This window comes from Euphorbia lathyris, chromosome 1 (genome assembly GCF_963576675.1).
Source record: "Euphorbia lathyris chromosome 1, ddEupLath1.1, whole genome shotgun sequence".
Lineage (NCBI taxonomy): Eukaryota > Viridiplantae > Streptophyta > Magnoliopsida > Malpighiales > Euphorbiaceae > Euphorbia > Euphorbia lathyris.
Genome location: NC_088910.1, coordinates 140,074,960 through 140,147,048, shown reverse-complemented (window position 1 = coordinate 140,147,048; position 72,089 = coordinate 140,074,960). Strand labels below are relative to the sequence as shown.

General features: G+C 38.3%; 1 protein-coding gene and 1 long non-coding RNA gene across 3 annotated transcripts; one reads left to right on the top strand and one right to left on the bottom strand.

The window, feature by feature from the left end:
• The first annotated feature begins 15,071 nt into the window (after nucleotides 1–15,071).
• LOC136211124 (uncharacterized) lies at nucleotides 15,072–34,671 on the top strand. 2 transcript variants are annotated; one of them, XR_010678362.1, is made up of 9 exons: nucleotides 15,072–15,212; nucleotides 15,384–15,478; nucleotides 16,357–16,616; nucleotides 16,697–16,744; nucleotides 16,894–16,931; nucleotides 17,113–17,201; nucleotides 33,636–33,756; nucleotides 33,937–33,991; nucleotides 34,539–34,671. It is a non-coding gene; the product is annotated as an uncharacterized lncRNA (long non-coding RNA). The 2 variants fall into 2 exon arrangements; XR_010678361.1 differs by having other exon boundaries at nucleotides 17,113–17,523.
• A 17,935-nt stretch (nucleotides 34,672–52,606) lies between these two features.
• Nucleotides 52,607–63,274, bottom strand: LOC136219761 (uncharacterized). Its single transcript, XM_066007289.1, has 15 exons — nucleotides 63,040–63,274; nucleotides 61,410–62,964; nucleotides 58,148–58,220; nucleotides 57,804–57,925; nucleotides 57,579–57,629; nucleotides 57,359–57,475; nucleotides 57,149–57,268; nucleotides 56,922–57,057; nucleotides 56,630–56,800; nucleotides 56,357–56,512; nucleotides 55,937–56,137; nucleotides 53,526–53,827; nucleotides 53,332–53,448; nucleotides 52,969–53,095; nucleotides 52,607–52,846 (listed from the first exon to the last, which is right to left on the bottom strand). The coding sequence occupies exons 1-15, from the start codon at nucleotides 63,272–63,274 to the stop codon at nucleotides 52,607–52,609; spliced, it is 3,723 nt and encodes a 1,240-aa protein (XP_065863361.1).
• Nucleotides 63,275–72,089: the final 8,815 nt, after the last annotated feature.

Sequence of the window (72,089 nt, the reverse complement as noted above, 5' to 3'; positions counted from 1 at the left end):
GATCCCAATCCAACTAGGAACCCATGATCCTAATCCAACTAGGAATCCGAAACCCAATACTACTCCGAATAGGAAACACTGATTCAAGGCATTACGACAAATCTCCACCTTGACTTGAATCCTCCTGAAAACATAACAGATGCACCCATGACAGTGCCAAATGAACAGACTTCTCCCTCTGCCTCAGAGTCGCCCCCACAGGACAACTAATAATCTCTGACGTTTAGCAAGTCCAAACAGTGTTGAAACTTGCTCTGTGGAACAGGCTTGGTAAACATGTCAGCCGGATTGTCAGCAGTGCCTACCTTCTTCACCTTGACCCTCTTCTCACTTCTCAGAAAATGATACCTCACATCTATATGCTTGGTCCTCTCATGATGAACCTGATCCTTGGCTAAACATATTGCACTCAAGCTGTCACAATACACTGTAGCCTGATCATGATGTAGACCAAGATCACTAACCAGTCCTTTAAGCCAAATCCCCTCCATATCAGCTTCAGTCAGTGCCATATACTCTGCTTCTATAGTAGACAAAGTCATTGTAGGCTGCAAAGTAGCTTTCCAACTGACAACTGAACCGCCAAGAGTGAAAACATAACCAGTCATAGATCTTCTACTGTCAACATCTCCAGCATAATCAGAGTCTGAAAAACCTATCACCAAACACTTTGTATCACCTCCATAAATGAGACCAACGTCAGATGTACCTTTTAGGTACCGAAAGATCCTCTTCACAGCTTGCCAATGCTCCTTGCCAGGTTCACCCATAAACCTGCTAACAACACTAACAGACTATGCAAGATCAGGTCTAGTGTAGACCATTGCATACATCAAGCTTCCTACTGCACTAGCATAGGAAACTCGAGACATGTACTCCTTCTCTTCAGCAGACTTAGGTGCAAAAGCAATAGACAGATGTGCACTTGCAGCACTAGGAGTATCTATGGGCTTTGCGGTAGACATGCCAAATCTTGACAAGATCTTCTGAATATAGCCCTTCTGTGACATAAAAAGTTTCATTTTGCTTCTGTTCCTGTAAATCTCTATTCCTAGAATTTTCCGAGCTGCACCCAAATCCTTCATCTCGAACTCTGCGCTGAGAAGACCCTTCAACTTCTGAATATCGTGCTTCTTCCTTGCAGCTATCAACATGTCATCTACATATAACACCAGATAGATAAAGGACTCATCTTCTAGTTTATTGTAATAGACACAACAATCATATGGGCTCCTGGTGTAGCCCAGCTGCATCATGTAGCTGTCAAACCTCTTATACCACTTCCTAGGAGACTGCTTAAGTCCATACAAGGACTTCTTCAACTTGCAAACATAATTCTCCTTCCCAGGTATCTGGAAACCATCTGGTTGGGTCATGTAGATCTTTTCCTCCAAATCCCCATACAGAAAGGCTGTGTTTACATCAAGTTGCTCAAGCTCCAAATCCCGATGTGTAACTATAGCTAGCAACACTCTAATAGAGGTGTGTCTGACTACTGGTGAGAATATCTCATTATAATCCACTCTCTCTCTTTGATTGAAACCTCTAGCAACAACTCTAGCCTTATACTTGACTCCCTCCGCAGGTGATATCCCTTCCTTTATCTTGAGAACCCACTTGCAAGTAATAATCTTTCTCCCTGGAGGTGGTATGACTAAATCCCATGTTTGATTCTTATGAAGGGATTCCATCTCATCTCCCATAGCAGCAAGCCATTTCTCAGAATCGGTGCCTGAAACAGCTTCTTAGTAAGTTGATGGTTCACGAGTGTCCACCAGCAACCTGTAGTGCATAGCCCACCATGTCCTCATACCTCTTAAGTAGCCTAACTCCAACCCTCCTTGGTCGATCTTGAGCTAAGCTATGATGTGTAGCTTCAGATGGTTGAGAAACTGATGGTGTAGACTCTGGTAGCTCTATTTCTGCTTCTAACTCTTGTTCCTTCAAGCCACTCTCACTCTATATGACTTGAAACTCTACCTGTTTATCAGTGGTATCAATTTCTGTTGCAGTTGTAGGTCTCACAATGGGTCTAAGCATAGATTTTTCGTCAAAGACTACATTTCTGCTCAAAATGACCCTTTTATCTGATGGAGACCAGATCCTGAAGCCTTTAACTCCATCTCCATAGCCTACGAACACTCCCTTCTTGGCTCTTGCTTCTAGCTTACCCTCATTAACATGATAGTAAACTTTGCACCTAAAAGCTTTCAAATTTGAGTAATCAGCAACCTTTCCTGACCATATTTCTATAGGCGTCTTGAGTTGTATGCTGGTGTGTGGTCCGCGGTTAATCAGATAACATGTTGTGTCACCGCTTCAGCCCAGAATCTTCTTTCTAACCCAGCGTTAGAGAGCATGCACCTCACCCTCTCCAGTAATGTCTAGTTCATTCGTTCAGCTACACCATTCTGTTGCGGTGTATTCCTGACAGTGTGATGCCGAGCAATCCCTTCATCCTTACTGAACTGATCAAACTCAGACGAACAGAATTTCAGACCATTATCAGTTCGCAACCTCTTTATCTTCTTTCCTGTTTGGTTTTCCACTAATTCTTTCACTGCTTGAAATTCTTGAAAGCTTCACTTTTATGCTTCATCATGATGACCCAAGTCATCCTTGAATAATCATCAATCAGAGACATAAAATATATGTGACCTCCCAAAGACTCAACTCGAGATGGACCCCAATAATCAGAGTGGATGTAATCAAGTGTGTCTTTTGTTATGTGAATAGCTTTGGGAAACTTGCTGTGATGTAGTTTCCCAAAGACACAGTGTTCATAAAGCTCCAGACTTTTGACCTTATGGCCATCAAGAAGATCATCCTTTGATAGAATCTGCATCCCTCTTTCGCCCATATGACCAAGTCTCATATGCCATATCTTTGTCATATTTTCCTGGTCAATCTCTGACGATGCAGCATTAGCTGAACCTGTAACAGTGGAACCTTGTAGAAAATACAAAGTACCATGTTTCACACCTTTCAGAATCACATCATAACCTTTATAGACATGTAGAACTCCATCTTTTCCTGACCAGCTGAGACCCCTGCTGTCTAACAGACTCAGAGATATCAGATTCTTCGTCATTAATGGAACATGCCTGACTTCGTTCAACATGCAGAACTTACCATAATATGTCCTCAACTTGATCGAGCCTATTCCAACTGCTTTGCAGACATGACTATTAGCCATTGAAATGCTACCTCCATCTACCTGCTTATAAGTTGAAAACCACTCTCTCCTTGGACAAATATGATAAGATGCTCCTGAATCAAGAACCCACACATCAGAGTGATGAGTGTGTCCATCAGCAACTAGAGCAATATCGTTTTCAGAGCTGCTGTCGCCATTTGCTACAGCAGCAGAACCTGGTTGATTTTCTGATTTCTTCTTCTTCTTTGGACAATCAGTTTTCTAATGTCCTTTCTCCTTACAGTAATTACAGGTGTCGTCTGGCTTGGGACCCTTTGAGAACAGCTTCTTAGACTTCTTCTTTCCGCCGTTTCCCTTTCCCTTACTGCCGCTGGCAAACAGTCCAGAGGCCTGATTATCTGCACCTGTATTGCTCGCCTTATGGCGCAACTCCCTACTATGAAGAGATGACCTAACTTCTTCCAGAGTCACAGAATCTTTACCAACAATAAATGATTGAACAAAATTCTCATATGAAAGTGGTAAAGACACCAACAGAATCAAAGCAGCATCTTCATCTTCAATTTTCACATCAATATTACATAATTCTAGTAATAATATGTTCAATTGATCTAAATGATCCCTGAGTTGCGTACCTTCCTGCATTCGCATGCAAACAGACGTTGTTTCAGAAGAAGTTTGTTTGTTAGAGATTTCGTCATGTATAAGCTCTCTAACTTCATCCACAGACCGGCAGCAGTCTCTTCGTCTGAGACCTCAGTGATGATGTCATCTGCGAGGCACAACATAATTGTCGAATGTGCCTTTTCTTCCAGCATCGTCATCTCAGCAGTGACTTCTCCCATTGCCTTCTTCAACGGTGTCCACAGACCTTGTTGTTTTAACAAAGCCCGCATCTTGATCTGCCATAGACTGAAACTATTTCTCCTAGTAAAGTTTTCGATTTTCACGTTCATCGCAGACATCTTTCTCTCCAGAAAACAAAACCCCGATCGGAAACCGAAAGCTCTGATACCAGTTTGTTGTGCGGAATTAATGAAAGATAAAATAATAAACAATCGAAAAATACAGATTTACGTGGTTCACCAACGTTGTGTTGGCTAGTCCACGGGTAGAAGGAGAATAGTATTATTAGGAGGCAAAAAATCAGATTACAATGATTAGGTTACATAATAGGGTATTTATAATACACAATCTAACCTAATCCCACTAGGAACCCATGATCCTAATCCCACTAGGAACCCATGATCCCAATCCCAATCCAACTAGGAACCCATGATCCCAATCCAACTAGGAACCCATGATCCTAATCCAACTAGGAATCTGAAACCCAATACTACTCCGAATAGGAAACACTGATTCAAGGCATTACGACAGACACCTAATATGATTTCCACTATTCTGTATATATTCCTGTTTGTCTAATTTATCTACTTTCTTTTCTGAGCTTTTCCTATTTTGTCTGATTTATTTTCTTTCATTTCTTAGCTTATTCACTTTCTTATTTTAGTTTCCTATTTATGTAAAACTTCTTGTTATATAAAAAATAGATATCTTTAGTTATGTATAAATTCCTAGGTTATGGTTAATGCCAAATACAATGAGAATCAGTTCACTTTCTAAAATGACCTAATGTCTACCACCTAAAAGCATTGTTTAGCGTCAGTAAAACTGACATTAATTTTTTTATAAATAAAAAATACTCCTTAACTTGTAAGTAAATTTCAAAATAACTTATTAAATTTTTCTAGACAAAATAACTCTCACTTTTAGAACTTTTATCATGTATTATTCAAACACTTATAAGCTTCGGGAAAAAAATATGGTGTTCCTATTCTATTTCTAACACGCGTCATAATGATCATACTTTAACCAAAGTTAATGATAGGGGCGTTTCGTCCCTATCTTTTAGCGTGATTTACGGTCTAATTTGGGACTAAATGAATAAGTTTAATTACAAAAATAGAGTGTTTTAATAAAATAACGAAATAAAAATAAAATCCGTACTGTTGGTCAATTATCTCTATTTTTGATTGAATTTAGGAAATAAAACGTCAAGCTAACTCGGCTCTCGAGAATTGTATTTCAGGTACGAGCAAGGAGCAAAAATCCATCGACATACGTGGGGCGTATCACCCTTCACACGGGGCGTGGAACACTTGGTCAGAAATAATTGCTCAATCCACAGGCACCACGTGGGATCTACTCATCAATACGCGGAGCGTATCAACCTCCATGCGGGGCATGTAACATATGTCAGAAATGATAAGCCTAATGCTGAAAGTCAGACTGCATGGTCTGCCAGGGTCAACTACTCCTACGTAGGGTGTACCACCTTACACGCGGGGCGTGTAAGGAAGTTCTTCAACCTAAAAAGCCCAGGGACTCATCTACGCAGGGCGTTCTTCAGAATACGCAGGGCGTAAATGGTGTATTTCGAGCTATTTAAAGCCAGGAGCTCAAACACGCAAGGCGTATAGCAATACACGCGGGGCGTGGTTGAGACAACAAGATCTGAATTTGGTCCACTTGCAGGAGATTCTGACAGAATGGGCAAATACGCAGGGCGTCCCCTACCATACGCGAGGCGTGTCATGGGAAATCTGTAGAAAATCATGTTCCTCCCTGCTTGCACCTTGTGAATTTACAATTTTACCCCTAGCTTGATGTGTATAAATAAGAGTGACTAGCACTCATTTAGAATCACTGAACAAAGCTTGGGATATACAATTCTTGTTATAGATTAAGCTCTTGTTACTTAGATTTAGATTCAATTTTTAGATAGCAAAAACTCTCCCACCTTGATAGCTTGTTCGTTCATTCCGTCATTCCATCAAAGTTTTGTTCCGTCTTCGTTCACCAAGCTCGAGAGTTCCACCTCCAAGTCCTAAGAGATGGCTTTGAGTCCGGTTAGCTAGTTCCGAGGGTGGATTCTTCCCTTTTCACTTGCTAATTAGCTTGTACTCTTCCTATGTACTAGGCTTGGTTGTATTCCATATTTACATTCTCCATATTTATAATTTGTGATTCACAATCTCTATTTCTTATATGTGTTGATGCTTGCTACTTGTTTTGATATTCGTAATTGATTATTGTGTAGGAGGACGCGATTTCCGATGCCATTCGGGCTATCTTTAGGGATTCATATAGGTGTTGCCTTATTGGAAGTGACAAATCGGAAACCGTAGGAATTGACAAGCCACGGAACTTACGGGCCCTAATTTCTAATCCCGAGCATTAGACACGCCTTGACTAGGAACCACGTAGTCTAAGTACTTCACGGGTCGGTCACACTACACGTAGTCGTCATTGCAAGAGTAAATCATTAACCGTATATCTTTAGAATCATTGTTTATCATATTTATAACTTATCACCATTCATATCACTTCGTAGAGTTTTTGTGACGTAAATTTGTCTCACTAATAGCTTAGGAGTAGTTTGTAGTTGGTTCCCATATCAACCCCAAAGTATTCACCGCTTAGATAACGTATAAAACCGAGTCGTTTAATACTTGTAGTTATAAATCCCGTGGATTCAATACCCGGTCTTAACCGGATTATTACTTGATACGACACGGTACACTTGCCCCTAAGTAGTAGCGTCTAGTAGAGATAGAGCATTTAAGAAGATCACATCCATAGTCGTAACACATTTATCATAATATATATTTCATAAGCTCCACTAGATTATACACATCAAGTTTTTGGCGCCGTTGCCGGGGATTTATAATTTTTTGCAATATTAGACAAAAACGTTTTATTGTTAGTCTAGGCATCCTTTTTGTATAAATTGTTTATATATACTTTACTAACAATATTCTTTCGTGTTTATACTTTCTCTATTTTAATTATTTTATGCACACCCGATCTCGGAGTGATACTCTCGTTCCTATTGATCTCGAAATTGAACGTACTCTTTGTAGGATTCGGAGAGAGAAAATGGCAAACCTCAACAATGAAGCTAACCAACCCGAGGCCAACCAAAGGCCGCCGGTGCAACCCGTGAACAACATCCGGAACGGTGGAGGCAACGACATGTGATCGATGATGGAGATTCTCGCTCCGCATCGCCCTCAAAACCGCAACGAAATCGTCGCTCCCACTATTCCGGCCAACACATATGAAATAAAGACGAGCATGATTCAGTTGATCCAACAACTTGGTCAATTCGGAGGGGAACTCCACGAGAACCCTAATGAACATCTTGATAAATTCCTTATGTGTGCCGATACTTCTCGGTAAAATGGTGTTCCGGTTGAGGCTGTGCGACTAAAGTTGTTTCCTTTCTCTTTGACAGGACAAGCGTTAGAGTGGTTGCACTCGTTGGAGGAGGGATCGATTACATCATAGGAGGAGGGATCGATTACATCATGGGAGGAGCTTGAAAAGGAGTTCCTTTCCTACTACTTCCCGCCATCCAAAACGGTTAAGTTGAGGAACGACATCACGTCCTTTAGGCAACTCGAATGTGAGGCCCTTCATTCAGCTTGGGGTAGGTTCCGGAGGTTGCTTAGAAACTGTCCCCACCATGACATCCCTAAGCATGATTTGGTAAGTACCTTCTACCATGGTTTAACTCCCACTAACCGTGCAACCGTTGATTCCACTGCAGGTGGGGATTTGTTTCAAAAATCAGCAAGAGAGGCTTATGAGCTCATTCACGAACTAGCTCGAAAAAGTGTCCAATGGCAAGAAGATCGGCTTGTCGGACCCTCGCGACATCAAACATTTACTGTCGGAGACGAGGCTCCCGAGACCTCCATGGTCGAGATGAATAAAAAGCTAGACGCTTTAATGGCACAACTGAGCCTTAAGAGTACAGCACAAGTCCTGATGTGCTCATATTGCGGTGGTGACCACCACGGTAAGGATTGTCAAGCCGGAAGCCCTTTCGCCGGCGATGCCGAGAGCGTAAGTTATGTAGGGGGCAACCAAGGTATAATTCTAATTACAACTCCTTTCATAACTCGAATGCTTATCACCACCGTAATAATAATAAAAGCGGATGGAGGCCTCAACACCAACACCCGAATTTGTCTTACGGCAACACTCAAAACGTGTTGAAGCCCCCATCCGGATTCCATAATGAGTTCAAGGAGCAAGGATTGGGCCAATTCCTCAACGCCCAAAGAGGACAAAATTCTCAACCTCCTAGCAATGCGCAAGACTCCACGGTAATCAATCTCCTTAAGGAAATATCTTCCCATCTTGCTGACAATGAGGCTTTTTGCAGGGATTCGGGACATCAAGTGGCCCAATTGAGTCGCCAACAACAAGAGAGACAACATGGGTCTCTCCCGACTAACACCGAACAAAACCCGAGGCCCAAGAACCAGGAGACTGCGCAAGCAATAACTCTCCGTAGTGGTAAGGGTTTGGAACCACCGGTTCCCAAGGCGATTCCAACCGCTCCAATGGTAAGTGACGAACCGGAAGTGGTAAGCAACCCCGGTTCGGATCCAACCCCTATGACTTCCTCGGATAAGAATGATAATGTGTGTGATCCAATTGGGACTTACGTACCGAAGCTCCCTTTTCCGCAACGACTTAAAAAGGAAAAATTGGATCACCAATATGGAAAGTTTTTGGAAATTTTTAAGAAACTCCACATCAACATCCCGTTTGCGGAGGCATTGGAACAAATGCCCACTTATGCAAAGTTTCTTAAAGAAATCCTCGCCAAAAAGAGGAAGTTAGAACATAATGAAACGATAGCGCTTACGGAGGAATGCTCCGCGATCATAACGAATAAACTCCCACTTAAACTCAAGGACTTAGGAAGTATTTATATCCCATGCACGATTGGTAATGTTGAGTTTAGTAGAGCTTTATGTGATTTAGGTGCTAGTATCAATCTAATGCCTTTATCTGTTTTCAGGAAGCTCGGCTTGGGAGAGCCAAAGCCTACCAATATAACGCTCCAATTGGCCGATAGATCCATTGCCCGGCCAAAAGGAGTTGTGGAGGATGTCTTAGTGAAAGTGGACAAGTTCATTTTCCCCGCCGATTTTATGGTACTCGACATGGCGAAAGACGACTCGGTACCGATCCTCCTAGGACGACCATTTCTTGCAACGGGTAGGACCCTCATTGATGTCCACGAGGGTAAGCTTGTTCTACGTTTGCAAGACGAAGAGGTAGTGTTTAACGTATACAACTCCATGAAATTCTCGTCTCATACCATGGAGGATTGTAACTTTTTAAATTCCGTAGACTCTATTGATCTTTTTGTTGAGGATTTTTGTGATAGGTCTTCCGTGGAAACCTTTTCGGATACAAGTGGTCATGAGCATTTGGATGAGGAGCCATTGAACAAGCCATTTGAATACTCCTTTGAGATAGAACAATGTCTGTTGGCAAGGAGCCAGTTCGAGGGTTTGGACCGGGATGGAAAAGCAAAACCAAAGTCGTCTCTCGAAGAACCTCCGACTTTGGAACTTAAACACTTGCCTCCTAATTTAAAATATGTGTTTTTGCAACCTCCTAATTTCTTACCCGTTGTTATATCTTCACTTTTGGCAGAAGAAATGGAGGAAGCATTGATCGCGGTGTTACAAAAACACAAAGGCGCATTTGGGTGGACCATTCACGACATTAAAGGGATTAGCCCCACCATTTGCACACACCGCATCTTTATGGAGGACGAAGTCAAACCCTCCGTGCAACCGCAACGACGACTTAACCCCAATATGAAAGAGGTAGTGAAAGCCGAGGTAATCAAACTCCTCGACGCAGGTATAATCTTTCCTATCTCCGATAGTCCATGGGTTAGTCCGGTCCAATGCGTTCCCAAAAAAGGGGGGACTACGGTAATGGAGAATGATCAAGGGGAACTAATCCCCACAGGAAAAATAACAGGGTGGCATGTATGCATTGATTATAGGAAACTTAATGAAGCCACCCGAAAAGATCATTTTCCCTTGCCGTTCATTGACCAAATGTTGGAAAGAATGGCGGGACACAAATTCTTTTGTACCTTCAATGGCCTATCCGGCTATATGCAAATCCCCGTTGATCCTTCGGATCAAGAAAAGACGACATTTACTTGTCCGTATGGGACATTTGCATATAGGCAGATGCCGTTCGGGCTTTGTAACGCCCCCGCCACCTTTCAACGGTGCATGATGGCTATTTTCTCCGAAATGATTGAGGATTTCATGGAAGTATTCATGGACGATTTTTCTGTTTTTGGGTCGTCCTTTGAAATTTGTTTAAGCAATCTTGATAAAGTCCTTCAACGATGTGAGGATGCTAATCTCGCCCTTAGTTGGGAAAAGTGTCAGTTTATGGTTCAAGATTGTATCGTGTTGGGACACAAGGTGTCCGGGGAGGGGATTGCGGTCGATCCGGCCAAAATTGGGGTAATTGAGAAATTGCCTCCTCCAATCAATGTTAAAGGGATACGGAGTTTCTTAGGTCATGCGGGGTTCTATAGGCGATTCATTAAAGATTTCTCTAAAATAGCGACCCCCTTGACCCAACTCCTTTTAAAGGATGCTGAATTTAGTTTTTCCTCCGAATGTTTGCTTGCATTTAACACGCTAAAGGAAAAACTAATTAATGCACCCATCATGGTGAAACCCGATTGGAGTCTCCCCTTTGAACTTATGTGTGATGCAAGTGATTTGGCTGTAGGCGCTTGTTTGGGCCAACGGGTGGATAAACTTTTCCGCCCCGTTTTTTATGCGAGCAAAACGCTCAATGAAGCCCAACAAAATTACTCCATTACGGAGAAAGAGATGCTTGCTGTCGTTTTTGCGTTCGATAAATTTCGATCATATCTTGTTTTATCCAAAATTATCGTCTACACTGACTATGTAGCTCTCAAGTATCTAATGACTATGCAGGATGCCAAACCACGGTTGATACGGTGGATTCTACTCCTACAAGAATTTGACATCGAAATCAGAGATAAAAAAGGAGTAGAGAATGTTGTGGCCGACCATCTTTCCCGGTTACAAAGTGAACAAGCCATATCTCCGGAAGCTGTGGAGATCAAAGAGACCTTTCCTGATGAAACACTCTATGTGGTAACATCTCTCCCTTGGTATGCCGACATGGCAAACTTCAAAGCCGGTAATATTCTTCCCCCGCACCTTACTTACGAGCAACGTAAGAAGTTCTTTCACGACGCTAAGAACTATTTTTGGGAGGAACCCTACTTGTTTAAATCATGCGCTGATAATATTATTCGTAGGTGCATACCGGAAGAAGAGGTAAACCATGTGTTGCATATGTGCCACACCCAAGAACCGGGAGGCCATTTCGGCCCAAGTCGGACTATGGCGAAGGTTTTGCAATGTGGTTTTTATTGTCCTACCTTGTCCAAGGATTCCCAAGACTTTGTCAAATCATGTGACGCTTGTCAATGGAGCGGGAACATCTCCCATAAACATGAAATGCTCCAACAAGGGATCCTAGTTTGCGAACTTTTGATGTTTGGGGGATAGACTTTATGGGACCTTTCCCTAAGTCGCATAACAACGCCTACATTCTCGTGGCGGTTGACTATGTCTCCAAGTGGGTGGAGGCCGTTGCCTTACCCTCAAATGATTCTAAAGTGGTAGGGAAATTTATCAAGAAAAACATCTTTACTCGGTTTGGAACCCCTCGAGCTATCATTAGCGACGGGGGTTCCCACTTTTGCAATCGCCAATTCGACCAACTCTTACATAAATACGGGGTTGCACACCGAGTCTCCATGCCCTACCACCCGTAAACTAGTGGGCAAGTTGAGGTTTCTAACCGCGAACTGAAACGCATTTTAGAAAAAATGGTTAGCTCCTCTAGGAAAGACTGGAGCCTAAGGCTCGATGACGCTCTTTGGGCCTACCGCACGGCGTTTAAAATGCCTATCGGGATGTCACCTTATCGCTTAGTTTTTGGGAAATCGTGTCATTTACTTGTGGAGTTAGAGCATAAGGCATATTGGGCTTTGAAATTTTTGAATTTTGATGAGCAGGTTACAGGGAAACACCGTCTCCTCCAACTAAATGTCCTTGATGAACTTCGTCTAGGTTCGTACGAAAATGCCAAAGTTTACAAGAAACGTACGAAGAAATGGCACGACAAGCACGTGCAAATCCGGGAGTTCAACAAGGGGGACCAAGTTCTCATGTACAATTCTCGCCTCCGAATGTTCCCTAGGAAATTGAAAAGTCGGTGGTCGGGCCCCTACACCATCATCAATGTACACCCCTCCGGAGCAATCGAAATCCAAGGTGAAGACAACACAGCCCTTCTGGTGAACGTCCACCGTCTGAAAATATACCGAGGCGGAGCTCTTCCACAACACGGCGAGGCCACATCCCTCCAAACACCATAAGCATGCGCACATCAAGAGAAAGTCGAGCTACTCCGACTCTAAACGTGGCCCGGTTTGCATTTCTCCAACCCATTGTATTATATTCGTCTTTCCTCATTCCATCGAGTTTTTACTTTCGTTTGTTTTTCACAATTAAAAACCACGAAAAAACAAAGCCCTCGCTCATCCAAAGTACGTACACGGAGCGTCAAAACCTTATACACCTCGCGTGCCCAACCTTCTGCCACAAAAACTGGCCTCGAGCTCGGGATACGCAGGGCGTCCTTCTAAGTGCACCCCGCGTATTCGGGCCTCTGGCCTCAATTTGCTTAAAATGCACTTATTACGCGGGGCGCCCCCAGGGCACGCCGCGCGTAAGACCTGACCTCCAGGGTCCCATTTTTACTTTAAATTCTTTCTTTTTGTTTTTGTTTTCATTTTGCGACGTCCTTGGAATAGACGTCATTTTAAACCACGCGGAGGACCGTGCAACCCCGCACTTTTAGTTTGGTCTGCACTAACAAAAACAAAAATAAAAATCTAACAACCTATAAAATAATTAAACTAGTTTATTGAGTCTTAAAAAATTTCCGACACACTACCTCCCTCTGAAATTAATTAAAAAGTTATGTTATTTGTCGTTAAAAATAAAAGCATCGGAACACAAAGGATTGGTTTAATTGAGAGATTTTAGTCTTGGTGTTGAAGTTAGGGAATTTATGCAAAGCCTAGGTTTGTACTAAACAAAAACATTGAGTCCTAATGTTGTCCTGTGATTAGACTCTAGTAAGTGCACTAGATACAAGTAATAAAGTGATAAGTTAAGTATCGTCTCCACAGGGATTGAGATTCAAATGTATATCAGAAATTGTTGCTAAACAGCGTGTGTGTGTCAAACAAGCTTTCTTCTTTTGAGTTGATTGTGTGATGTTGGTTTAGTAAGATGTAAGAGGGCTGATGCAATAAGAAATGAGATAGCTTTGTAATGATTTAGAGAATAGAACAGGCTCGACACGGCCGAACAGGTTGTGCTACGCCTTACAACATTCACATGAAATAGAAGATAATGCCAATGAAGCCAAAGTATCAGTTTTGAAGTGAGTTTGAGTCAACTTTCGTGTGTTCTCAAACTCCTAAGACTTACTAGCACCTTTAGCGTCCTAAGGATACGTTCTTTCTAGCATTAATAACAAAACTGCATTTCTGGTTAAGAAAACCCTTGACACAACCATCTAACTTGTCAGCTTCGAGGTTGGGAGATTAACAGAGATATCAGTGAAGATGAAAGCAGTGTCCTATCATCCATCTAACACATAAATAAATGCCTAAGCATGAAAGTTAAATCCTCATTAATCACAGCATTGGCAAAATACTAACTATTCATTAAAACGATGTAAAACTTACATTACCGGCTCGGCCTGGCCGTGCCCATTCAAAATGGACTACTCACTCATATCGAGTAGTGAGCAGTCGGTAGTTCTTGATACAGCTCGAGACTCCATGGGAGCTCTTCTTTTCTTTCTTTCTATAACTATTCTACTTGTCTAAAAACTACTAAAAATCCGAACTCCCCATCTTTCCTTTGCTTAACCTACTTAAAGAGAAAGACAGAGGCAAAATCGGTACAACTTTCGTACCCTTCCAGCAAAATAAGTCAACTAAACACTAGTACAGAAATGCTCACTTGTGTCGCACCTCTTGTGTCGCGCTTGAAGATAAAGCGACACAACAGAGTAACTAGTGTCGCGCGTTCTGTAAACGCGACACAACTAAGTATTTTGTGTCATCACTTGTGTCGTGCTTTAAGAGCGTGCGTCACAAACGTGTTACTTCCTATATCGCATGTCTTACAGTGTGACACAAGAGCAAACTTGTGACGCTCTTTTATAAAATCGACACAAGAAGTATGTTATTTTTGTGACAAGCTTTTATAAAAGCGACACAAGGAGTGTGTTATCTTTGTGACACGCTTTTATAAATGCGACACAAAGAGTGTGTTATCTTTACAAAATTAATGGTTTGTTTATTGTATTAATAATTCTAAATAGACATATAGTTCATATTGGCCCCTAAACTATACCTTGAAAATCAATTAACTCCCCAAGCTATTAAAATTATCAATCAGGCCCTTAACCTATTTAAAAATCAACAATTCTCACTCTCTTATCTCATTGTATTAAGAATTAATAGTAATTAATCATAATTCAACAATTTAACACATATGTAATATTGTAGAGGGTATGAGATATATTCATTTCAAGTTCCAAAAAGGATCCAAGATAAAATAAAATAAAAAATTCACAACACATGCCGATTTTTTATAATTGGACGGGTTAAGTCGAGGGTTCGATATATTACCGCCTAGGCGGTTCAAGTCGGAGTAAGTCGGGGCAAGTCGGGCTAGACGGGCTAGGCAGGTAAGTCGGGTTAAACGGGTTAGGCGGCTCAAAAATCGGATGAATAATAAAATTATAAAAAATTTACTATAAAATAATACAAATAAAAATAAATAAGACTAATTTACAGCAATAGCACTAAATTAAACTAATTTACAGCAACAACACTAAAAATCTAAAAATTAGAAACTAAAAATCCCAATATCCATCTGCCCTAATTTTAATTTCACAATCGCAGCCACCATCTGCTTCTTCCTCATCGCTCGCCTCTGCTCCTTCTTCCTCATCGGCGTCGCTCGCCTCTGCTTCTTCTTCTTCTTCATCGCACTCTGTTCTTCCTTCTTTCTGTGCAAAGGTACCGTATATATGTTCTTACTTATTGAAAATAGGCTGGGCTTTATATTTTCCTTCTTCCTTTTTTGTCTTCCCAATATAAACTGTAAATCATGAGCTTTATATTTTGCTTGGTAATTACTATTTATCTCTTAAACTTCAATCGGTTTCAAACTTCAATCTTTGACCTCAGTTGTCGGAGTCTATAAATAAGCGAACAAGCCATTGAAGAGTTATTTCAATAGGGTTCTTCAGCAATACTTCATATGGTTCTAAGTTCCTAAACAGGTATGATCTTCTCTCTTTCTCTTTTCTGTTTGTTCTTTTCTTTCCTGAAATACTAGAATAATGGGTAATTTTATTTTGTTAGCTTTTCTTTCTCAATCGATCTTCAAAAACCTGTTCACTTTTACGCATGTTACCTGTTCGATGAAACGCTCAATCGAAGCAATTTTATGCATATTACTTGTTCGATGAAATGCTCAATCGAAGCAATTTTATGCATAATTGAAGCAATTTTATGCACATTACATGTTCGATGAAATGCTCAATTGAAGCAATTCTATGCATATTAGGTTCGATAAGAGAGTTCTTCTTTCCTTCTCCAAAGTTGGATTCTTTGGTCATTTGTTGAAGCAAAGCTATGTGTTTCAATTCTGTTTAGTTGATCCCTAACTGTTTGACAAAATGTCACACTAAAAAATATCCTATCTTTATGGTAGAAGCTTGATAGCACTTCAATTTCATTTTCTCGTACAATGTTATCAATATGATACATGGTTAGGGCAGATTTACTATGTATTTTAATTTCTGCTTAGTTGCTACCTAAATGTTCTACAAAATGCCGCACTGAAAGATTTTTATATTATTTTTATTGTAGACGCTTAATAAGACTTTAATTTGATTTTCCTTAACAATGTTATCACCATGATATATAGAAAAGGGTTAAAATGTTTGTCCATTTTTATGTAAAGAATAAGTATTCATGTAGATAGATTTTGATGAATTCATGCACTAAGATATTAAGCATATGGGAATAATAATATTTATGGGTTCAAGAGAAGAGTACAAACTAATGAGACTAACTAAATATCTCCAAAAGTTTAGGGGACAATCGAATTATATGGCCGAGTGTTTGAATTGGGTTTTTTTTATTGAAATTGTAGGAGTTGTACGAAATGGGTGCAAGAAAGTTTGCATTTTTAAGCGTGTGCCTATTAGGCTGCCTACCAGTGATGAGAGCATTGAACCCAAAAGCAGAGGAAGGTGCCTGCTTTGAGGCAGCTTCATCTCTAGCATTAGCACATAACAAATGCTTTGAAAGCAATTCTTACAAGCCTTGAGTATTTTCTAAAAGGGTTTAAATATTGCAACTCCAATTTTTACATTTGGCTCCACGACAGGATAACTAATCCCTCCAAATATGGTATGTATTGATTTAACTCCACACTTATTATTAGTTGATCCATAAGTAAATTATGCTAATGATTAATTATGTGTGAGCAGGTTTTAAAGATGGAGTGAATGCTTGTTGTGGAAGTGGAGCATGTAGAGGTACACCAGAACACCATGTGTATTATCTCTACTAGTATACTTAATTATACTGATAATTAAGCATGTCTTACTTGGTTTATTGTTTTCTGGATCCATTTAAGAGATATCTCCTTATCCCTTGCTTATTTTCCCTCTGTGCTTTTTGACAGGGGAATTTTGTGGCTATATCAACAACAAACTGGAAACGGTAAGAAATCCATTTTTTCCTCATTTCAAAGGACGATATTAAAAACACTTGTATGACTTCCATGATTGGTTGCATGATATGTTTCAAATCGACTACGTTCTCTTTCTGATAGTTGTTAATAGATGGCAGTATTCATCATATGGCCTGACTCCTTGATTTCTCCTCCTGTTACTTCCTGCAGATGATGCTCAGCTCACTCCCCTTCTACGCCTTGGAGTTGGAGCATGTGCAGGGATAATTGTAATGTCAACAACTTATCCTATGGATATGGTACGGAGAAGGCTAACTGTACAAGTAATATCTTTCTCACTGCATTTGCTTCGATTAGTCCTAAAAAATGATGGTGCTTTTTCATTTACCAATTTGATTCTCTTATATATCTTAATGGAGCCACTTCATGGGAGAACTTGTCATATTGACATTATGGTCAGCTCACTTCATGGTGCTTTTTCATTATCGGACGTCACCGTTTTTCCGGCGTTGACATGAGGATTCGCGTCAAGGGCGGTGGTTGATGCGCCTTCGGTGAAGAAGACTCACTAAGGGATAAGTGTACCCCGTCGTTATCAAGTAATAAATCTGTAAAGTCCAGGTATCGAATCCACAGGACTTATTTACCACAAGTATCGAATTATTTGGTCTCAGGTGTTATCTAGGCTTTGTGGGTTTTGAATTTGTTTATTTAAGTTAATCTACTCCTAGGTTGAATTACGCTACTCCTAGCTAAGTTATACTAGTTCTAACTAAGTTATTCTATGCCTAATTAAGTTAAACTACTCCTAATTGATCTTTCACTAATGCAATTATCCGAAGGAACATGGTATGAACGATAATAATGAAGTTAGGTTATTAGGTCTATTGATTAAAAACCTAATCTAAGTCACTTGTATTCAAGGCGATTAACCCTACTTACCCTCCTGAAGTTCCTAGTGCGTGATTCCCTTGTAAGGCCGAAACTAGGTCTAAGGCTCAGCAATTTGGGCTTAATCAACTAAGAGGTCGTCAATCTCCTAGGCTCTGACTAGGTCAGATTCAGCTCACAATATGTGCCTACTCGATTTTGGGGCTTTTGAATGAGTTAAACAATTGAATAAAGCGTAAAACAAAGATTGAATCAATAAGCATAGAACAAAATAAGAGCTAAAGTATTATTAAAGATGAAGAATAATGTCACAGGATACAATTAGCCTAAGATTCATAGATTGTATCAAAGAGTACAAACAAAGTAAAGTAAAAGGAGATACGAAAATCCCTTTCAAGGAACCTGTCTACTCTATAATCGGCTTCCTAGGTCTTAAGGACATACCTTGAATATTCCTCGAGAACAGCTTTGAAGGAGCTTCAATGGAGGTCGAAGAAGATGGAGGAGATGGAGAGGAAATTCAAGGGGAAAGCTAAAGTAATTTACAAATAATGAAAGATGTCTAATTACATTGGAAAAATCCTATTTATAGGCGTGGCTTAGGCCCTTTTGATGACCTATTTCGTGTCCTTATGCAGGTAGGAAGTCGTGGGGCCGATCGTGGAGTCGTGGGGGCGGAATTGGTCTTTTTGACCAATTCCCACAGGTCTGCTCGCCGAGCAGGGCGAGCTGCTCGGCGAGCAGGCCTCCAAGGGGCCTGCTCGGCGAGCTGGCCTACGAAGGCCAGCTCACCACGAGCTGGCCTAAAATAGGCCAGTTCATCGAGCAGTCTTGCCCGATACGCCCCCGCGCGGTTGCCGAATGCCAACAATGTGTTTTTCGCCCGAACTTATCCCTGCGCATGCACAAAAACTCCAGATAACATTAGTCCAAAGGCTAAATTGACCCGCCAATCGCTTATTTGAGCAAACGCTTCGTTTGGTGCGACTTTTGACGGATCAATTAGCTTCAAAAGATAACGGAATTATAATATGCATGCCATTTTGGCCGTATTTGCCTAAATTGATCATAAAACGAGCCTAAACAACGAAAAGTAAATAAAGCATTTCCAATTTCTAACTAACTCACACAAAAACATTTAAATGTGAGAATTGCTCGCTTATTAACTAAATAACGCTAAAACCCGTCCTAAAACTGTACCCAAAGATAGGGGTTTTTGACCCCTATCAAACCTCCTCGCACTTAAAACTTTACTTGTCCCCAAGTAAACTAAAAAACTAAACCCGCAATCACAAGCAAGCTAGAAAACCTCCCGGTTTGACTAGGTGCTTGACACAATTTCGAGCATCTGTAATTACATGCATTCGGAAATACAAAGTAGAGACACAATATCCAAAAGCCGCATTTCAATTATCATAGGTCATATGTTTTAAGACAAAGGACACATGTTCAATTAAACGAGTTTGAGGGGATCGCTAAGTAAAACACCTCACCATAGGTAGTTCACTCATTTCACACAATTTTGGTGGCTAAAGTGTTTACTCTCGGCTTATGTTCTTGCTTAGGATTACGTTGATTTTGCACGTTCATCCGAGTTCCTCTACTATGCTATATGACTCCGATGATATCAAAAACAGCCTCGAATTGGGGTTGTAATGTGGTTAGAGGGTTAAAGGTACAACAAGGGTTAATAGTTCTAGCGCTAGAAAAACAAAGTTCAAATGGCTTTAGCAAATATGAAGCGACTGAGCTTTTTATTCATTCATTATTCTCTTTTTTTAGGACGTTTTCTTGAGACGTTTTGATTTTAAGAACTGGGGAATGAAGTTCTCCCCTTTTTGTTCGTCTCTTTTCTTTTCTTTTCTTTTTCTGTTTTTCTGTTTTTCTGTTTTTCTTTTTTTTTTCTTTTTTTTCTTTTTGGGATAGTGATGCTCATTCACTTTTTAGCCTTTTGGCTTGCTACTATGATGCCATAAACAAAGATAAAGCGCTAGAACGACAAAGGCTCGATGTGAGCTTTGCAAAAACTTAGGGTTAAGTAGCAAACCAAATGATGGTTTGCAAAAATTGGGTTAGAACGAAAGAAAAATCTATAAACTACAAAAATATAGGCTCAAAGGGGCTTCCTAGAGTGGATGAAAAAGAGAAAATAAGGTAAAAAAAAAGGTTAATTCTAATGAGGCCGATTCATCGTTTATCATCTCAAATCATTGCATGTAGGTTCAACACAGTATTAGGTGCAAAATCTGTAATCTTTCCACAAGTCAAAGCGCATTCACACAAAAATGTCAAGAAAAAGAGCTTTTTGATGTTCGCTCTTAGGCTCAAATTCAACTCACAATTCTTTGGGTTTCAATTTTGTGTTTACTAGTTTTCCCCAAACTCAAGTTTAACATCACATGCCTTCAATTCTTAAGTTATCTACCTAAGTAATGATTTTAGCATTTCTTCAAAAGTAGGGTCTAAATGCAAACTTTAGCTCATGCTTTTACAGATACAAGGATTGTGTCCTACACCTAAACTAGTTGTCATGCAATCTTAGATTCGGTTCTCAGCCCTCAAGGACAAATAACGAAGTTTAGATTCGAAGGAGGTTCACGGTTTTAGGTCCTAAACATGCAAAACATAAATAAAAACCCGAAAAACGAAAAACTAAACTAGACACGACGCAACAAAAATTTAAAAATTATACAATTTTTGTAAGTTTGTCTACCCCTCCTCCTCACACTAAAAATATGCAATAAGTTCCAACATTGCATCACAAATCGTAAAGAACAAGTGTAAAAAGTTAGGGTGGAGAAGACAACTTACTGATCGGCCGGGGGAGGTGGCCACTGCATGTTGTAGCGCTCACAGTAGTCTGCCGCTACATATTCAAGGCCCGTGAGCCTTCGTTCCATGTTCTGTTCGAAGGTAGTGAACCGTTGGTCCATTTGTTGAACAGTATTGAAGGTCCGAAGGTTAAGGTCTCTCATTTCTGCCATCATGGTGTTAATGGCGTGGAATTGGGCCTCCGTCCCCGGCCCTTGGTGTTCCGTTTGGTCATCTGCTGCTGCAGCTTCTTCTTCCCACTAGTAGAGAAATGCTTACTTGTGTCGCACTTTTTTAGGTTGTTGTGTCGCACTTTTATGCGACACAACAGGGGTGCGACACAAGAAATTTGCATCGCTCTTGAGAGCGACACAAACTACTCATCTGTTGTGTCGCATTTGTCACGTGCGCGATACAATAGAGCGACAACTCTTGTACCGCGCTTCTAGAGTGCGCGACACAACATATGATAATTCTTATGACTCGCTCCAATGGTGTGCGACACAAGCTCCCCAATTAATCTGGTGTACTTTGTATCGCACCTTCTTCACGCGCGACGCAAAATATTGATATGTTTTAAAAAAAAATTACAAAATTTTCGAATATCTAGCATAAAAATTTATAATCAAAATTTACTTGATTCTACATGATATTATAGAACATACACATAAAACTACAAGTACCACATTGCATAAATACATAAAGAAAAATAGAACAGAAAAATTGTACTATTGCACATTGTTTTCGCAACATGAGAAATAAATGTATAGATTCAACAACTTGATATATATTTTACTAATAACTCAATCCTACAAAAACATACTTGCAAGTGCTTGAAACAACAGCTCCATGTCCAAGAATATCTATAAGCACCTCAATCCCAGCCAACTTATGACATCTATGACTGTGAACTGCTGCTACTATTTTATAATGCATTTCCATCAGAAACTGCATGATTGCATGAAATGGACAAGAAATCAAAGGGATATTTGAGCAATATCAAATTATAAAAATTTAGTACACAGAATCATATTATCACCATGAAAACTCTGTCTGGACGAAAAATGTTGATCTTGTCAAGAACAACAACGCTTGAGGGATAGTTATCCCTACATTCAATGAGAAACAACATTGTATTCACAAAATTAATTCAGAAAGAAGAATATAACAAGTCAAATAGCAATACGAATGCACAATACATTTCCAAGAATCCATCAACAACTGTCTGAACAGCACGTGCTACCACATCTCTTGAAAAGAGAGGGACTGCAGAATCAGACGAACAAGAAGTAAGGGACAGAATGTGGCTCACAATTGACTCCATGTTTTTCATGGTCAAGGTTAACATGTCTACATAATGCTTCATACATAAGTTAAAGCATCTAACAGTTGGAGACTTATCTGATACATGTCTACATAATGCTTCATACATTTTCCATGGTCAAGGTTAACATGTTCTGGACTGGTATACCAGTCTAGAATTTATTATCAGCTCTGTAACAGAACAGGACATGTTCTGTTACAGAACTAGCCCTGTTTTTTTTTTTTGCAGAACTAATCCGACCCGATTGATATGACACAACACAATAATTCTTGACATGATAACATGATCTACAAAACTAATCTGATTCGATTCATACCAAACGACACAATCTGGGCTCTGTAAATAATGGCCTAATAAATCATTACATCGCAACGGAAAAAAAACATATTTCTTTTTCTACAGTACTTAACATCTCCATATTGCCAATCTGATACTGCTGTGTAATCAAAATACTTTTAAAATAAAATTCATTATAGGTACATGTTCGCTTTTTATCAGTTCATACACACGGTCATGCCAATTTGAATGTTATTCTCGTTTGCTATCCTTGGTTTAGCTTTTTAATGTGCAAAACAGAGAGCAGCAAAACAATTTCAGTTCAGCCAACGGAAGAGTTCATGCAGGATTCAGTTTAAAATAATGATGCTGCATTTATAAAAAAGGCATACCTGAAACAGCAACATAGAATAAAATTGCTAGGCGATATCTGTCTATCCATGGCAAATTCACTTCAAAGGAGCAGTATCTTCGATATTTTCCTACTTTGATGGATTCTGTGGAGTTCATGCTATGCGATTGCAACTCCAACAATGGGAACTTTACCCTGTTGACAGGGTGTCCATTCATGTCCCTAACTTCAAGGTTCAAGGTCACTGGACTTGCTCTCCAGTCTATTTTAATCGATCTAAAGTTCGGTTGGCCTATAAAGAATCTACATTTTAGAATCATGCCCCAAAAATATACTTTTCAAGATAAAACTACGGTTGATGAAAAACATCACTCAGCATATGTACATGACTTGAATCTGCAATTTTAGTTCATTACTCTCATTGTAGTTGGTGTCAACCAAGCTACAAATCTCACTATGAATTTCAGCGGCGAGGGTATTGCGTTTTCAACAGCTTGAGTAAGTCCACTTGAGGTTACACCATAGAGTGGATATCCTGTTGCACAGTCATATCGTGAGATTTCTCCAAAATGAACATCTCCACTTATGAAAAACACTCCCTCTCTCTGCACAAACAAATATGAATGTTAAACAAGGACCATTACAAGAATACATCCCAGACAAAAGTTTATAAGATTGTCATACATTTTGCAATGTAAAACTTCAGATTCTAAAGCAATTTAACAGGAGTAAATGGAGATTCTCACCTTACTATATCTGCTATCAATTTGAATAGGCGGTTCCTCTCCTTTGGGAAACGTCCCCAAGATTCCAAATAGAACAGGGGATCTGTGGCTGCTGAAAGATTTGATATAACCTGAAATTTGAGGGGAGACTGCAGAATTAATCCAATATGACACACTTCATTCAAACTGTATAAAAAAAATAGAAGAATTATGGTCAATAAAAAACACTCAATTCAACTAGTTGCTTTTCCCTTAATCTGTTATCAATTTTGTCTCTACATAAAGATTTCTATCGAAATAGCAACTAAGTAGAGCATGTTCAGTGCACATTGTTGAATGTGTGCTTGTGTTGTAGAGTTTAAGGTAACTAGTATGAAACCACGTGCAATGCACCGGATATATAATTTTTTTATTAATTACTTAAATGAAATAATTTTTTTTTAAACAGTTTTAAAAGTATGAAATTTTTTTACAACTAAATAAGAGTGGAAATAAACTATTAAAAGTCTTTAATTAATTTTAACTTAGCTATTCGAGAAAAATGAGCTCAAAAAACTTAAATGAAAATAAACAAATATTAATCTGTTGATAAGATTATAATAGATAGGAAAACTCAAAAACATGTGACTAAACCATCTAATAGTGTACATGTAACTTAGAATCCTAGGATTGAGAGTAAAATCATCCTATTTAGACTCTACCTTGAGATTTTAAATAAGTATAGATAATCACACTGATCAAAATAAAGTTAAGAATTTGAGGAAGAAATTTAAGGTGAACACAGCTTGAATAGCATTACATTCGCAAGAAAAAGTTATGAAAATCTTGCTAAAAATGGAAAACTAAAATATTATTTAGTTGTTACCTCAACATTATAAAATGTATGCCTACATGCACTATTTCACATTAAAAATAAAATTAGCAATAGCCAAACCTTTTTTTTTTTGTAAGAAATTCGTAAATGCATATGCATGCAAGGACAGAGTAAAAGATACCAACAATACCTAGAATCTGAAACCATATTGGAACGCACAGGATTCTTCAAAACACAAGCTATCTCTGCATTGAGAAACAAAATTAAAGGAACATTATAAACCATAAACCCATAAAACAGAGATGAACTGAAAAAACCATAAATCCAATAACCCATCAAGAAGAGAACTCAACCTGATCATTTCAAATTGAAAGGGATTGGAATACAAAGAGAAAGTGATCTCCACATAAAACCTATTGGAACCCAATTAATGGTGAAGATGAGAAAAATGCATGGTAATAGATGAGAAACGTTGTCGAAAGACTATGTAATGAAATAAAAATAACAGTGATCATGATGAAAAATAATCAGTATAAGATGGAAAGAAAAACTGACATAAAACTCAATTGATATGTTTGGATGGGAATTTTTCGATAGCTGCAAAAGCCCGTGCATGAAAATCGGCCACAATGTAATCCTGAAACAGAGTGAATTGATCATAGTTCAGAGAGAGTGTCGCAAGCATGGTTCAGTGAGAAAACAGAGAACTGTAAAAAAATGAGTAGAGGGATAAAATATATATGCAACAAAACTAATAATATATATGCGACCAACAATACAAAATTGAGAATGTAAAATGCACTCAAACCCATAGTGAACTAATAGAAAGAACAATAAAACCAAAGCCAACAAAACCCCTAAACGTTGTTAACTTCTCTGTAATAGGAAATCCGATCAAACACCTTCTTTTCGCTAACAGACTTGTACGATTTTTTGAAAGCGTATAAAGGGAGTCTTGCCCCTGTATCCATGGAGCCAAACAAACATGAGCCCAAATACAAAGCACAATTCATGAAAAGCCAGAGAATAGCCCATCAAAATCACATCTAAAAGCAACAAGAGCATTTCAACAAATACCTTGAATGCAACAATTTCGAAGGCAATTGCGGCCACAGCCATCGCTCCGGCGAGCAACCTCTTCCGCCTCCTCTTTCTTTATCTTTATCCAAGAATCTTGTACAAAAATTGATATGTTATGTGTTTCCTACCCAGCACGATTGTTTTGATCGGAAGCTGCTCGAAAGGCAACACATACATTCTGACTCGTTTGGCGCCAATACTTGAGCTACTTCCCATCAATTGATTCAAATGAATTCCCATTTTCTTGTAATCTAACAACTCTCTATCCATCCTGCATCTGACATACATAATTTAGAAAATGCACGCCTACTTGAATTGAGTCTATAATTAGAAAAAGAGAAGAGGAAAACGATGATTACAATCATCCTCGAAGACTCTTCAAGAGCTTTTCAGACTCGTGGAAGTAAATATTAACCACTTCTGCTAGAGAGATCACCCTTTATTATTAGAATTAGAAGAAGAGTTGAGAGCACCTACAGAGATAGTTCCTCAATCTCTCCTGCAAATCGAATTAAAACAAATCAACGATTTGAATCTCTTGCAGGTGATAGAAAAGGAGAGAATCGAATCTACGTGAAGGAGTAAGGTTGTGTAGAGAATGGAATCTCTTGTAGGTTATTAGAATTCCGTCAAGATAGCAGTTTGCTACTTCCATAGACCACAAAAATCAAAATCATTGAAATTTGACTAAGGATTGGTTGGGGGATTTTATCGAACAAAATGTACACGCTATAATGCTTGATATTGATTGCTGTAAAGATAAGTGCGCCGAAGAGAGGAAGTAAAAGCTAAAGAAAGGCGTACCGTTTTGTTAGTTGAACTTCGAGCAGAGATCCCTACATACACATTAGAAATCCTCCATTTTACTTCAACAAGCAATAATTCCTCGAATTAACCCCAAAAATACTCACAAATTAACAAGAGTGCACGGCTTTATCAACAAAAAACACAGGAGCGGTTTCAACTTCGAGCAGAGACCATTAAAATCAAAATAAAAGAAATTCAGAACTAGGGTTAACAACTAATACCGTTAGCGAAGAAAGGACACGACCGGAACGGTGAGAATCGATGGTTCTCATCACAAAAGCAGAGAAAGTAGCGATGGGAGAAGACATCCATGGAAGAGAGAAGGGCTAGAGTTCTCATTCGAGGGAGGAAGGAGATGTACATGAAAGAGAGAATAGGAAGTCGCGAAGAATCAAACGAGGGAGACAGAGAAAACAAGTCTGTCGAATTTCAAAAGAATTTTTGTACTAGTGGTAGTTGGTATTAATTGTGTTGCACTCCTACAAATGAGCGACACAAAAATAACACACTTCTTGTGTCGCTTTTATAAAAGCGCGACACAAAGATAACATAGTCCTTGTGTCGTTTTGGTAAAGACGCGTTACAAGCTTACTCTTGTGTCACACTATAAGAGAGGCGATACAAGAATTAACTCGTTTGTGACGCACGCTCTTCAAGCATGACACAAGTGGTGGCATAGAATAATTAGTTGTGTCGCATTTACAAAACGTGTGACACTAGTTACTCCATTGTGTCGCTTTCTTTTCAAGCGCGACACAAGAAGTGCGACACAAGTGAGCATTTCTGTACTAGTGTCCTCAGGTTCGTCGTGCTCTCCCTCTCTTAGTTGTGGTAGGTTTCTTGTCCGTTTTCTTGCCCTCCCACTTGAGCTTGCTCCTCTAGATGAGTTCCTGTTCAAAACTGAATGGAAAGTAGATTTTCCCAGAAATGTGGAGTTAAGCAAGGTGGGGTGGAAACCATCTTCCTGAATGTCCAAATCTTTGAATTGGCTATCAAGGAAGTTCGTAACCAAATGTCCAAGGCCAATGGACCCGCGTTTTCTACTTGTTTGGCTTGAAAAGCCTTCAAAGATGGCTTTGATACTATTAACGGGTTTATGGTTGGCCACACACCACAGTATGAGCAATTCTGTCTTTGAGATCTTATTGCTCTCATTTTTGCCTAACAAGTTGTGAGCCACAAACTTGTGTACAAGGTTTAGCACTGGGTCTAAGAGGTGGATTGGGCTAGCAGTGCGGGAGTCAAATTCTGATAAGCCTGTTAATTGTTCCCAAGCTTTATCTTTTGTCATGGGTTCCTCAAAACCCGAGACTGCCTCTGGATGGTTATAGACTCCCATCAAGGCTGCTAACGTAGTGTCACTGAGACGATAGGGTATACCGTTCAGTCTGAAAGAATGCTTACCACACCCCACAGGCAACTCCTTTTTCAAGGTGGTCAGAAATTCTACAGTGAAATTGTAATATAATGGGGTCCTTTTTGTGGCCAGTCTATGCCAACCGTGGAATTTTAGGATTTCATTGAAATCCTTTTCCAGACCTATAGATGTTAGATATTTCTGGTCAACAATGATTAGAGTGGCAAGTTCTTGCCTAGAAAACCAATGATACAATAGCCCCTCTCTCTCATCGACTAGCCCAAAAGGTGGGTTATACTTAGCTTGCAGAGCGTCACTGAATTCGATGTCAGAGTCGGCTTCATTGTCAACTATGATCTTGGCCTTGCCTTTCCTTCCCATAGTGCCTGAGAGATAGACCAAACGGACTAGTTAGAATTTCTTCACAAACATAAACATAAACCTCCAAATAACCAATAAATAGGAAAAACCATAGTTTAGAAACTTAGGGACCAAAACCATAAGCTTTCAGTCCCTAAGTAATTTACCCGTAATTCTTAAATTCGTGCAAAATTAGAGATGCCCAGTGACTAAAATGTGTTAAGAATGTGATATAGAATTCTATTGGCAAGTTGTCAACTATAAACTGAATAGTTGAACTTTGAGCTAAAATGGAGATTTTACCCAAATTAAGCAATTTCTCCAAATATTCACAAATTAAGAACAAAAATCATACCCAAATCACATATTGATCATAATGTAACTATATATTGCAAGAATATCAAGAATTGAAAGCAAGTAAAAGGTTATTTGAGAAAAAAGATAAAAAAACCCAAAACTTAGGTTTTGTCCCAAATCTCAAAAATTAACACCATAAACTAAAATCTAAACCTAGAAACATGTTAGAAATAAAAAATAGGTAAGAATACATACCTTAGTTGTTGAATTCGGGTTAGTATGGAGGATTTAGGGTTTAGGTTTTGTGAAAAAAAAAAAAAGAAAGAAAGAAAGAAGAAAGAAGAAAGAAGTGAATAAAAGAAGGAAAGAAAGAAAGAAGAAGGTAAGGAAGGGGATGATGAGTCATCCCCTTCATCCCCTATCTTTATCTTTTTATTTTTTTTTTCATTCATTTTTTTTTAATTTAGAGAGAGTATGGGGTGCAAAGCTTGACAATATAATAAAAATACGAATTAAAAACTAACAATCAAATTTAACCAAAACAAAAAGAAGGGAAAAAAAATGCAGAAACAATTATTCAAGCTTTGAATTTAAACCGAGGAGAACTCGATTTCTCCCCCTTACTCAATCCTTTCTCAGGATCTTTGGATTCTTCTCCGTTGTGCTTGGGAGAGAACCCTGTGGCCTTTCCTGCCTATCCCTATTGATCTGGGCTACCTGATTGCTCAGATCCTTGCAGAAAGCTTCATTGTTGGCAAGCCTAGCCGAGATCTCCTTTAAGAGAGTAACCACCTCGTCAGATTCCTTAGGAGGTTGCATTGGCCCTTGGTTCTGCTGTTGATATGGGGGCATGCCAAGCCCCCGTTCTCTATGTTCCTGAACAAAACCGCTGGGAGGTCGAAGCACATTCTGATTTGAATTCCCGTAAGATAGGTTCGGGTGCTGAGGCCTCCTATAGTTGTTGTTGTTGTTGTTGTAGGAGTTGTGGTTGTTGGGGTTGTAGTTGTTATAGTTCTGGTTGTACCTTGGCTGCCCCCCAATATAATTGACCATCTCCACCCCATCTCCAGCGAAAGGGCTCCCTGCCTGACAGTGCACATAGGTGGGAGGTTGGCTGAATTTAGCCAACAGGACGTCCATCTTCCTATTTATATCCGCAACACTTGGATTTTGTTCTTGTTCTTCCACAGCAAACACCCGCTGCCTTGTGGGGCCAGCGAGTTTCTCCTCTTGCCACTGTACGCTCTTCCTAGCCAGCTCGTTAATCATGTCATACGCCTCTATTGCTGTCTTCCTAAACAAATCTCCACCCGCTGCGGAGTCTACAATAGCCCGGTTGGTGGGTGTCAATCCGTGATAGAAGACGCTCACCAATTGATGCTTGGGTATGTCATGATGAGGGCACATGCGCAGCATTTTCCTGAATCGGGTCCAAGATGTGTGGAGCGCTTCGTGCTCGGGTTGGTGGAAGGATGTGATCTCACCCCTGAGCATTGCTGTCTTCGAGGGAGGGAAGTAGTAGGACAAGAATTCCTTCTCCAATCCTGCCCAAGTCGTGATTGATCCGGGCTCCAGTGTTCTCAGCCATTCCAAAGCTTGCCCAGTCAGAGAAAACGGGAACAACTTCAGCCTAGCAGCATCTTGGGGAACCCCATTTGTTCTTGCAGTGTCTGCGCACATTAGGAAGCGATCCAGATGATCATTCGGGCTCTCATATGCTTCCCCTCCAAACAATCCGGTCTGTTGGATCAAGTGAATTATACCGGACTTGATTTCGTATGTACTAGCCGGAATATTTGGAGCGGCAATGCCGGACAAATGCTGGTGTCGGTGTGGTGCCAGGATCTCACTCATCAGACGATTGTCATTTTCTGGCCCGGTGTTCTCAGTGTTCCGTTCATTGTCAGTCATCTTGACAGGCTCGATGATCTCGTCTTGCTTCAGCTTTCCAATCTGTTTGCTCCTGCGAAGAGTACGTTCAAGTTCAGGGTTAAGAGGGACACACGGTATTCTTGCTGATCTTGTAGGCATATGCTGAGAAGAAATAAATACAAGAAATAAATGAAAGCGGAAAGAAAATTATATACATCATACAAGGTTGCACAGTTTTATACAAGTATTCTTACTATTGACAGGTATAGATTGATGTACATGGTACAACTAGTAGAGATAAACAAGTATGTATAAGTATGACTCAGAATATGAACAAATATAAATATAAGAATGAACAAGTATAAAAAGGTATAAACAAGCACAGACAAAAAAGTATAGATGAATTCAACAAGTATAGATACACGTTTGTATAAACAAGTATAAATAAGAATAGGTATGAACAACTACGCATGTTATGAGAGAACATGGTAGATATAAACAAGTATAGAAAGGTCATATGTACTTTTAGGTATAAACGAAAACAAGTATTTGTACACGGAAGTATGAATATAAACAAGTATATAAACAAGTATAAATGATATAAACAAAGGATATTTACAATGAATGCCTAAACTAACAAATCAACCTTTGGTTCGATATTGCAGAAGAAATAAATCCCCGGCAACGGCGCCAAAAGCTTGATTATTGGCGGTTGTCGGGTATTTATAGAATTAATCTACTATCCCCGGCAACGGCGCCAAAAACTTGATTATTGGCGGTTGTCGGGTATTTATAGAATTAGTCTACTATCCCCCGCAACGGCGCCAAAAACTTGATGCGCCTTCGGTGAAGAAGACTCACTAAGGGATAAGTGTACCCCGTCGTTATCAAGTAATAAATCTGGAAAGTCCAGGTATCGAATCCACAGGACTTATTTACCACAAGTATCGAATTACTTGGTCTCAGGTGTTATCTAGGCTTTGTGGGTTTTGAATTTGTTTGTTTAAGTTAATCTACTCCTAGGTTGAATTACGCTACTCCTAGCTAAGTTATACTAGTTCTAACTAAGTTATTCTATGCCTAATTAAGTTAAACTACTCCTAATTGATCTTTCACTAATGCAATTACCCGAAGGAACATGGTATGAACGATAATAATGAAGTTAGGTTATTAGGTCTATTGATTAAAAACCTAATCTAAGTCACTTGTATTCAAGGCGATTAACCCTACTTACCCTCCTGAAGTTCCTAGTGCGTGATTCCCTTGTAAGGCCGAAACTAGGTCTAAGGCTCAGTAATTTGGGCTTAATCAACTAAGAGGTCGTCAATCTCCTAGACTCTGACTAGGTCAGATTCAGCTCACAATATGTGCCTACTCAATTTTGGGGCTTTTGAATGAGTTAAACCAATTGAATAAAGCGTAAGACAAAGATTAAATCAATAAGCATAGAACAAAATAAGAGCTAAAGTATTATTAAAGATGAAGAATAATGTCACAGGATACAATTAGCCTAGGATTCATAGATTGTATCAAAGAGTACAAACAAAGTAAAGTAAAAGGAGATACGAAAATCTCTTTCAAGGAACCTGTCTACTCTGCAATCGGCTTCCTAGGTCTTAAGGACGGACCTTGAATATTCCTCGAGAACAGCTTTGAATGAGCTTCAATGGAGGTCGAAGAAGATGGAGGAGATGGAGAGGAAATTCAAGGGGAAAGCTAAAGTAATTTACAAATAATGAAAGATGTCTAATTACATTGGAAAAATCCTATTTATAGGCGTGGCTTGGGCCCTTTTGATGACCTATTTCGTGTCCTTATGCAGGTAGGAAGTCGTGGGGCCGATCGTGGAGTCGTGGGGGCGGAATTGGTCTTTTTGACCAATTCCCGCAGGTCTGCTCGCCGAGCAGGGCGAGCTGCTCGGTAAGCAGGCACTGCTCGTCGCGAGCAGGCACAGCCTGCTCGGCGAGCTGGCCGCGCCAGCTCACCCAAGCAGGCCCCTGAGGGCCAGCTCGGCGAGCTGGCCTAAAATAGGCCAGTTCGTCGAGCAGTCTTGCTCGATACGCCCCCGCGCGGTTGTCGAATGCCAACAATGTGTTTTTCGCCCGAACTTATCCCTGCGCATGCACAAAAACTCCAGATAACATTAGTCCAAAGGCTAAATTGACCCGCCAATCGCTTATTTGAGCAAACGCTTCGTTTGGTGCGACTTTTGACGGATCAATTAGCTTCAAAAGATAACGGAATTATAATATGCATGCCATTTTGGCCGTATTTGCCTAAATTGATCATAAAACGAGCCTAAACAACGAAAAGTAAATAAAGCATTTCCAATTTCTAACTAACTCACACAAAAGCATTTAAATGCGAGAATTTCTCGCTTATTAACTAAATAACGCTAAAACCCATCCTAAAACCGTACCCAAAGATAGGGGTTTTTGACCCCTATCAGTGGTCACACTTCTCAGATTTATGCTATTCGTCAGAGCATTGCGAAAGCTCTGGTGGCCTACTACCAGAAGTTTGTTGATGAACAAAGTAAGAAGGAGATCAAAGATATTCTGGTAAGGTATGATAGGACTTTGCTTGTGGCTGATCCTAGGCGCTGCGAGCCCAAGAACTTCGGTGGTCGCGGTGCCCGTGCCAGGTTCCAAAAGAGTTATCGTTAAATTGCATACTCTGCTTTATGTTTTTGGAAAATGTTTTGAATTTATGGATTTGAGTATTTGAGAACTGGTGTTGATTTAGGTTTTATGAATGTTTTCTTTCATGGACCATATAGTTTGGTAATTTTGTAGCTCTTAATTAAGTTTGTTTTTAGCATAATTTAATGGTTACATCTTTCATTAAACGTCTATTATTCTCATAATTGTTTTGGTGTTTAGCAATGGGTGCGTTGTTTCACTTTTACCTTGTTCTTTCATGTTCGGTGTTGATCAGTGGATTTGTGTAGCTTATTTAGTTTGGTTACTTGTTGGTTTTGTTTGAGTAAGAAACTCAATCCTCCTTTGCAACAAATAGTTTTGGTGGATCAGTTTTAGTTCAGATTATGCTTTACACAGTTATATTCTTTGAGTATAGACTGGTTGGCTTTCAATGCGGGGTCATCTTGTATTTGGTCTAGATCTTATCAATGCTTTGATGTGATTTAAGGAGAACTCTGAAGAGTGCTGCGATTTTGCTATGGCTCTGGCATCGAATGTTAAAAATTGTTTGTTTGTGTCATAGAGGGCATATCTTGGTATATCTTAACCTGATTATTCTTTCATTATGATATTAGCTTTTGGGATGCCAATTGAATTGCAAATTTGGGTTTGGCCATTTCATGTTTATTTTAACATGAGCTGGTATGTGCGCCAGTGATAGATGTGGATCTATCAGCATGAATATGGTTCTTATTTCTGTTGTGAAGTGTTAAAATTATTGTAGTCAGATTGGAACCTGGTGTTTAGAGCTCTAGTGAGGAGCGGATTGGTTTTTAGAGCCTATTGTAGCTTGTTTACCAAAGAATTTTAAAGAGTTTGTGGTTCACATGTGTCTATCTCAAAAAATTATAGCAGCATTTATATCTTTGGTTCTCTTTTCTATATTTTGCAATTTTCACTAGTGGTGTTTGTTTCATCATTCAGGATTATGGATCTGATTCTGAGATAGGTTTTCTGTTAACTCAAACTGGGATGTAGTTACATTTTCATTATAGGGTATTAGCATCAATGTGATTGAACAGTTACTTTTTATATGTACCACTGACACCCAATCCCATATTTTAGGGAGCTGCTGTTCGGTATTTGGGTTATACTCCTGGACTTTTTATTGTAGGACTCTTTGCAATTTTGATTTTATGGATGTACGCTAACTTCTGGATAACTGGAGCATTATTTATAGTTGGAGGTATGGCTTATTCCAGTTGCCAAATTTGCTTTCAGCATCACAATATTGCTCTCAATGCTGAAATTGGGTTGAAAATGTCTTTTTAAGACATGTTTGTTTCAATCACTCATTGACTTATTTATGTACATGTTATATTTGGTAATCAAGTACTCTAATATTATTTGTATTATATGGTTGCAGGTACCCTGATGAAGAAGTCGGACAAATTCCATTGCATCTCCTAGATGTTATCCATGTAAGCCTTGTTGTAATTTAGAGTTTCTGGTTTTCCTTAGTATATCCCAGTTGATGCCATTTGATTAGTCCGATTATGAACTGTGAATTGGACCATTCTATTGCTCGACCATTCTCACGCCTGCTACTTTCTAATTGACTATTTGTTAACATTAAGCCCCTGATAGGATCTTAATTAAAGTTGAGATAAATAGAAAGAGTCAAATTCTATTCCTATTATCTTTCATTAGGTGACAACTTGTTAACATCCTGGGATAACATATACTAATTTTCTTGTTCCCTGTGGTGGACATGCAAAAACCATCAAACCAGATAAGAGAAAATTGGTTGTTATATTTGATAAGCCTAGCATTATTAGGTACCAATGCCTTATTAGCATCAGATAATGTATAACATTCAGAATGCCTTATTAGCTATTTTAAGTGTTTTAAGCATGTTTAACTAATATGAAATAATTATAATTCAACATTTGATGGTTTGTGCAGTGAACTTTTGACAATAGATATTTCTAAGAGTGCTTTCTTATTTTTATTATTTATTTTGAGCAGGTTTTACCAATTTTGAGAGCTTGAACATGAATTCATGTATAATTGATGATGAAGGACTTGGTAACTTAACAAGTTATTTTTTGTGTTGCCTTTAAACTTTTCCTTATGTTTTTGTTTAAATTTTCCTCGTGTGTAGAATTTTTATGCTGTCATAGCTCTCTTCAATCCAAATTTTTATTTATTTTATTATTTTCAATTTTGATTATAAAATTTTATGCTAGATGCTGGAAAATTTTGTAATTTTTTTTTTAAATATCAATATTTTGCGTCGCGTATGAGGAAGGAGTGATACAAAGTATACCAGATTAATTGGGGAGCTTGTGTCGCGCACCCTTGGAGCGCGTCACAAGAATTATCATATGTTGTGTCGCGCACTCTAGAAGCGACACAACATATGAGTAGCTTGTGTCGCTCTCAAGAGCGATGCAAAGTTCTTGTGTCGCACCCCTGTTGTGTCGCACAAAAGTGCGACACAACAACCTGAAAAAGTGCGACACAAGTAAGCGTTTCTGTACTAGTGAAACACTACAACCGAAATAAAATGAAATGATTAAAAATCCATTCACCATTGAACACTCAAGGGGTTGATACTTCATGTCATCTTGCTACTTTTAGAAATCCCATCGCAACACACTTTTACCTGCCGCTCTGCCTCTGCCTCTGCCACCACTGATCTGTCGTTGTCTGTCATTGGATAATCCGGCGTTTGACCGCTGGATACAAGAAAGGTTCCACTCCTCTTTGGCATTAGCGAAACAAGCTGTTTCCAGCGAGTTTAGCATTTATCTTTGCATATCTGCATAAAGACAATAATTAGCCCTCATTCTTCACCAAATGACATAAAAACACCCAAATTCCCTTATAAATAATATGTTAAACTTAGTCAATTTCATGCCTAACAAATACCCCCAAATTGAACCTTTGCTTGTCCTCAAGCAACAAATTGTAAGAAGGAATCAGAAGAAGAGTTAGGAATGAAATTTTTTCAGAGAGTGAAGAAGGGAAAACAAAGATTGTTTTGTGTAATAAGGAAATGAACAGATGCACGCTCAGATTTCATTGACGAATTAACGCTTGTTGTAAACATTGTGTCCTTTTTGCTCCAGACTTTCCTTAAATCTTAAAATTTAGATTCCCCCCTTCACAAAGAGCGACCAACTTGCCAGACATGCCTCACTAAGGAATGGAATAATTCACTCACTCTCGCATGGCATTTACTTACCACAGGAAAAAGAATGCGATTTCACTCCTCAGCTCAGACACCACACCCTTAGGGTGCGAGTTTGCCTATCGGTCCCGAATCTAAGGGTCAAAGTTCCTCCAGACATAGTCCAAAGGACTTTATAACGATTGTAATGTAAGGCTTAGGTTCAGGTTTGACAGTGAAAGACTATTTCAGTGTATGAACTCTGTCTTTTTGCGATTTATTTAGCCTACACATCCTACATTGATTACTTTTATTCCCTCATTTAGCTTATTTACACAACCTGTTTCCTCATGGCCCAGTACTCTTTTTATCGTTTTTGAACAATCATTCAGGTTCCTCCCTCCCACATTATATTCCCCAGTCCTTTCAATCTTTTCCTAAGCAATGTTTGCTCAATCGCTTATTTCTGTATAACTTAAGCACGTGATTTTATTTTAAACAATTGGCTTTTCGAAGCATAAGACAGAATTCGGGGTGTTTTAGAGTCTTAAGTGAAGGGAGAGGGCTTATCATTCGTGGTTCTTTCAGAAAGAGCAGGTCATGGCTCGACTTGGCTATCCTAATCATTGGAGTGCATAGCACATGTGCCTTTTGTGTAGCGGAGAGGATAACTAAATGCCTTTTTCCTTCTATGAAAGTCAGAACTAATCACCATATCAACAGGGCACCAAGGCAAATTATCCCTAAAGATAGTGAGCGCTGGCCCACTAAAAAAAGAACGAATGCATACCATAGATGCTTTCTTAGGCTCAAGATCTGACTATTTTTGGGGAAATGCAGTAAGACAATGGTTACTAATTTTGAAAGAGGAATTAAAAATTAAAAAATTTTGGAACTTCCTGATTTAGGGACACACAATGCAAACAAGCAAGTAATACTAAACTACTACATCAAAACATGCACAGTCTGTTCTTTGATTCCCGTCGAACACAAAACAATTTACTAGAAGGTGAATAAATAGGCAGAAGAGAAAATAAACACAATTATCACAATAAGTACTGAGGATATATGCAACAGAGATTCTCAAGGGATATTTGTTCTACATCAAATTACTAAATACACAAGCAAAATTTAAAACATTTATTATTCAAAGCATTTATCATGTCATGCCCGCATAAATTGTGATATACAATCCCCACCCCCAAATGAAAACCAAACATTGTTCTCAATGTTATGAACACGGCAGTGAAAGCATAGATATTCATGCAGAGCAAAACATGATAGAATAAGGGTGTTAGAGGTTACCAGATGCTAGGACAGCGACAATTTTTGACAGATCAGGCGTGATGGGAGAGAGAGGAGTTAACCTCTCTGTCCACAGTGGCAGGAATGCCATCCTCTTTCGAGGGCGTACCAGCATTAGCATTAACATGAGCACTAGCAGGCGTTTCAGGCACTTTTCTTACCGGACTTTTTCCAGAAAAACCAGAAGGACTTTCCTTTCCATGCTCCTCAATATAAATAGTCTTGAGCATATCGATCTCGCCTTGTTGAGACGCCTATTTTTGCTCCAGGACGAATATCATCTCGCGGTTTGCCAGACTCTAGGCAAACAGGGCGTTGAATCGATCCATTATATCCTCGCTGGACAGCTTTGCACACTTCTTATAAAAGTCCAAGTCCTTTGGCTTCTCGACTTGTTCAGAGTCTGAGGATACTGACACTGTTGGCTCGCTTTTCCTTTTTCGGCTCTCATTCTGCCTAGATGTAACAAAGTCAGACATCCATACCCACTTCCCGTTCACCATTTTTCCGAATAGCATCTTCTGGAGGCTCTTGAGGTCAATCGGGTCTGGGTGATTCACAATCGTGAGACGAGAGTGGTCTTCTGGCTTAAAGACCCCGATTGATTCCGCGATTCTGGTGACGATGCTCCCACAGCAGATGAGTGACGAGTTTTTCTTGCAAAAAGCGCCGACGTATTCTCCGAACCAGAACCCCAAATTCATTCTCGGTCCAACTGCCATACTCCACAACGCGGTGAGATCTGCATGTGGCATGGTGGCTTGGTTTTCCCGGGCGAATATTGTGCCGGAGATCAACTTGTGCAAATACCGAACGACGTAATCATCGATATTGGAAGCCTTGGACGAACTACCGTCATAATGTTTCTATCCCGAAAGTGAGTCCTAGAAAGCCACGGGGTCGAAAACATCATGCGTTTTGGTGAATGCCTCTTTATAGCTCTCGGATTCTAGATCGTCATCATCTGCAACACCTAACATCTGATTGAATAGGTTGAGCGATGGCCGCTAGGAGTGACCCATGAGTCGAAAACTGAACTTTCCTTCTTCTTCAGGATCGGTGATCTCCACGTTGTGCTTAAAAGTGGCCAAGAACTCGAGTGTCAGTTCCCGATAGGCAGGTTCCTTCATTTCAAAGTGTCCTGCGTTCATTAGAGTGCGCACACGATCTTCGAGCTTCAGCCGCCTTAGGATTTCCCAACAAACTGTTCGGATGGGTCCGAACTCAAGTTTCGCTAACTCTTCATAGTAAGCCTGTACAGTTGTGTCTTTAAACTGGGCGAGTTTCTTGACCAGCTTTTCGTCCGGGACAAAAGCTACAGTGCTCGGATCAGCCATCTTTGCTTTCGCTTTTTCTTTCTTGGAGGATCCCTCAATTTTAACGTGTTTTCCTGAACCACGGTTTCTCATTTCGTTCTCTTTTTTAAGTAAGGTTTCCCAGTGGTACAGGGCACAGAGCATTAACTGCTTCTGTGAAAAGAAATATCAAAGAAAAGAAAGAAGTATGGTGAATGAAGGACCGTCATGAGATAGAGCTTCTTTAAGTAGGGGAAAAGATACGTCTTCTCGCCAATCTGTCATTATTAGGTCGAATCAGAGTATGCCACCTGGACAGATTGGCAGAAAGGCGCGTATATTCGAATTGGAACGAGGGGCGATGAACGGTCATAATTTGAATTTAGAATTTATTGCCCCCTAGCTGTTCAATCTTATCGAGGAAAAATAGGCGGTATATGCATGAATAATTCCGTTATGCAAAGATTAAATATAATTCTTTGAAAATTAATTTAATAACGTTGCATACAGCTAGAAGCAATAAGAACCTAATGGATCACACATAAGACTTGGAACCTAAAAGAGAGATAGATGTTAATTAATAGATAGAACCCCAATTGAGCCCACTAAGGCCCATGGACATAAGGGGTCGAAATTCATGTAGTGATATACATGAATAATTAATTTGATTTTGTTAATCCTAATTAGATTAGGAATATGAATTAAATTAATTAAGAGATAATTAAGTTAGCAGTTCTAATTAGATTAATATACTCCTATTATTATCCAATAAGGTTATTATTATTATCCTTAATATATTAGATATATAGTGAGATAATAATTAGGAATTCTATTCCGAATGGAATTCCTATTCAGTAACCTAATTCTATCTAACTAGGGATTATATACAAGAGATTATAAATACCCCTTCCCTTGAGATTTTCGAAATCCAAGAAAGCCATACCCTACTGTGATTTTCGAAAATCACCTAGTCCAAGAGAGAGAAAATTCGACATCCCTAGTTCGAGGACGAGATTTCTCTACGGCTTCGTTTGATCAATTGATTTCATCTATTTCTTTTATCCTTGATCTTGTGTTGATTAATTAGAGGCAATCTACTTTGGTTGCTATTCAACGGTTGATTCCAAATTAATCTTCCCGTGTTTGTTTGGGAACTCTAAGAAGAAAAACAAACAAAAGGGAGAAATTCGTTTTACTACTCCCACATCAGGTCAGTTCATGATTTCGCGGATTCTCGGAGATTGAACCGTCGGATCGTCGCGATATTTGGACAGGAGCTTCTAGACATATTCTTCCACGTTTCCACCGAAGGGATTGTCGTTCGGAGGTCTGGAAGGTCTGTTTCGGATAGGGGTAGATTGGTAGACAGTTTCTATCTCTTTTGAAGTTGTGGGCACTTCGTTTGCAACGGTAGATAGAACTTCTAAAAGGTATTTCTTCTTATCCTTCTTTATATGAAATAACGGTTAACGGATCTTATGGTTAAATGGAAATAGGTTAAAATTTTATATTTCCGCTGCTATACCTTAGCCTAATTTCCAACAGTGGTATCAGAGCCATCGTTAAATCCGTTATTTCATATATGAAAATTTAGAAGTTTTCAATAGGATTGAATAAATATTTATAGTTAGGATTAATTAACAAATTGTTTTGATTAATTAATTCTAAAGATAAATAAGTTTTAATTAATTGCTAATTAAAATAGATTGTGCGTATGTTCCTAATTATTTTGGTTGATAATCATTATAACAAAATCTATTAGTTTTATAGTTAGATTTATAAAATCAGTTTTATTAATTCTAAAGATAAAACGGAAATCTATAGTAGTTTTTCCTATTTTCTGAAAATCGTTTTAAAACCGTTTTAGAACTGATATATATATATTTAAATCGTTTTTACATATTTTAAATACATATGTTTCAGAAATTGATAGTTTTCTGTTTTGATTATCGAATGAAAAATTCGTTTAAAAGTTTGTTTTACCAATTTGTAAACCAAAATGTTAAATGAATTAAAATCAAAATAATTAGGACGTGCATAATTAAAGTTTTGTATAGTTATATTAATCTAAAGATTAATACAAAAGATACGAAACTATTAGAAGTAAAATTGGATGGAAGTTAATTTGATAAGTTAATGTGATTAACATAAATATTACATAAGATAGTTATGTAATTAACCAATTAAATTTATTTAATTGAGTCTATGCATGTTTGGAGTTATGGGCATATTTGGACCCTCTTTAGTCTTTTGGTATTTTTAAAATAGGGCTTGCGAGTCCTGCCTTTCTACTATCTATTGTAATTTCTCCTCTCATCTGATTCTCTTCAATTCAATTGAAGTTTTCTTTAGTAGTATAGAAATTAATATGTAATTTCAAGGCGCCATGGAGAAGACGGAGGACCTAAAGAAAAATATGTAATAGTTAGTATTTCCTTAGGTTTGCCCTTTTATTCCGTCTCTAGCTCGACGAAATAATTTAGATGATATGTCCATAACGCCAATGTATGTGAATGTATGTGTCTGATGTATGCTAAAGCAAATCAAGACTAAGTTAGATTATGAGACCTAAAACAAAATCCCTCATTAAAAAGTTAAGTAAATAAACAAGTTATTAAAATCGGTTGCCCCTCCCTAATATTATAATTCAGCCGGCAGTGCTGAGGGCCTTTGGGTTGTTGAGTAAACTCAAGCTCGGGGTCCTTTTGGTAACACCTGAATTATCGAAAATCATTTTTCATGAATATGGGGTAATACTTAAATTAGATTATGATAATTGGATGAGTAAACTCATGTTGTCATAAACTAATGGGCAAGACGGTTGGGATTAATATGAATAGCATATTAGTTACTAATGTGGTTAGTAACCCAATAACCTAGGAATCACATTAAAGATGTGATTGATTACATGAATCTACCTAATGAATGAGACTAGCTTGTTGAGTAAACTCAAGGCGAAATCTCAGGAGTTAGGATCCTAGCTCACTAAAGGATTTGTGAAATTCTTCGAATTAATATGGAGGGCTATTAATTTGGCAAAATAGTGGGAGCAATCTAAAATAAACAAAAGGCCTATAATTTTAGATTGATATACTTTAAGCAAATGAATGACATACGTTTACTCTTTCTCACTCTCAGGTTTAATTAAACCCACTCTTATAATCATGACTAAAACCAATCTGCAAAACATTCTTACCGATAACAAATTGAATGGTTCAAACTTCACCGACTGGTTTCGTAACCTCAAAATTGTTTTGAAGTTCGATAAAATAGGGTATGTACTTGATACATCGATACCCCCTCTCCCTACTGATGATGCTCCTATTGAGGAAATTGATGCTTACCAGAAGCATAAGGCTGATGATGATCATGCTGGATGCATCGTACTTGCATCGATGACACCGAAATTGCAAAGGCAACATGAGGAAATGGATGCCTATTCCATCATCATGCACCTAAAGGAATTTTTTGGGAAACAAACCAGGTGCGAACGCTACAAGATATCCAAGTTGCTATATCATAGTAGGATGCAAGAGGGCACATCTGTCATGACACATTATGTCAAGATGATTGGCTACATTACCAAACTTTCTAGTATTGGATTTGCGATGGATAACGAATTAAGTATAGACTTAATTCTTCAATCCCTCCCAGAAAGTTATTCACAGTTCATTATGAACTATCAGATGAATGACTTGCAAACCTCTCTTGAAGAGCTTGCAAATATGCTCAAGTCAGTTGAGCCCAATATGAAGAAAGACAAAGCCATACCGGCTCTTGTCATTGAGGGATCAAAGAAAAGGAAAGGGAGCTATCCCAATCCTAATTATCCCAAAAAAGGTAAGAAAGCCGTGCCCTACAAAGCTAAGGGAAAGGAAGTGAAGAAGCCTAAAGGAGAGTGCCACTTCTGTGGTAAAGACGGGCATTGGAAAAGAAACTGTTGGTGTACCTAGCCTTCCTAAAAAGGGGAAGAAGCTGGGACTTCAACATCTGGTATGTTTTATATTGAAATTTCATAGTCTGAATCTTTTGGTACTTGATACCGGATGCCGCCTGAGGATATTCCAGGAATATCTAGAAATATTATTTATATTAGCCGCCTTGTTGACGACGGCTTTTCATATTTCAATAAAAGACAAACGTTGCGATTTTTATAGAGATTCGATCTTCTATTTTTCAGGAATATCACAAAATGGGATTTATGTGACAAAATTTCTGTTTTCACAATTGATACCAAAAGACATAAGCTAGATAATTCAACTTACTTGTGGCATTGTCGTTTAGGTCATATAAACAAAAGATGCATATTTAAGCTACATCAAGATGGGCTTATAAATTCAATTGATCCCGAATCACTGGAAACATGCGAATCATGTTTAAAAGGTAAAATGACAAAGACACCATTTAGCAATAAAGGTGAGCGTGTATCAGACACTCTAGGACTCATTCATTCAGATGTATGCGGTCCTATGTCAGTCCAAGCAAGAGGAGGATTCAGATTCTTCATAAGCTTCATAGATGACCATACCCGATATGGTTACATCTACTTGATGAAGCACAAATCAGAAGCTTTTGAGAAATTCAAATGCTTCAAGAATGAAGTAGAAAATCAATTAGGAAAGAAAATAAAGACGCTTCGATCTGATCGAGGTGGCGAATATCTTTCAGATGATTTTCTGAATTATCTAACTGAATGTGGGATATGCTCACAATGGACACCTCCCTATACACCACAACACAATGGTGTGTCCGAGAGGAGAAACCGTACCCTATTAGATATGGTACGATCCATGATGAGCATGGCCTTACTTCCAAAGACGTTCTGGGGCTATGTCTTAGAAACTGCACTCTTCACCTTAAATCGAGTACCAACTAAATCCGCTAGTTCCACACCATATGAATTGTTCGTTGGTAGGAAACCCGTGTTTTCATTTATGAGAGTATGGGGTTGTTCAGCCTTTGTCAAACGCATTGCGTCCGACAAACTAGATTCGAAATCTGATAAATGTTTCTTCATTGGATACCCTAAGGAAACTATGGGATATTTCTATCATCCAGATGATCAGAAAGTAATCGTATCCAAGCACGCAACCTTCTTAGAGAAAGAGTTTCTCGAAGAAACACAAAAGGGAAGCATGATTGAACTTGATGAAGTTCAAGAAGAAGAAACACCGAATGAAACAACAGAGGCGGTTGAGGTACCCGAAGGAGTCCCATTAGATGAGACTCCAGTGCCACCTATTCGTAGATCACAAAGAGTTCGTGAACTCCCAGTTAGATATGGTTTTCTAGTGGGAGATGATAATGAGGTTCCCGTGTTAGACGACGAACCCAAAAACTACGAAGAGGCTCTTACTAGTCCAGATTCTAAAACATGGCTTGAGGCCATGGATTCTGAAATGGATTCCATGTATACTAACCAAGTGTGGACTTTGGTTGATCCACCCGAAGGGATAATACCCATTGGGTGCAGGTGGATCTTCAAAAAAGAAGACAGACATGGATGGAAAGGTTAGCACCTACAAAGCTAGGTTAGTAGCGAAAGGATATCGTCAGAAGCAAGGAATTGATTATGACGAAACTTTCTCTCCTGTGGCTATGTCCAAATCAATCAGAATCATGCTTGCAATTGCCGCTCACTACGATTATGAGATTTGGCAAATGGATGTGAAAACAGCTTTCCTAAACGGAAACCTGCTTGAGGATGTATATATGATGCAGCCTGAAGGTTTCATATCAAAGGATGCAAATAAAGTTTGCAAACTTCAGAGATCCATTTATGGACTCAAGCAAGCATCTAGAAGCTGGAATAAGCGTTTTGACGAAACCATAAAACAATTTGGTTTTGAACAAAATTGCGAAGAAGCTTGCATTTACAAGAAAGCAAGTGGGAGCTCTATAGCATTTCTCATACTATATGTGGACGATATATTATTAATGGGAAATGACGTTGCTCTCTTACAGTCAGTGAAAGTATGGTTATCTGGTAACTTCTCAATGAAAGACCTTGGTGAAGCAGCTTATATACTTGGTATAAAGATCTATAGAGATAGATCGAGAAGACTGATTGGTCTTTCACAGGCTACATACATTGAAAAGGTGCTAAATCGGTTTAGCATGCTTGAATCGAAACGAGGTAACTTACCCATATTACATGGAGTAAAGTTAAACAATCATCAATGTCCTAAAACCGATGATGATAAACGACGCATGGCTGTAGTCCCGTACGCCGGCGCAATCGGTTCGATTATGTATGCTATGCTATGCACTAGACCTGACGTAGCGTTCGCGTTATCTGTAACGAGTCGTTACCAAGGGAATCCGGGAGACGAGCATTGGATTGCCGTCAAGAACATTCTTAAGTACTTGGGAAGAACTAAAGATATGTTCCTAGTGTACGGAGAAGGTGATCTGAAAATAGAAGGATTTTCAGACGCAAGTCATCTCACAGATGAGAATGATTATAAATCCCAATTGTTGGGGTTTAGTGTCCTATAGACAATTGTTCTAGGATACAAACTTAATGTAAATGAATTGTTCTTTATATCATTTGTTTAATGAGATATATGTTTTATAACTATATAAAGGCAATCCCTTTTAAGCACTAAATAAAGTCTAATAAAAGGAAATCCGTAAGTTTATTTAAAGTGATTATAAAGTGTTCATACAAGCATGAAGTGAGACAAAAATTTATAGTAAACTGATAAACTTAAAACCACCCCAAGTCAAGTGATATGTTTGGGATTGACATATCACTATTGAGACTTGTATGTAACAATGTCTTCTGTCCGAAAGAAAGCTGATCTCACAAGCTTCATATATACAGCTATCTGGACAGTTACATAGATCCGATGAAACGTTGTTCATTAGGATTGGGGATCCGATTTGAGATAACAGGATGGGTAGATTCATCCTTGTCACCTGTTCATCTCATTGGTATTAATAGGTGTAACTAATCCTCAGACTCAAAGGAATATTAATTGGTATTCTGGATTACGGAATGTGATGCTTTGACTCTGGTGTAACACGATCCTTAACAGAGATGACTCTGGGGTGTGAACAGTAGACGTTGGGTATCACAGGAAGTAATTGCGGAGTCGTTATATATTGGATTGAGCATTTATCACTCTCGATAAATGGCAGATACGTCCATGGATCTCTTTTGGAAGACTCGACACTAAATCCTTGCAAGGTCATAGCTTAAGAGTAAGAAATATAGATTTCACTTAACCTATCTTTTTGAGTTGACTCGGCCTGTACAAGTAAAATGAACGTCTCGCTATATGTGACTTGACATCACCCATAGTCATAAGATTTAGTTCAAGGATGTAGTTGATAAAGGATCGAATTATACTGTAACTAATAAAGAAAGGTTAACGACAGAATCAACCTGTCTTCTTATAGATCTGGGGGAATGATTACGGACTTGCTAATCACATACTCTGTACATCATTCCGTTATGCAAAGATTAAATATAATTCTTTGAAAATTAATTTAATAACGTTGCATACGGCTAGAAGCAATAAGAACCTAATGGATCACACATAAGACTTGGAACCTAAAAGAGAGATAGATGTTAATTAATTGATAGAAGCCCAATTGAGCCCAATAAGGCCCATGGACATAAGGGGGTCGAAATTCATGTAGTAATATACATGAATAATTAATTTGATTTTGTTAATCCTAATTAGATTAGGAATATGAATTAAATTAATTAAGAGATAATTAAGTTAGGAGTTTTAATTAGATTAATATACTCATATTATTATCCAATAAGGTTATTATTATCCTTAATATATTAGATATATAGTGAGATAATAATTAGGAATTCTATTCCGAATGGAATTCCTATTCAGTAACCTAATTCTATCTAACTAGGGATTAGATACAAGAGATTATAAATACTCCTTCCCTTGAGATTTTCGAAATCCAAGAAAGCCATACCCTACTTGTAATTTTCGAAATTCACCTAGTGCAAGAGAGAGAAAATTCGACACCCCTAGTTCGAGGATGAGATTTCTCTACGGCTTCGTTTGATCAATTGATTTTCATCTATTTCTTTTATCCTTGATCTTGTGTTGATTAATTAGAGGCAATCTACTTTGGTTTCTATTCAACGGTTGATTCCAAATTAATCTTCCCGTGTTTTATTTCGTGTTTGGGAACTCTAAGAAGAAAAACAAACAAAAGGGAGAAATTCGTTTTACTACTCCCACATCAGGTCAGTTCACGATTTCGCGGATTCTCGGAGATTGAACCGTCGGATCGTCGCGATATTTGGACAGGAGCTTCTAGACATATTCTTCCACGTTTCCACCGAAGGGATTGTTGTTCGGAGGTCTGGAAGGTCTGTTTCGGATAGGGGTAGATTGGTAGACAGTTTCTATCTCTTTTGAAGTTGTGGGCACTTCGTTTGCAACGGTAGATAGAACTTCTAAAAGGTATTTCTTCTTATCCTTCTTTATATGAAATAACGGTTAACGGATCTTGTGGTTAAATGGAAATAGGTTAAAATTTTATATTTCCGCTGCTATACCTTAGCCTAATTTCCAACAGTGGTATCAGAGCCATCGTTAAATCCGTTATTTCATATATGAAAATTTAGAAGTTTTCAATAGGATTGAATAAATATTTATAGTTAGGATTAATTAACAAATTGTTTTGATTAATTAATTCTAAAGATAAATAAGTTTTAATTAATTGCTAATTAAAATAGATTGTGCGTATGTTCCTAATTATTTTGGTTGATAATCATTATAACAAAATCTATTAGTTTTATAGTTAGATTTATAAAATCAGTTTTATTAATTCTAAAGATAAAACGGAAATCTATAGTAGTTTTTCCTATTTTCTGAAAATCGTTTTAAAACCGTTTTAGAACTGATATATATATATTTAAATCGTTTTTACATATTTTAAATACATATGTTTCAGAAATTGATAGTTTTCTGTTTTGATTATCGAATGAAAAATTCGTTTAAAAGTTTGTTTTACCAATTTGTAAACCAAAATGTTAAATGAATTAAAATCAAAATAATTGGGACGTGCATAATTAAAGTTTTGTATAGTTATATTAATCTAAAGATTAATACAAAAGATACGAAACTATTAGAAGTAAAATTGGATGGAAGTTAATTTGATAAGTTAATGTGATTAACATAAATATTACATAAGATAGTTATGTAATTAACCAATTAAATTTATTTAATTGAGTCTATGCATGTTTGGAGTTATGGGCATATTTGGACCCTCTTTAGTCTTTTGGTATTTTTAAAATAGGGCTTGCGAGTCCTGCCTTTCTACTATCTATTGTAATTTCTCCTCTCATCTGATTCTCTTCAATTCAATTGAAGTTTTCTTTAGTAGTATAGAAATTAATATGTAATTTCAAGGCGCCATGGAGAAGACGGAGGACCTAAAGAGAAATATGTAATAGTTAGTATTTCCTTAGGTTTGCCCTTTTATTCCGTCTCTAGCTCGACGGAATAATTTAGATGATATGTCCATAACGCCAATGTATGTGAATGTATGTGTCTGATGTATGCTAAAGCAAATCAAGACTAAGTTAGATTATGAAACCTAAAACAAAATCCCTCATTAAAAAGTTAAGTAAATAAACAAGTTATTAAAATCGGTTGCCCCTCCCTAATATTATAATTCAGCCGGCAGTGCTGAGGGCCTTTGGGTTGTTGAGTAAACTCAAGCTCGGGGTCCTTTCGGTAACACCTGAATTATCGAAAATCATTTTTCATGAATATGGGGTAATACTTAAATTAGATTATGATAATTGGATGAGTAAACTCATGTTGTCATAAACTAATGGGCAAGACGGTTGGGATTAATATGAATAGCATATTAGTTACTAATGTGGTTAGTAACCCAATAACCTAGGAATCACATTAAAGATGTGATTGATTACATGAATCTACCTAATGAATGAGACTAGCTTGTTGAGTAAACTCAAGGTGAAATCTCAGGAGTTAGGGTCCTAGCTCACTAAAGGATTTGTGAAATTCTTCGAATTAATATGGAGGGCTATTAATTTGGCAAAATAGTGGGAGCAATCTAAAATAAACAAAAGGCCTATAATTTTAGATTGATATACTTTAAGCAAATGAATGACATACGTTTACTCTTTCTCACTCTCAGGTTTAATTAAACCCACTCTTATAATCATGACTAAAACCAATCTGCAAAACGTTCTTACCGATAACAAATTGAATGGTTCAAACTTCACCGACTGGTATCGCAACCTCAAAATTGTTTTGAAGTTCGAGAGGAAAGGGTATGTACTTGATACACCGATACCCCCTTACCCAACGGATGATGCTCCCTACCAAGAATTTTATGCTTACTTGAAGCATAAATCTGGTGATGATCAAACGGGAGACATCAACAAGGACACGAAAATAGGTCAAAACGAGGCCCGAGACGCGTCTATAAATAGGATTTTTCCATTGTAAATTAGATATCTTTTTCCTTTGTAATTTTCTTAGCTTTTCACCTTGAGAAATCCTCTCCACCTCCTCCATATCCTTCAAACCTCCATTGAAGACACCTCTGGAGTTCCATTCACCGAGGATTGCTCAAGCTTCATCCTTAAATCCTAGAAAGACGCCTGCATTGGTAGACAGGTTCCCTGAAAGGGATTTTTCTTCTTTTACATTCTGTCTAGCCTCTGATACATGCTATGAATTCTAGGTTTATTGTAACTTCGTGACAATGTTTCCATCTTTGATATATATTATAGTTCTTGTTTATTCAATTGTTTTGATGTTTTAATCTTTGTCTTACGCTTTGTCTGATTGGTTTAACTCATTCGATAATCCCAAAATTAGGTTGGCACATATTGCGAGCTGAATCTGACCTAGTCAGTGCCTAAAGGATTGACGACCCTATAGAAGATTAAGCCCAAATTACTGAGCCTTAGAGCTAGTTTCGGCCTTACAAAGCAATCACGAACTAGGGACTTTAGGAGGATAGGTCGGGTTAATCGCCTTGGACACAAGTGACTTAGGTTTCAATTCAATTGTTTAAACATAATATACTGAAAGGATCATAACATATAATACAGAAGAACATCTGAATCATCAAGCTTTACCTTAATAATAATATTTGAAATAGTAGAGAGAGAAAGAGAGGGGCGGTACAAAAACAGAAAGAGAGAGGCGGTGGAATAGGTTCGTGGAAGAAGATGAAGAGTGGAAGTGGAAGTAGGTTTTTGGAGTTAAACTTAAAAAAGTTGATGGACTAGGCTAAATTTAGTGGCCCAAATAATTTTAAAAGCCTAATAACTTGTGTATGGAAACAAATCATAATTGGCAAGAAAAAGAAAAGAATTAGTGGAAAATTTAAATTGTACAAAACAGATTATGTCACAATGAATATGACAAATCTGGAATAAACTTTAGATTTATGATAAAATTCAAAATGTCATTAACTTTAATTGTAAAATTAATATGAAATATGGTATTCTGTGTAAAAGTTACTATATTACTCATATTCATTAGGTGTCATTCTACTAGATAGAAATAGGTTTTAAATTAATTATATGTATAAATATTATTTATTTATTTATTATATCATCCGGTCCGATCAATCCGAGCCATCCGATCCGACCAAGTGACCCGTGACCCAATTATAAATCCGGTTTGATGTCCCGTCCGGTTCTGATAACATTGCATAAAAGAGAAAGGTGGTAATTGTTGGGGGTAAATGTAATTTTTACTTATTTACATTTTTACCATAGGTTATAATTATAACCTAAGTTTGCTAATTTTTACATTTATTCGTATTCAAATCATAGGTTATAATTATAACCTACAGTTTGTCATTTTTATTATTTTGGTGTAAAAAATAAAGGAAATAAAAAGAAAAATAAAAGAATACAAAAATAAAAGAAATAAAAAGAAAAATAACAGAATACAAAAATAAAAGAAATAAAAAAATAAAAAAAAAAAAAGAAATAGTCAAAAGAAGAGAAGAATGTGGGTTAGTGGGTGCAGGAAACCCGAAATAGGTCACTGGTCACTTTTGATTAAATTATTCGGGGAGCTAAACGTTCAAGAACTTCAGAAGTGAGTTCGGATCCAGAAAATAGACGTCCCCAGCTTTCTGGATCCATCTTCAGCAGCACCACAGGACGAGCACAGAGAGAGCAGGAATTTTACGAAGTCAGCTGCAGAAACACAATACAATTTCGGGTCAAACTTCACAAGCCAAGTTGAGGCCAAAAAACAAGGAAGCACTACTCCATTTTATGCAAAGTGGCAGCATGACATGAGTAGTGGGTAAGTGTGTGATTCGTGGGTGCAAATCCTTCCTATAAATAACATTTCTTCCTCTTCATTCAAGCCCCCCCCCCCCCCCCCCCCCAACCAACAACCAATCAATCAATACAAAACAAAAATCAAAACCAAAATAATCAATCAAATACAAGAATACACAACACATATCAATCCAATTATCAGATATATTCAGTCTATTCATATCTTTCTAGCCAAATTCGGTCCCAATTCGGTCCAATTTCATTCCTAAATACAATTCTCAAGCTTCCGGGCCAATTCCGATCATTAATCCTTGATTCTTATCATCAATTATAGCTACAATTGCTATAATCTCAAGCTTTTGTTCATCAATTTGAACATCAATTTACAACAGCCCCTTTTTTTCATCTAATCTTAGCCACTAAAATCATCCCTCTCGGTCCCTGATTCGGTATAATTTGCTCTTTTTCGACCAAACACAAACCCGATTCGTTTTCCTACTCAGATTCACATCCAAAAACTCAATTTCCTAGTCAAAACATCAATCTTATCACAACAATCCCAATTTCCAAATATTCAAGCCCAATCAATTGGCACCACTAAACACGCATCTTAATCAAGTCAAGCATCGATCTCGGGATAACGACCTCAGACAAACAAAATGTTTCAACACGACGCTTCGACGCGACGGCTCACCGCTTCGGTTAATTCATTTCAATTGTTCATTTCAATTTCAATTACAATCATATTTATTGCTTTTGATATTGTGGATATTAAATTTGCTATTTGTCTTGGCTGTAATTATTGCTATTCGGTTTATTGTAACCCGAAACTCTTATTTTAAAGTAAATATAAAGAAAAATTTCCAAAATTCTTGTGTTTTCTTATCATTCTTACATTTTTAATTACTGAAAACTATTGGTACAATTCTAGTTAAAGTTGTGTTGACGACAACTAGGAACCCAGGGAAACATTTTCACAATCCTTGATTTTCCCGTATAATTGTTTGATTATTAGTCAGTTATCCATTAGACACATGCGCATATCTATAAAAACCATTTTCTTAAATGCAGGTTGAGAACCTAATTCTCTGGCACGCCCGCATTTTTCCCGCACAAGTCAAGGTTGTAAAGGAAATATTTTTGTTACTAAAAAATATCGCTAACAATGACAGTGAGTATTTTGTTTATTATAAGATGATCTTCAGACGTTTGCTGTCGTCAATAAAAGTGTACATTTAATGACAATATGATTGTCCCTAATTAATACTCTTAAGTGACAAATTAGATTTTAATGTGTCAAAAATTATGACAAATATAACGTCATTTAAATTTTTCAATTTCAGTCTTATATAGATATTCGCCACATTAACTGTATTTTTTTAGGACGAAATATAAATTTGTCAGTTAAATATATACTTTCTATGACGATATTAAAACTGAAGTGACAAAAAAGGACGCTAGATACAATGTCAATAAAATTCTATAATTTTGATATTGTATTGAAATTCGTCACTTCAACTATATATTTAGATGACAAATGATGAATGGTGTCATTTAAATGTTTAGTATTCATGACGAAATAAAGTTTAATGTGACAAAATATTATAATAATAGTGACAAAATAAGCGTCACTAATACAAATCAATGTAGTGACACATGTTCTTGTTCGTCATATGACACATGTTCTTGTTCGTCATATATACATAATAACACGCTCCTGCCGTGACAATAACTGTGACGATCAATTTTCGTCAGCTATTATATATTATGATGAAAAAACATGTTTTCATGACAATTTGTGTGCGTGATAAAATATCAAATTTCTTTGTGTGATAAAAAAAACCCATTGATGACTAAAGAGAAACAAATTATGATCTTCTAGTTCAACAGATGCACAAGTTACGACTAGCCTACCTTTAGCTTTTGATAGCCACACTAGAAACTAATATGGTAAAGGAAGAGAATCAATAGTATAATTTCTCTATTGAAAAGAATATAAACAATTCACATTGATAAAATTATATTTATAATAATTAACATATAGAAGAGATTGTCAAGGTTGTGTAGGGGCTTCGAGACGAATATAGTCATACATGACATCGTACAAGGGGCCATTATCTCTGGTTTGAGTTAGAAAGATAGTATTACTTCCTACAACAAGATTATTACAAGGCACATTTATGCTATACAACCAATACATCCCATGAATTCCATGTCTTGCTATTGCATTATCTTTCCCTATCAATCCCGTCGTAAAAAGAGGCTTTACAGCATTCTGGTTGTTGAATCGAACCTAATCAGTAAACAAAACAAACACAATATTTCTGTTAGTACCGCTAACAATGCGTTGTTACATTTATTATTATAAAAAGAAATTTAAAATCCTAATTGGCTTTGAAATAAAATATTATATACTTGAATTTCAGACATGGCAGCTGATGCTAAGGCCAACTGAAGAGTGGAATTCCCAGTCTGTTGAACAACTTGAAGTGGAAATACGATCTGCCATGTCGTTGGTTCATATGTATCTTTTCCTTTTTTCCTAGAAATGAACCAACACACATATATATAATTAGAACCAGCCCAAAGAAAGTTTAATCTATGTTGAACGGACAAATAAACATTATTTCTAAAACATAACCTTCACAATGTGTCCTTCATACAAAAATGGACATAAACATGGAAACGAAAAGCAAAAATGCTACTAAAGAGTAATATATGTGCTAACATGGAGTTTAATCCAAGGATATGAACAAGTGAAATAATTAATTAATATACCTTATAACAAGGGCGAAGAACCAATCTTTAGTGTAATTACAGACACCAACATTATAAACAAGATCATTTTTTGGATATAAATCAGTATATCTTTCCCATAATCCGTACTGCCTATATCTGTTCAACAAAAGGATTAGTAATTAAACAGTGTTATTATGGCAAATAATTTTAGTTGACGAGACGTAATCAATTACTTGTCTGTTGGATGATTAGTATATAGTTTGTTCATCAGTGTTGGGCTGGTGTCAGGCACATAGAATTCAGCAGCAGAACGGTCAGGAATTCCAATGCTCCACAAAGTTGGACCATTTCTTGGAGGAACATATACAAGTGAACCTAATGCTGTTGTTTTTCCTGGTGTAATGGTGATATCACAGTTATGCTTGAAATCTCCAATTACAACAGGAACCCAAGCGTACAAACTGTAGGTCCCAGGTCGAACATTTTTAATCAAGAAATTGCCATTACTATCAACTCGAGTCCAAAATTGGTAACCCTAAAACAACATTGGTAACCCAATTATGTAAATAATTTCACCAAAAGCTTAAGCTAAAGAATATATTTTATTATAATCACTCACAAGATTATATACCTTAGCTTCGAATTGCGAAGAGCCAGGAAAACTGGGTGCAGCTAATCCGACATAAGCACAATCAGCATACACCGGTGACTTCTCACTCGCATATTTATCTCCAACTGTTAGCTGACCCATAACAGTCCCTCTTTGATTAGAGGAAGGAAAATCTGGAGATTTAATAAAATCGTATGGCCAACTTTTCTCTTTGATTAGATGACAAATGATGAATGGTGTCATTTAAATGTTTAGTATTCATGACGAAATAAAGTTTAATGTGACAAAATATTATAATAATAGTGATAAAATAAGCGTCACTAATACAAATCAATATAGTGACACATGTTCTTGTTCGTCATATAAAAGTAAATTGTCAATGACAAAAGAAAAAAAAATCGTGATATATATATAATACCATGCTCATACCATGAGGAAAAAATATTATTTCATGACGAAATAATATTATTTCATGACAATTTATGTGCGTCATAAAATATCAAATTTCTTGTAGTAATAAAAAAACCATCGATGACTAAGGAGAATCAAATTATGATCTTCTAGTTTCAACAGATGCACAAGTTACGACCAGCCTATCTTTAGCTTTTGATAGCCATACTAGAAAGTAATATGGTAAAGGAAGAGAATCAATAGTATAATTTCTCTATTAAAAAGAATATAAACAATTTACATCGATAAAATTATGTTTATAATAATTAACATATAGAAGAGATTTTCAAGGTTGTGTAGGGGCTTGGAGACGAATATAGTCATACATGACACCGTACAAGGGGCCATTATCTCTGGTTTGACTTAGAAAGATAGTATTACTTCCTACAACAAGATTATTACACGGCACATTTATGCTATACAACCAATACATCCCATGAATTCCATGTCTTGCTATTGCATTATCTTTCCCTATCAATCCCGTCGTAAAAAGAGGCTTTACAGCATTCTGGTTGTTGAATCGAACCTAATCAGTAAACAAAACAAACACAATATTTCTGTTAGTACCGCTAACAATGCGCTGTTACATTTATTATTATAAAAAGAAATTTAAAATCCTAATTGGCTTTGAAATAAAATATTATATACTTGAATTTCAGACATGGCAGCTGATGCCAAGGCCAACTGAAGAGTGTAATTCCCAGTCTGTTGAACAACTTGAAGTGGAAATACGATCTGCCATGTCGTTGGTTCATATGTATCTTTTCCTTTTTTCCTAGAAATGAACCAACAAACATATATATAATTAGAACCAGCCCTAAGAAAGTTTAATCTATGTTGAACGGACAAATAAACATTATTTCTAAAATATAACCTTCACAATGTGTCCTCCAAACGAAAATGGACATAAACATGGACACGAAAAGCAAAAATGCTACTAAAGAGTAATATATGTGCTAACATGGAGTTTAATCCAAGGATATGAACAAGTGAAACAATTAATTAATATACCTTATAACATGGGCGAAGAACCAATCTTTAGTGTAATTACAGACACCAACATTATAAACAAGATCATTTTTTGGATATAAATCAGTATATCTTTCCCATAATCCGTACTGCCTATATCTGTTCAACAAAAGGATTAGTAATTAAACAATGTTATTATGGCAAATAATTTTAGTAGACGAGTCGTAATCAATTACTTGTCTGTTGGATGATTAGTATATAGTTTGTTCATCAGTGTTGGGCTGGTGTCAGGCACATAGAATTCAGCAGCAGAACGGTCAGGAATTCCAATGCTCTTGGAGGAACATATACAAGTGAACCTAATGTTGTTGTATTTCCTGGTGTAACGGTGATATCACAATTATGCTTGAAATCTCCAATTACACCAGGAACCCAAGCGTACAAACTATAGGTCCCAGGTCGAACATTTTTAATCACGAAATTACCTTTACTATCAGATCGAGTCCAAAATTGGTAGCCCTAAAACAACATTGATAACCCAATTATGTAAATAATTTCACCAAAAGCTTAAGCCAAAGAATATATTTTATTATAATCACTCACAAGATTATATACCTTAGCTTCGAATTGCCAAGAGCCAGGAAAACCGGGTGTAGCTAGTCCGACATAGGCACAATCAGCATACACCGGTGACTTCTCACTCGCATATTTATCTCCAACTGTTAGCTGACCCATAACAGTCCCTCTTTGGTTAGAGGAAGGAAAATCTCGAGATTGAATAAAATCGTATGGCCAACTTTTCTCTTCTTTTAACATCTATATATACAAAAAAAAGTAAGATAATGTTTTTATAATGATATTTATACCGAATGAGGAGGGTTGCCGTAGGTTTGTGGCGGCAAGCGTAAAACTTAGCCACATCTTATGACATGAACCAAAATATATGGTTCATGTTAGCCGACCCCGAATCATTTCGGGACTAAGGCTTTGTTGTTGTTGTTATTTACAACGAATGTGTAGTGTATTGACAGATACCTGTGCTTTAGCATCGTTCCAATGCGCGAGAGGATCGTTCGTTGGGGAAATAGAATTAAGATATACGAAAACAGGACCCATAACTTTCTTCCATGCTTCTCCATTTCGGTATGATGTATTAAAGTCCTTCCCGACATAATGGATGCTTGTAAACATCTGCATTTTAATTATATTACTAATGTATCTCATTCACATGGAACCCCGATAAAATTAGCTACCAGACATTAAATTATAGGTTTGACGCATGAATGAATGGATATAGAAGTTACGAACGTTCATGCAAATGGGGCCACAATGGGAGGTAAGGTCTTGTCTGACAGGCCCACCAGCATGGAATTCGTGGGAGGGAGAAATCATCCAGAAGCCAACGGGTGGATCATTTGATATCCACCCATGCACTTGGTTATGCTGGTTCTCTAGTGAATATTGGTACTTGTCATCTACCTGCAATATTATCACAATATATATTCATTATATTAAACTAAAAAACCACTAATTCTAATAACATATATTAAGTTTTACCATTTTTATAAGTAGCTAGAAGTTAATATTTTAATAGTATTACCTCTCCTTTGAATTTTGGATCGATTGGATTAGTCAAGAGAACAGCTTCAGGATATGCAAGTGGCTGACCGGTGGTACGGTCTTCCGGCATCGGCATCATCCGTTGCTTATCATCTGACACCGCCATGAAGTGAAACCTGTACATAATTGCATTTTTTTATTATCTTAATGCATACCTAAATATTTACAAATTAATTTAGGTAATTTAATACGATTTTCCATAATTACTTCTCTTTTTGGAGCTTAAACACAACTCTAATTTGATCAATGTCAACATCAGGCCATCCTTTTAAACGTTCCAATATTGTATACATATACAAACCTGAACTTCCACACCTCACTATATACCTGCATCAATTGAAATTTCATTAATATCATTAATTTGTGCCTTAATCATAGTATTACAAAATATACATTAATTATTTTAGTAAAACTGACCTCTTGTCTACATTTAGAGGAACCGCGGATTTATCCTTTGGATCCCATTTTTTGGAGAATGAAATCTCTACCTGTTGCTCATCTTCCTTTATGATTTTAAAATCAGTGGTTTGTACCCTTAAGGAAAGAATAATTTAATTACAATTTCATCAGACATAATCAATTTATCTATCATGAAAATAATAATTAAATAATTTATATGTCATATGGGTTAAATTACTTGTCAAATATGTCAGACCCTCCAGGTGTACTCCAAACCACATCCCAATATCTGCACATAAAAAAATATTGTGTAATGTAGTTAGAATTATATTTCAAAGAAAAACATATAAAATGTGATTTATCTAATTAGTTATTGATATATGTAAACAAATTCTAAAAAAATAAAAATTGAATCAACATTATCGTTTACATAGTACTAAATTAAATATGTTTAAATATGTACCCTCTATCATCTTCTTCATGTTTTATTTCAAGTACATTATCGATTTTGTTGTACTTAATTCCAATGACATCACCACCAGGAGAAGCAAAAGTGACTTCAACAAGTCCATTATCAATCACAACCTGATACAAAACATTAAAAAATATTTAAGAAAGTAACCAGAAAATATATTTAAGATAAAAAATATTACTTCTTACACTACATTATATTTCTCATTTTTTTTTATTTCAATACAGAAAAGTATAAAAATACACCCTTGTAATTTCATTGAGTAGATGTATGTGATATTTTTTTACAAAATTAGAAACCAAGATAAGAAGAGATATAAGATAAGTAATGATTACTCGTTGTTGATCCTTTAGTACGTGAACTTGAACCCCGGTAGGAGAACTACTATTGGTCGTCCTTGAAACATTACTACAAAAAATTTCCAAAAATATGATATTAAATTTCTCATCAGGTAAGTAAAATTTAGGATAGGTGGATTTATGAAGTGTAATATCAACAAAAAGGAGAAGAAACAGAAAATGTTCAAACGGGCAGAGATAATAATAAGAATTATTTTTGGGCTTTAACTATCAACTTAAATTTTTAATTCAATTGGTTCTTTGACACAAACAAGATTTATCTTCTTTGTCCATGCTGTGAAAGTCTTCTCATATCATAGACGGCGAAAAAAATATTCGGTACGATAGTGTCCTAAAGTCAAGGATATCCTATGCATATATAAGCTCACAATACATTCAAGGTTCATCAATAATAATTAAAAAAACTACATAATGAGATATGTCATCAACTTAATGAGATATGTAAAAAATTTCCTCCAATTTTTACTGCATTACTAATTTTTTTTACTAACATCTAAAAGCGCACGTACTATTTTAGCATAAAAAAGTACTACAGTTATGTCCATCTATAAGTGCTTTTCCAATAGCAAAAAATGGTCTACTAAGCAATATAGGTACATGAAAATCTTTTTCAATATCCATGGTAATGAAGTCGACTGGAAATATGAATTTATCCACTTTGACGAGAATGTCTTCCGCTATAACTCTATGGTACCCAATTGATCTGTCGCCTAACTAGAGGGACACTCTAGTGGGAGCTGGCTCCCTTAGGCCTAGCTTTTTTATAAACGTTATATGGCATAATATTTATGTTGGATCCAAGGAAGCACATTGCATTATATTTAAATTACCAGTGGTATATAGGATAAAAAAACTCCCCGGATCTTTCAGCTTAGTCGGTAATGAAGACTTTCTCTAGAGAATGGATGAGCAATCTCACTTCAGCTGCAAAGTTGTAATTCTTTCCAGTTTGTGTTTGTTCTGAAGCAACTCCTTAAGGAACTTCACATACCTAGAGTAGTGGTTTCTTTTGTTGGTCCCTTGTAAGGTTGCAAGTATAGTTCCAAGGGGGGGTTAGGAACTATTTAAACTTTTTCCAACTAGGGCAGACACCTTTTTCTAAGGAAAAAGGTTTTAACAGTGGCGCTGAGTAAACAGCAGGATACTGGCTTAGTCAACTGGTGACTAGGTCAGTTTCTTAGCTTGAGTCAGGAGATAGCACTTAGAGTCTATTCCTGAGCTCAGATGCTTAACGCGCACAACTCAACTTGACCGCTTTACTTGGTCAGTTTTTGTTTATTTTAAGCAAGCAATATATATAAGGAGTTAAAGGTAAGAAATACTTTACTCAGCAGATTTATCCAGGTTCGGTTTCTTCTAAGCCTACGTCCTGTCCCCGGAACACGTTCCGAGATTTCGAATCCTCTACTGAGCTCTTTAAAGGTAGAGCCTCAAACCCTTTACAATCTTAGCAACTGAGTATAACAAGATTACCTTCCTCTATACCTCTACTCAATCCTAATCTCTTGCTGAGTACTATAACCGAGTACTCAGCCTCTCCTTTCTATCTCTAGAAATGATAAGTGTTTTGTCCTATACAAAGATTTGCTAAGACACTTTAGACGATTGAAATAATCACTCTAGACTTTTACACAAATGTATGAATTGTAGTGTAAGATTTGCTTTGCTTCTTGCTTGCAGAACTTGTGTAGAAATTTGGTCAGCGTAACTGCTTGATCAAGTTCTGTCTTGAGTGAAGCTTCTGATGGCTCTATTTATAGAGACGTCTGGGCATCGGTCATTTCGAATTTCGAAATAACCGTTGGAGGGAAACAGCTACATGTCGTTGTCATCCTGACTTGCTCAGAGCTCTCGGCCAATCAGATTCACGTATCTTCTGTCCTCGGTTAGCTCAGCAGGCTGTCTCCCTTTTTATGGTAAATTCAACTAGATAGCATACTGTGTCGTCCAAACTTTACCCAAAGTAGAAATACTTTGTCTGGAAGTTTTCATATGCCAGCTGCTGTCTTATACGCTTTGTCGAGACTACTCAGCAACTTCATCTTGAAGTTGTTCCCGAAGGTCTTCTAGATCCTTCTCTTTGCTGAGTTGCGTTTTACCCAAAGCGACAGCGTTTTAAAAACGCGGGCCGAGTTGTACTGAGTTGTTTGACTTGGGCCTTGGCTTCCGTATTGGGCTTGGGCCTTTTAGTTCTTGTGTCTTATAAACAAATTTAACTCAACATTGAACAAACACATTAGTAGTATAAATCAAAGCATTTAAACTTAGTGTGTTTAGAATATGTATTTTAAATTATACTTAAACAATTTTGTCAAATCAAAATTATGTGAAAAGGTGTTTCAACAAACTCCCCCATTTTGATATTGGCAAAACTATTCAGCAAGGAACTCAGTATGAGCTCCCCTATGATAGTTGACCTAGTATAATTTAGTAAACTCCCCCGTAAGGGTTGAGCTACTGACTTAGTTTTACTTAAAACATTTAAAGGTTTAAATGAGTAAGTCTAAGGTCAATTTTCAGATATAGGTCAGCTATTTCAACATATTCTATTTACTTAGTATAAAGCGGAAGGTTTAGTCATATAGAGTGCGCTGAGTAATTTGTTGTTCAATGAGTTCTTAACAGACAATGTTTTACAAACACATAGGTCAATGTCAAACATGTTATCAGCATTTGATTTAGTCAAATAATTTTCCAAGTGTTAAACATAGCTGATTTAATTGAAGATACATAATGACTCAGTATTTAGTAACATATATCATAACTCAGGATTTGAATATCGATGAAAAATGTAGATATGATATTTAGATAGAAGTCAGTGTTTACACAGCAAAATGTTTATATAGATAAGACAAATAGATTACAACTGACTTAGTCTAAGAATTGAGCTAGCCTAGCCTATCTATTTCTTTTCTTGTGTTGCGACGACTGACTTCGCTCATGCTGAGCTCTAGCTGCTTGCGCTTTATCCCCCATTTTGTCAACTTCAGGGAGCTTGAATGCATCGGTTAAGACAGCTCGAGTCAGTTCCTGAGAAAGCTCCTTAAGCTTTTCAGCGCTTTCATTTACGCCATAAAAAATGGCAACTCCATCAGCTGATACCTCTTCGGGTATTCGAAGATCAGCAGCACTGAGCATATTGACACTGTATGCTTGAGCTTTGGCTTGCCAGATAAGAGTTTCAGTAAGGCCAGCAAAGACTTGGTGAAATGTCTTTAAAAGAGCTGTGTCGTAATACTGACGTTGAAGATTGTTATGACGAATGTGGTTGAAGGTTTGTTGTGTGAGAGTCATCATCTCATTCTGCTTCATTGCGTCAGTATCCATCTCTTGCTTATTTAGATTAAACAGCCGTATAGCCTTACCAATTTGCTCTACTGAGCACTGACTGTACGACACCATTTGCTCGTTGCTCTTAAGTTGCTCAGTATGAAGCTGAGCAAAGAGCATCTTGACTTCAGATGAAGTGGCATAGTTAGGATGTGCAACTGACAAGTTCTGGACTTGTTGGTGGAGAGAGTTCAAGTGTTGCACGGTTGTCAGCTGAATCTCAGCCAGCTTGGCAATTGAATCCTGCTTAGCTTGCTGTGCTTGGAAGGATATGACGACGTTCAGCAGATCCTTGAGTCCCTTAACTTCGTTGAGAAGCTGAGTGACCTTGGAAAGCTGGGTGGTCTCAAGAATTGAAGATCCAGCAGCAGGAGGAGTGGGGTGTTGAAGGTCTCTGATTAAGGCTTGCACTGAGTTAATGATCTTTTTGCCGGACTCAGTGGCATTCAGATAGCTTTGTGATCCTTCAGGTACATAAGTATGACCGGTAGGAAGAGGAGTGAAAGGAGTAACCGGTTCAGTGACTGGAATAACATTCTCAATCTGCACTTGTGTTTGCGGGAGAGTTGATTGATCGGCAGAGAATTGAGTGGGAGAAGTTGTAATACGGATACTGTCTGTGCTGACGGCAGAAGTGTGTGGAGTCAGCACCATGCTTGAGAAAATAGCATGAACAGTAGACGGTTCAACCTGACTGGTTGATGTGGCAGAAGCATTAGGGTCGGCATGTTCCCGCTGAGAAGAAACAGAGGCTTGTTTTTCTAATGGCGCGGAGGTAGTGGAAGTGGATTGTCGTTTGAAAAATGTGAGTTTGACAGTAGAAGGGTCCTTAGTTGTCTTTGAGAGGACAAGGTCAGGAAGAGTCGGTGGTTGCATAGGAGGTTCACTGACTAACTTCTCACTGGCCTTAACCAACTTTCGCCTTCTATGAGGTGGAGTGGCAGTATGAGCAGGTTCTCCTGAGTGAGTAGGAGAGGATTCTTGTTGCTCAGTATGAGTCTGGTCAGCCTGCTCTTCAACTTGATCAACAATGTGTTGGTCAAGTACTTGCTCAACTCCAGCAGCTAGCTCAGTGTTATGCTCATTACCAGCAGCTACCCCGGTATCGGCATCCTCAGCCTCATGCTCGCTGGCAGTTTCCTCAGAATCCTCAGCGTCATCCTGATCGCTGGCTTCTTCTTCTTCTTCCTGCTCAGTGCTATCACCATCAAGTTCTTCCTCAACTTGAGAGATGAAGTGATCATCTAGTTGGACATCATGTTCCTCAGACTCAGCAATTGTACCTTGACACTGGGTGAAGTGAGAGTCACCCGATACAATGAAGTCGGTCGGTATGGCATCCAGAGGAGTCAATGTTGAAGGCTTCTGCTTCTTCTGAGGTTGCATAGTAGCTTCCTCAGTACTAGGCTCACTTTGCCTGCTTCTTTTCTCAGCTGACTTACCAGCTGACTTCTGCCTCTTTGCTGGAGACTCAACGTTTTATGAAGTAGTCTCAGCAGATTTACTTTTCCGGGAAGCTGGGGCCTTAGTCCTCTTGCCTTTCTTTGGCTCAGCAGTTCCCTCAGCTTGGCCAGCAGTAGCAGCAACTTTGCCTTTCTTCAGAGGCTGTCCATATTTCAATGCCCTCAGTGAGGCAGCAGTAATCTCAGATCCTCGAGTAGACTCCTCACCTTCGAGGTCAATCTTATGGTCAATGAGGATTCTTGTAATGATTGACCCTAGCCTCAGCATACCAGTGCTGCGTAGGAAGCCAGCAACTAGAAAGACCAGCATGTTGATAGGAGTGTACGTCAGCATATGCCATATGAAGCATTGCTCGAAATTTGTCGCTGATGTAGTGCAGTTGATCTTTGGGTAGATAAAATAGGTCAGCAGGTAATGAGCCATCTTCTGGTGCTGACCCATTGATGATGCTGAGACTTCTCCTGAGTGACCCTCAGGCTTATAGAAGGTATGGCTATAACCAGTGCCATCCTGATCTCCAGATCTCCTCAGCCTTGCTCCTGATGTCTTCAATGTGAGCAAGTTTCCTAAGTATAGGGGGTTGATGAAGATGGTTTTGCCTTTCACCTCAGTGCACAGGTAGTTAGTGTTGTCATTTGCAACTTTGAGGTTGTGGTAAAACTCCCTTACCAGGTCAGGATAAGTTTCATCCCTAACCGAAAACAGCCCAGTCCATTCATTCTGTGCAATCCATTCGCAGAACGGTTGTTCATTTTGCACGAAGTTCTCAGAGACCCATCTTGAGGGCTCAACTTTCCATTCGCGGACATTCTCAAAAATCTTGGAGTATGTCCTGATCTTTACGGGTTTTCCCTGACCAGAGGTTTGGCCAGCTTTTCCTTTGCTCGGCGTAGGAGGATTTCCAGTAGGTTCATCAGAGTTGGACTTTTGGTGGCCGGCACCGGAGATATTGTAGGATACCTTAGTCATTATCGAAGATGGGGAAGGTTTAGGAAGGATTTTGAGAGAGAAAGAGTTTTGAAACAGTTTCTATGCCTTAGAATTTGATTAAGCGTAAAGAATAAAAGATGGGGAAATTCCCATAATTTATAGACGGAATGAGCGGTGTGGATTTAATCGAATCCATGTGTCAGTTTTGCCTTGGGATTGTGTACCGACAAAGATCCTGGCATTTATGACACATACGGCGAATACGTCATCCTACGGCTATACGCGTGCTATTGTATTTATGCTAACGGATCTAACACTCAGTATTTAGAATGTCAAGCGTTTGATATTCTGAGTGTCAGGATTATATTTACGGATGATTTGATTTCTAAGTTCAAAAAGCTAACTTACTCAGTGTGCAATGGTTACTCAGTATTTGCTGTTTAATAAATTTCAAAGAGTACACAGCAAAGACAATCATTCAGCATAATAATTCACTCAGCATGCATATTCATTTAGTTCAGGAATTTACTGAAGAGGATTAAACATACCAATAGCTTCTCTCAGTATGCTGAACTGCTCACGAGCCAGTGGCTTCGTGAAGATATCCGCAAGCTGTTCGTCCATTGGGACAAAGGTCAGCTTTATCTCACCTTTGAGTACATGGTCTCTAATGAAGTGATGTCTGATGCTGACATGCTTCATTCTGCTGTGTTGAATTGGATTCTTGGAAAGATCAATTGCACTTTTGTTGTCATATTTAACTTCAATTGTCTTTGTTTGAACACTATAGTCTTCAAGCTGTTGCTTAATCCATAGGACTTGAGCAACACAATGACCAGCAGCAATGTACTCAGCTTCAGTGGTAGACAAGGCTACTGACGCCTGCTTTTTGCTGAACCAGGATACAAGACAGCTTCCTAAGAAGTGGCATCCTCCAGAGGTGCTTTTTCGTTCCAGCTTATCCCGTCCATAGTCAGCGTCAGTGTATCCGATGAGTGTGAAATCATGAGTATTTGGATACCACAAACCTGCGTTTACTGAGCTTTGCAAATATCTAAGGATTCTTTTTACAGTAATGTAATGAGATTCCTTAGGGTTAGATTGATATCTAGCACAGTAGCATACTGAAAACTGAATGTCCGGTCTACTGGTTATTAAGTAAAGTAGAGAGCCTATCATACCTCGATATAATTTGCTGTCTACCGACTTACCATTCTCATCAGCGCAGAGGACAGTGTCAGTGCTCATAGGAGTGGATATTGGCTTACAATTCTCCAAGTCATATTTCTTTAATATCTCCTTGGCATATTTAGCTTGACTGATGAAGATGCCATTCTTTCCTTGTTTAATTTGAAGACCGAGGAAGAAGTTGAGTTCTCCCATCATGGATATTTCAAACTCAGTCTGCATTTGTTGGCTAAACTCCTTGCACATTGATTCGTTAGTTTCACCAAATATTATATCATCAACATAAATTTGGGCCAGCTTTCTTAATGAATAAGGTTGTATCAGCTTTCCCCCTGACATAATTTCTAGTCAGCAGGAAACTGGTCAGCCTCTCATACCAAGCACGTGGTGCTTGTTTGAGGCCGTATAAAGCCTTTTTGAGTTTATAAACATGGTTTGGGAATTTTGGGTCCTCAAAACCTGGAGGTTGATTAACATAAACCTCCTCGTTTATAACTCCATTAATAAATGCACTTTTGACATCCATTTGGAATAATTTAAAGTTCATGTAAGATGTATATGCACATAGAATTCTAATTGCCTCTAGCCTTGCCACTGGGGCAAAGGTCTCACCGTAGTCAATACCTTCTTGCTGACTGTAGCCCTGAGCTACAAGCCTTGCCTTGTTCCTGACTACGTTTCCCTGTTCATCCATCTTGTTCCTGAAGACCCATCTTGTTCCAATGGTCTTTTGACTCTTTGGATAAGGCACTAACTCCCATACATCGTTTCTTCTAAATTGATCGAGCTCCTCTTGCATTGCGATCATCCAGAATTCATCGTACTCAGCTTCAGTGACATTCTTCGATTCTTGTACTGAGACGAAAGCAACATTGCTGAGGTACTTCCTGAGTTGATTCCTCGTCATCAGGGTATTCCCAGCAGAATCAAGGATTGCACTTTCTGAGTGCCCTCTTGGGATCCTTATCTCTTTAGGTAGATTTGTGTCTTGTGCTGTCTGTGTTTCAACAATCTCTGCAGAAGTAGATGGGTCAGTAAAAGTAATCTTTGGTTCACTCTTACTCTTGGTCAGCCTCTTAGTGAATGACTCAGTAGCTGGTTCTGGGTCAGCGGTCGTTACTGAGTGTGGCTCATCTTCGGTCAGCGGCTGGTATCTACCTGCAGGGTCAGTTTCATCGAACTCTACATGTACTGACTCTTCTAAAACTTGAGTTCGCTTATTAAAAACTCTGTATGCTTTGCTGTTTGTTGAGTAGCCTAAAAAGATAGCCTCATCAGCTTTTGAATCAAACTTTGCTAAGCTATCTTTGGTATTTAAAATAAAACATCTACAGCCAAAGGCACGAAAGTATCCAATATTGGGCTTTCGTCCTTTCCAAAGTTCATAGGGGGTTTTCTTGAGTATAGGTCTAACTAGAGCCCTATTAAGAATAGAACATGCTGTGTTAACAGCCTCTCCCCAAAAATACTTTGGAAGCCTATGCTCATCCAGCATTGTCCTGGCTATTTCAACTAGAGTTCTGTTCTTCCTTTCTACAACCCCATTTTGCTGAGGTGTTCTAGGAGCAGAAAAATTGTGGTCAATGCCGCTGGCTTCACAGAATTCAACAAACTTTTGGTTCTTGAATTCTCCACCGTTATCGCTACGGATGTGAGCTAATTTTAGGTCTTTTTCATTTTCAATTTTTCTAACCAAATTCGAAAATGTCTCAAAGGTCTCATCCTTGCTGGTCAGCAAGATAACCCATGTGTACCGAGAGAAGTCATCTACAATGACCAAGGAATATCTTCTTCCACCCAGACTCAGCGGCTGGATCTACTTCAAGCGAATCCTCAACCCTCGAATCAATAACTGCTTCAGAGGGCGGTACCTCTTGCTCAGGCTGAGAGATGTCCTGCGGTGCCCCTTCTTCCGCATTCTAGGTAGGGATCTCACCGATAATTGGAGATTCCTGAAAACTCTTCCAATCTAAGAGGAGTACCTCATCCATATCAGCATCCTCGGCTTCCAGCTTGTCCCACTTCTCAGTTAAATCCTTTTCAGGGATGGGAACCTTGGGGCGGTTAAGTACGAGACCCTGATGTCCATGCTCATAAGCGGCATGAATCCGCTCCCCATACCAGTAGATGCGGGCACCGTCTTCAGACAGAATTTCCTCAGCCCTCTTCTTTTGTGTCTCCTTGGAATCAGCTAGATCATCGAGGGCCTTTCGCAGCTCATCGGACTTAGCCTGAAGAGATTTAAGAGCCTCCTCCTTCTCGCTCACAGCCTTCTGAAGGGCGCCTTCTAGGACCTTCACCTTCCCTTGGACATGATCATAAAGCGACTTCTGAGTCGCCAATTCAGTACCAAGACCTTCCAACTCCTTGGCTCGCTCGGCATCCCTTCGGAGAATGCCCTCAGCGAAATTGATAATCTGCATATAAGACGGCTCACGAATAAAAAGGGCGAATAGAAATAGGCGGTTACAATGGACGCAAGATCCTTGAAAGAGAATGACAAGCAACAATATACCTCTACAGAACGCTTCTCGATCCCCTCCACAGTAGTAGGGAGCGGTACTTGTTTGCGCACACGGGAAGCAGAGGGAAGCCGCCCGAGGATATTGCATATGGAAGAGACAATGTCCTTGCAAGAAAAACTCACGGCCATGCCAAAGGTCCTAGTCCACCATCCGCTGATGTCGGGAATTGGCTGCAAAGGCGTAAAGAAAAATATCAAGAGAACAGCAGATAGCTCATGAGGAAAAAAGTAGCAATATAGAAAGAGGGAATAGATCAGGATACCTCATGAATTGGGGTACTGCTCTTTCCTTTGGATGAGGCGGATACGGGTGTACCGCCAACAGTAAGGGACACGGAGGTGTTCTTCTTCTTGGGACGAGAAGACTCTGTATCCGCACTTATCTTCCGCTTCCTCGTCAAAGGAAGATCCTCGGAGGAAGAAGCGAGACCTTGTGAAATGGAGGCCCTTACAGGAGAAGCCGCCTCAATGGAAGGAATCGTTCCTCCAGAAGAATCCGCCCCTACAACGGAGGCGGTTCCCGCCATCCGCTTCTTCCTTCTCGCTAGGGCTTTAGCCTCCCGATCTGCAGCGATTTGAGATAAAGGATCACCCCTGCAAAGGGTTAAAAGAAATCATCAACTTGGAAATAAAAAGTACCTTGTACAAAAACGCGATAAGGGATATAGACCACGCGATCCCCCTCGCGGTAGGCAATCGCTACTCGGCTCCTTAGCATATGGAAGGCCTGATCATATGTCCATACAAAAGGAGGGGTACTCTTCAGGAACTTGATGACGGCGGATTCTTCCTCGCTGGGATAACCGAAGTTCAAACTCTTCACATTGGGCCGGCCCCAATGGCGAAGGAAATTCGGATTTCCCTCATTAAACTTGATAAAAAAGTAAGAGCGATACCACTCGTGGATCTTGTTCAGTTTCTCGTCAAAACCATAGTATCCGCTCTGGCGGATGAAAGTGAAATACCTCTCCGAACTCTTGAAATGATGAAGCTTGGAGAAAATTTTAAGCGAGAAAGGAACCTCCAAACAATCCGCCAGAAATTTATCCACGGTCAAGTCGGCCCATCCATTTGGATGTAACTGCCCGGGTGCGATTCCGTAACCGCCGAGGATGGAAGCAATCTCATCCGCCAGCGGATAAGTGAAGCCGCAGATAATCTGGGCGACGAAAATGGTGAAATACCCCTTTGGGTAATCGCCCGGTCCTCTATCCTCCCCGGGAATGATGGTCTCGAGACCTTGGAGCCAAGGATATTGCACCCGCAAATCCTCAATGGTCTCGCGACAAACTAGGCTTCCCGACCTGTCCCTCTTTGGTAACAAACGGGGGGTTGGGACAGGTGGCGGAATCAACTTCTTAGGGTCAAAACCTAGACCCTCGTCGGTTGTATTCGCCAGGTGGAGGAAGTCAGCGGGGTGGGAATCAGACCCATGAGAACTGGTTGAAACTTCATCAACCATCTCATCAACTTCATGAGAAACCTCGCGGACGTAGCTCTCATCGAACGGTGCGAAGTCAAGGTCGGGGTTCGACATGTTGAGGAAAAGAAATAAACAGAAGTAAAAAGCCGAACGAGGTACAAATTATGAAGAGGAAAACTTACATGGGAAAGACAACACAGAGAAATGACGGAAATAAGAGGTCAACGCCGGAAAAGATAACGCCGGAAAAGAAATAACGAAAGAGGAAAAATTCACAAGTTTTTGAATTTTGAATAGACAAGCAAAAACGAAGCGTCCCCTATGAACAGACCCTAAAGGGCTCTTGTATCAAACTAAAGGGGAGGCATGTGATGACCCGCGAGGCTAAACCGGGTCATATTCATTTCGCAGGCCCAGCCCATACTTAGACCTATGGTCTAAGATCGGATGGGACCCGAATAAAGGAAGCGGGCGCAGCGAGTAACCGCCCCGAATGGGACCCGAATAAGCGGAAACGGGTGAAGCGAGTAACCGCCCCGAATTCCTAAACGGAGCATCAAGACTCCCACTCAGAACCACGTTCGTTGCCATGAAAGCCACGAAAGGGACATGGCCTAAAAAGGGGGAACCGCCCTCAGAACGTGGCCCACTAAGGAGTAACCGCCCTCGGCGGTTACCTAAAAAACACCTATAAAAGGCCTTAAGAACGAGGGAAAAAAGTACGCTCACAATTTTCCCCGCAATACTATTGTCAAATTACCAACCTTCTTACAAAAACTGACTTGATCGTCGGAGAGTTTTCCCGGAGATCCTGTCTCCGGTTCTGTTTTGCAGGTAACTCTGGCAGAGAATATCAAATCGGATCCGGCAAGTTATCACACATATATCAATTAGGAGCAAGTGGACTCTATTGTATCAAGTAGTAAAAGTTCCAAAGAATTGTATCAATCCTACAGAGACTAGTACTTAATTTGTACTCAAATTCTGTATCATCTAAGGATTGAATTAAGTGTTTTGAGTTTGTAACCTTAACTATGAATAAAACAATTAAACTACCAAAGCAATTAAACAATTAATATGTTTAAATGTATGAATGGACGACTAGGATTTAGGATCTGATGCTCATAAAATATATAGCATTTAAAAGGACAAATGTATCTTATCGCAACCAGTAATATTGTTCTAAGCACGAGATCGAATAAAATTCATAATCGGTTAAAGTTATACCTTAATTCTATTAAGTCGCATTTTGAATATAATTCGATGTTTTTACCGATTTATACCGAAATATGACAAATTAGCCTTAATAGCATAATTTTTCCCTAATAAATTATTTTCAAGATAATACCATATATTCTGGATAATTCATGAATCATTCAAATTTTCAGTGAAATTTATTAAAAATTTAAAAATTGGTCCGGACAAAAATGGGTATTTACAAAAGTTGTCAAACATCAAGTTCTATCAAGGTATGTGATACGGGAAGTTATGCATTATTAGCTGTACTGTTTTATTGTGTGCAGGTTTGGCCTTGTGTTTAAACAACATACATCAAACAAAGAAGGCCGAACCATGCGGTGATCAAGTGCGTGAGCTACTATGTGCCTAAGAGCTGCAGATTTCACATGCAAGTTAGTCCTAAGATTCAGAAATGTAAGGCAAGAGGATGGAAGCCTAGAAAAGCAAGGTTCAAATCAAATCTTGATCAAATGAGGTTCGAGTTTCTTGCAAATCAAGGTATCAGTTAAGAGCCCCAGAGGAAGCATGAGAGAATTGTAGTGGGTAGACCAGAAGTTAAGAGCCCTAGAGGAAGCATGAGAGAATTGCAGTGGGTAGACCAGAAGTTAAGAGCCCCAGTGATGACGTTGTGGTTAAGGCGGAACTCATTGCATGACAGCTCAATGAAGTTGTAGATGCCCCATTCCTTCCATTTATTTTCATAGCTCAACCTGAACCTATCAACAAGCTTCTTCCACTCAGCTGTATCGCTAAGAAAGATAGGATATGTGCTCTTTTTGGAGCCAAGTGGAAACAAGGAGCTATCTAGAAGCAATGCCTCATCTCTTGAGATCAAGTCACCAGTAGGCTCACCAGAAAGAGCCACAGGTCTTATGCCAAAAGAGGAAGCCTGAAGAAGAAATTAAGAGAAATTTAATTGATTTTTCAAGTTAATTCAAGGAAAAGTTGATTCAATGGCGCAATTTTTACATTCTTCAAGCATAATCGCTGTCTGAGGTAGGAGGAAGGCTCAATGAGATGAGAATAGTCAGTATTAACTACAAATTTATTCAAACACGGAGGGCAAAAGCCCAGGTATGCGTTTCTTACTTTTTTTAAAAAAAAAAGAAAGAGAATGCAAAAAATGTAAACTGAATCTGCCTAAAAGAAAAGAAAAGAAACCAAAATAAATAAATAAGGCAGATAAAAGATATTCGGTGTAAAAAAGAAAATAAAATATAAAATAGCCCCCTAAACTTATATGAAATATTCAGTTAGCCCTCTAAATTTGCACAAAATGTAATCAATTGATCACTCGATCATAAAAAAAATTAAATTAAATGCAGAAGATGTAATGTACGCGTTTAAACGAAAAAGTAAAACGACCAAAATTGAGGTATGCAGTTTTAATATTAGAGAAGAAAGTTTTATGGTTGAGCAACTAATAACTTTATTTTTAATCTATTTTTGAATTATGTAATAATATTCTAATATGCGTGTAATACATCTTCCGCATTTAACTTACTCTTTTGCGACCGAGTGATCTTTTGATTAAATTTTGTGCAAGTTCAAGGGGCTAACTGAGCATTTTATACAAGTTTAAGGGGCTATCGGGATATTTTAAAAGTTCAGGGAACCAATCAAGTTTTTTTGAACAAGTTCAGGGTACAAATGATATATTAACCCTTAATATAAATATACAAGCCTAAATAATGTAAAACTGTTAAATATTAGTAATATGATTATCTTTTAAAAAAAATGATTACCAGGGTAAAAAAAATATGATTATTCAAATTTAAATTATATGCCTAATGCATACCCAGCCCCCTAAAGTTGTCCGT

Excerpts from the sequence above, each read along its gene's own strand:
- LOC136219761 (XM_066007289.1), bottom strand. The coding sequence starts at position 63,274 with ATGCTGGTCTTTCTAGTTGCTGGCTTCCTACGCAGCACTGGTATGCTG. Across the intron at positions 57,058-57,148 it reads TTTAAGCTCCAAAAAGAGAA|GTTTCACTTCATGGCGGTGT; the intron begins GTAATTATGGAA and ends AATTATGTACAG. Across the intron at positions 56,801-56,921 it reads ATCCAAAATTCAAAGGAGAG|GTAGATGACAAGTACCAATA; the intron begins GTAATACTATTA and ends ATAATATTGCAG.